The 72,089-nt window shown below is 37.4% G+C and overlaps 2 protein-coding genes and 1 non-coding gene across 3 annotated transcripts; all 3 read left to right on the forward strand.

The window, feature by feature from the left end:
- Window positions 1-25,666: 25,666 nt before the first annotated feature.
- Window positions 25,667-54,699, forward strand: LOC148855644 (protein S-acyltransferase 8-like). Its single transcript, XM_088986528.1, has 5 exons — window positions 25,667-26,341; window positions 38,417-38,602; window positions 45,570-45,875; window positions 46,001-46,234; window positions 53,805-54,699. Exons 1-5 carry the CDS (start codon window positions 26,303-26,305, stop codon window positions 54,303-54,305), a joined length of 1,266 nt encoding a protein of 421 aa, XP_088842654.1. The 5' UTR covers window positions 25,667-26,302; the 3' UTR covers window positions 54,306-54,699.
- TRNAP-UGG (transfer RNA proline (anticodon UGG)) lies at window positions 36,805-36,876 on the forward strand. Its single transcript has one exon. It is a non-coding gene; the product is annotated as a tRNA-Pro (tRNA).
- Window positions 54,700-65,961: 11,262 nt separating the features above from the next.
- Window positions 65,962-66,776, forward strand: LOC148855646 (uncharacterized). The gene is made up of 2 exons (XM_088984938.1): window positions 65,962-66,273; window positions 66,342-66,776. Exons 1-2 carry the CDS (start codon window positions 65,962-65,964, stop codon window positions 66,774-66,776), a joined length of 747 nt encoding a protein of 248 aa, XP_088841064.1.
- The last annotated feature ends 5,313 nt before the right edge of the window (window positions 66,777-72,089 follow it).

Here is a 72,089-nt window from a genome sequence, read left to right on the forward strand (position 1 = left end):
ATAGACTTGGGGAGTTTATCCTGCCAAATTCGACACTAATGTGCTGCCAAAGAAGTTGGGGTAGCTTGTCTCAGCTACTATGGTTAAACCCAAAGCACATGCAGTGTGTGTTTGGATGAAACACTGAACCCGGATCATTTTCCAAATATGCCCTGGACCTTGGAGATTGATGGGCAAAACTAGAAAGTTACATGTAACCCCTAGACTTGATTATGGTACTGCACTAGGTGTTGAATTGGGTTGTCTTTGATGTGCCAATCAGTGAGATCCATTGAGGGTCAATACCTAGATATGTTGGAGCAGTCTGAGAATTCATCTGAGTGAGTGATCATAGTGATAGGATCAGTCTCATTGTCAGAAAAAGAGAATGGAAGGACTTACACTCTCTCTCATGGAAACTTAAACTACCAATAGTGGATTCCTATAATATATTGTGCTTTATAAAAAATGTTTGCAAAAGGTTTTAATTCCTATGGTTTATTCGAGCAGAGAATGTGACACTATACCTTGCAGTCTGGGGAGAGGTCTTTCCCTGTCAGGTAGTGTTTGATCATTATGGGCCGAAAGGTTAAGTGTAAGAGACCATTAAGGACTGATTACCTGAAGAACTTTATCATACTTAAGTCCATTATCCTTGGGTCTTCATAGGATAGCTGAATTCAATGATCAATTAAGTATAAATGTTGGGCTCATATCGAGCCATAGTGATATGCTCAGGGGTTTACTACGTTTAACATTGAATTCGGCCAAGCCTTTTCACAGAGACTAGGCCGAACCTATGTGGACTTATGTGAAGTAATTATGGGGTCTCACGTCATACAAATCAAACCTAAATTGGCCACGCAACATCTTAAGTCATGAGCCTTTAAAACAAATGGGCCTAAGGCACATAATTAATAAGAGTAAGTAAGTTGTCATGTTCTCTGGGTCGAATCTGGGTTTGGAAATGGGTATGAAGCACCCACCCTCTTAAGAGGATTACGTTTATCTCTTAATAGATTCCATATCCAAATTAGATTTCGATAATCTCATATTTTTTATTATGAGAATTGCTCTGTAAAGAGATAAAAGAAGAAGAGGGTGAAATAGATTAAAACACTACTCTTTCTTGTTCTTTCTCCTTCTCTTTTGTCTTCAAAGAAACCCAATCACGACCTAAGCTTTCAATGACTAATAGAAATCAGTTTTCTTCTGATTTTTGCCAGAAAATTTCAAAAGAGCTTTAGGCTCACCTTCCCCATTTCGATCCAAGTAGTTGGTTGCAATTTTGTTAGAAATTATGTTGTTGAATCAGCTTCACCTACACACTATGCCATTTTTAGTGGAGACTGGTTTTAGGACTGATTTGAGTGTGAACATCCACCTTGGGATTTGCATTTGTGGTATCCATATTAGCTATAAATCTCCCTCTTTCATTGGTTTTAAATCTGGTTCGGTTCAGTGCAAGACTAATCCTTAAAAATGTAATTTTTCAAAACATAGGGAATTCAATTCACAAAAGGAGTAGGAAATTTTTGAAATTCTACCCATCCATCTAGCATGGTTTGGCCATCCATATGATGGATCCTAACCCTTCCAATAGTGGTACCAAAGCACTAGGTTCAACACTTGGACTGAACCAAACCGGATTTGAATCAAAACAAATCGGTAAGAACTAGTCTAACTGATTTGAGTAGTTAGTAGAAAATTTCTAAAAATTCGGTTCTCAAATTTGGCCAATGATCTAAAATTTTTATTTATATATTATGATATATTATAGAATTGTTCTATTATGGATTCTTGAAACCTTGGGCTGAATGTGTGATGGAGATCAAACTCTTGATGGTGGCAAAATCAATGCACACCAAATTTATTAATATGATTATTTGGTTTGTAATTAATTATTTTTTCTTTTCTAGAAAGAGTGTATTAGGTTTTTCTGATGTAAGCAATAAAAATTAAGAGTTTTCTATTTTTTACATTTTACATTGGAGAAATCGTTGGAGCTTGTAAAGAAGACAGAGATTGTAGATGGAGATCAATTTGTAGATTGCAGTTTCGTAGGAATGCAGTTTTTGTCCGGATTGGATTCAGACCATCACACTATCAGCCCTAACCATTTATTTCTGCTTATTAGCTATTTATTTGTTAATATGATTGTAAATCATAACTGAGAATTTCATATCATGAATTGATGCATGTTTTGGACACCAAACCCTAGGCCTATCTAACCTAGTTTTGGTCCAATCTTGTTGGGCCGAACCTATGGTTCTTTGGGGTCTTATCACAACCCCTTGGATCACTGTTTAAGTGACCCAAAATCGACTTTAGGCCAGGGGTTTGATGACCCATTGCATGGACCAATTCATCCCATACTTGAAAACCCCTTATGTTAGATTAAAGCAAGATTAACCCATTTTAGCATGGACTACTATATGTGTCAAAATGCCTTTTGCAGTTTAGCCCATATACCAAGATAAAATTATTAGATAATTTGGACCATTGATGGGATAATCATGTATTAATCTAAATGGATATGGGTTTAGAAGTTTTAAATTGATATGGATCAATTATGTATGTGTACGTGGTGTGCTGAGTGGATGCAATTCGTTCATGGGCCATAAGTGCTTGGGCCATGTATTGACTTATGTGGCTCTTTACGAACATCATGGCTGAATGCACATTATTTCCATGATGCCCATGGATCATTACATGATCTCTTTTTTTTAATGGGCACCCTCAATAGTTTTATCCCCAAGAGGAACCTCGTAGGAACCCTAGCCCATTAAAGGCCCATTTGAATATGACTTTATGAAAGTCGGTGGGATCTACTATGGTATGACCTAAATCTAACCTAGGGACTGATATATACGTTCCCTCATGATTAATATAAGTGCAATGGGATAGAGATTATCATAAGATGATATATATAAAGGCCTTCTGTCATTAGCATGAAAACGGGTTGAATTGGTGGGTGGAGATGCACCATGAAATTGGGATATCCATTTCACTAAGACAGTCAGTGGAATTGCTTCATGAGATGATAGGAGTGTCATAGACTAGTTGAAGGGGCTTATCCTAAAATGGAAGACTCTTCCATGGTACCTTAGGGCTCCTGATATATGATGGGTCTACATTAACTAGTTAGAAAGGTTTAACCTAAAATGACAATGAACCTTGTCTGATGGAGGCCAAAGGGAAAGTTCATTGGGTGGGTGGATATGTGATCCTTCACAAAAAATGATGGGGTTATGCGGCTAAAATAGTTAACCCCATGCATCTATGTGATTTTCCACATTTCCAAGGACATGAACTGTGTCCTCATTAGTGAGATAGGGGGAAAATCTCAGAGATGAACAAATGGACATTGAACATAGATAAAAGTCTATTCTATGAAAAAATAACATAAAACAATATTAAGGTCGTTGAATAACTAATCGAACTTTTTATTAGAAATGGCACTCGAACAGTTTGCTAAACTATTAGACAACAACAAATTGAAAGGACCCAACTATGTAGACTAGTTTCATAACTTAAACCTAGTGCTCACATCCAAGAAATTGGACAAGGTTGCCAAGAACCCAACACCGGAACCTTCAGGTGATAGGGCTTCTGAGGCAAAAAATAGAGAATATCATGAACGATAAGAAAAAATTCTCTTGCTCGGTATTATGTCATAGTTTCCTTGGATAATTCTATCCAAAGACAATTTGACAAAATTGATATTTGCAAAGATATTCAAAATAGTTTAAAAACCATGTATGAGGAGTATAATCATTCTACAATATAAAAGGTCTTCAAACTATTGATGTCCATGTGGATGACCAAAAGCCAACCAATTCATGACCATGTCATGCAGATGATAGGTTATATAAATGAATTGGAGGCTCTGGCTCCCAACTTGACAATGACACCAAGATTAATGTCGTCTTGGACTCTCTACCCTCATCCTTCAATTAGTTTGTCGTGAACTACAACACGAACAAGCTAAAAGTTAGCTTGTAGGAGCTCAATAATATGTTGCAAAGAGTCAAAGAACTGATTAAGAAAGATAAACTAGTAGCCATACTTGTTGAAAGTGGAAATTTTGCCAAGAAGAAAAAGATTGATAAGATAAGGCCTCAAAAAAAGGGAGAGAAACTGAAGCAACAAAAGAGAAACAAGTCATTTAATGAATGTTACTTCTGTAAACAGACAGGGCTTTGGAAAAGGAATTGTCCTCAATATTTGAAATCCCATAAGAAGAAAGATTGTAATTTCAAATCTCTTTTCATAGAGACAATATATTGGTCATTTCTCATTCATGGTGTATTGACTTTGTGTTTCCACTCATGCATGTAACACGTTGCAGGGGTTCAAGGAAAATAGAAAGTTAAATGATTACAAAGTTGTTCTTTATTTGGGGACGACTACAACTGTTACAATTACAACTGCTATAGGAATAGTATATTTAATTTTTAGAGAAAGAATTGTTAAATTAAAAAATCATCTTTATGTACCTTTACTTAGAAGAAATCTTATTTCAGTTTCTAAGTTGTGTAAGGATGGTTATTCTATTTTGTTTAGTAATAATATTATAATTAAATTAAATAACAAATTCCTTAATCATGGAGAACTTGAAAATGGTCTTTATGTTTTCTATCCTTCTCTAGAAACAAATATAATCGAAATTGTATCGGAACACATCCCCAAGAAAAGAATACGTGATATAATTAATCCCACATGTCTGTGGCATTACCAACTTGGCCATATTGATATAGAACGTATCACAAAATTGGTAAATGAAGGTCCTCTAAATTTGTTCGCTGTGGAACATCTACCAACTTGTAAACCTTTCCTCCAAGGCAAGATGGTAGAAAGGCCATTTATAGGTAAGCATCAAAAAAGTATAAACACACTCAACCTTATACATATTGATGTACGTGATCCCACGAATGTTAGGATATGGAACCAACACTGTTATTTCATAACTTTCATCGATTATTATTCTCGGTATGGTTATGTATACTTAATGAGACATAAGATTGAATCATTCAAAAAGTTAAAAGAATTTTGACAAATAGTCGAGAAATAGTTTGGGAGACAGATCAAAACCCTTTAATTAGATCGAGGAAGTGAATATCTCTCTGATAAATCCAGATACTACTTAAATGACAACGGGATTATATCACAATTATAGTCTCCTACTACACCACAAATAAATGATGTGTCAAAAAGAATGAATCAAACTCTATCAGATATGATCCGATCACTCCTCGACCATTCAAAGTTACCCATATCCTTTTAGGGGCATGCATTGGAGGTTGCAATTTACGTGCTAAACCGGGTTTCAACCAAGTTGGTTTGTAAGACACTTTATGAGCTATGGACCAATAAGAAACAAACTGTAAAACACTTCAAAATATGGGGTTGTCTAGCACACCTCAAAAAGACAAGTGCAAACAAATTAAAATCCAAAACTAGTCGATATCTATTTGTATGCTACCCTAATGACTCTGTAGGGTATCTTTTCTATGACCCATGAGAACAAAATTTGTTTGTTAGTCAAAAAGCCTACTTCTTGGAGGAGGACTACATCTTGAAACAATCATCATCAAGAAGTTGTTCTTGATGAAATGAGATCAAGAATAGTGGGAGATAACTTATAGATTCCATATAATAATATCTAGCTTAGAAAATCTACTCAGGTTTATAAACCTCTAGTTTGTTGTGGCTATGATAAAAAAGTTACATTATGGAAGCTATTAACAATAAGGAAGATCCTATGATTTACACGGAAGCTATATTGGATATAGACTCCCTAAAGTGGGTAGACACCATGAAAGTTAAGATGGACTCAATGAAAATCAACGGAGTCAGGACTCTCATAGACTCATCCCTAAGATGAAAGCAATCGATTGCAAATAGATCTACAAGAGGAAAAAGGGCCCTGATAGAAAGGATGAGACCTATAAAGTTCGATTTATAGCGAAATGGAACACTTAGAAAAGAAGGAGTCAATTATGAAGAGGCATTTTTGCCTATGGTCATGTTTCTAGAAGTTAGAATATCTGATTTGATTCAACAGTCGAATAATTTGATTTTGAACAAAATTTAAATGAACCCTGTGTTTATAGAAAGACAATGGGGATAAGGTTATATTTATGATTTTGTATGTAGATAGCATTCTACTCATTGAGAATGATGTAGGAATATTGATTATGATGAATGTATGATTTTCATACAATTCTCCATGAAATATATTAGAGAAGCCGCTTATGTCTTATGATTTTGATTCTATAGAGATAAATAAAAAAATAATAATTGGATTATCCCAATCTACTTGTGTTGACATGATCGTCAACAGATACAACATGTAGAACTCTAAGAATGGATTCGTTCCTTTCAGAGGTGGAGTCCCTCTCTCTAAAAGAATGTCACCTAAGACCTTTGAGGAGATAGAGGACAGGAGAAAGGTTCCTTGTACCTCAGCCATAGGAAGCATGCTATGCTGTATATTCGGTCAGATATTACATAAGTCGTTAGTGTTGTAAGTAGATACCAATCTTATCCAAGAAAAGAGCATTGGACTACTATGAAAACATACTAAAGTACCTATGGGAGACTAAAGATGATTGTCTTATCTTCAGTGGTATTTTACTACAGATGGTCGATTATACTGATGTTAAATTCCATCCTGACCTAGATAATAAAAAGTTTATATCTGAATATTTTAGAACTTGTATAGTAAGAAAAATAGTCCACGATTGAGGCCAAGCACATAACTATAAGTAAGGCTACCTAATAAGTAGCATGGATGAAGAAATTCATCCTGCAATTTGAAATCCTACCATATCACCCATTCAACTATTGTGTGACAACACTTGATTTATAGGAGATTGTTAGTAAAGAGACATTCATATTCATAAAGTAGCATCAACGGAGAATGTGGTAGAGCCATTAAGTAAGCCACTGACACAAAAAGTGTTTGAGAAACACATGAATAGCATGGGAAGGAAGTTTGTACCTGATTGCACCTAAGTGCAAATGAGAACTGTTAGACAGTGTATGCCTTTAACTCCAATCAAATTGATGTAAACATACATTTATTATAAATAAATAAAAGTACATTATTGTTTCATTTTGATATTGGTATGTTTCAATGATAGGGCTTACACTCTCTTTGTTAGAAACCTAAATTACCGACAGTGGATTTCAACTGTATTTGAGATTTGGTTTTACAAAATATATTTATATGATATAATATATATATGTTTTATGAAAAATGTTTGCAAAAAGTTTTTAATTCCTAAATCATTCAAGAAGAGAGTGTAACACTGTACCTTGCAACCTGGGGAAATGTCATTTCATGGCGGGTAGTGTTTGATCATTATGAGCCAGGAGGTTAAGTGTAAGAGACCATTAAGGGTTGATTACCTAATGGGATTTATCTTACTTAAGGCCATTATCATTGAGTCTTCATAGAATAGTTGAATTTGACGATCATTTAAGTATAAATGTTGGGCTCATATTGAGCCCATGGTGATGTGCTCAGGGGTTTATTGCGTTTAGCAGTGAATTCAACCAAGCCTTTTCACAAAGGTTAAGCCGAACCCATGTGGACTTATGTGAGGTCAATTTGGAGTTTCACACCATATAAATCAGGCCTAAGTTGGTCATGCAACACCTTGGATTGCAAGCCTTTGAAGCAAATGGGCCTAAGGCCCACAATTAATAAGATTAAGTAAGTTGTCACATGACAACTTAAGTTGTCATGTTCTTTAGGTCGAATCTGGGTTTTGAAATCGGTCTAGAGCATCCATCCTCTTAAGAGGATAATGCTTACCTCTTAATATAGTATAGATCCAAATTAGATTTGGATAATCTCCTAATTTGATTAGGAGAAGTGCTCTATAAAGAGATAAAAGAACAATATGGCAAAGAAGACTAGAACACCACTTTTTCTTGTTCTCTCTTCTTCTCTTTTGTCTTCCAAGAAACCCAATCACAACCTAGGCTTTCAAGGACTGATAAATATTAGTTTTTTTATCTTTTTAAGAAAAATCCAATGGAACTTTAAGCTCACCTTTCCCAGTTTGATCCAAGTAGTTGGGTTGCATCTTTGTTGAAAACTATGTTGTTGAATCATCTTTAACTACACACTACACCATCTTTAGTGGAGGCGGGTTTTAAGACTGATTTGGGTGTGAACTTCCACCTTGGGATCTGCATTTGTTGTATCCGTATTAGGTATAAATCTCCCTCTTTGATTAGTTCCAAATCTAGTCTAGTTCAGTGTAAGACCAATTCTGAAAAATATAGTTTTTCAAAACATAGGAAATTCGACTCCTAGAAAGATTAGAAAATTTTTGAAATTTAGCCCAACCATCTAGCACGGTTTGGCCATCCATATAATGGATCCTAACCCTTCCAACATACTTTTGAGCCCCCTTCTACTATCAGCCTTGTGGTTTATATTTCCTTAGCTTTTTGCACCCCAACAATAACCACAATGAATTTAGCTCTCACTGAACCACCCCTGTTCAATAGGCCCTGAAAACAAGCCACGTATGTTCCTATTCCCATCTCTAATCACTCCTCCAATTCTAGAAGGGCTCAGATTGCCAAAACTACTTTCGTCAACGTTAAGTTTCATCCATCCCCCACTTAGTGGAGACTAAACCCCCTATTTGGTAATGTTGTTCATTCATTTATCCTAATAGAATATCTTCTTAAAAAGTAATTAAAATTATAAAATTATTATTTTTGTGTGGGAACTAAGAATTTAAGACCTAACATGGGCTTGTTTGGGCTTACCTCGAAGGGTGTGGCAAAAAGGCGACTCATAGAATCAGGAATATAATATGTTTTACATCACATCAGTTACTTGAAATAATGCAATTGAGGAAAATGTTTTATATGTTTGATTTTATTTTTTAATTCTCATTTGAATATGCTTTACATGTTATGTTTATGTCTTTTAATTTTAGATAATAGATTTTTTAAAACATTTATTTTAAATTTTAAGTTTATATTTTTTATTAATATTATGTTTAATATTTTTTATTTTTATTACATTTTTTATTTTTTGGCATATTTTATTTTCCTGACTTTTTTATTTTTTGTGCCTTGTTTCAAAAAGGCGTGCGCCTCGCCTCGTGCCGTGCAAATTGGCCCCTATGCTTTTTTTGCGCCTTGCGCTTTTAAAACACTAGTATGATCCGAGCCTTCTACATCCGCAAACAGAACCTCCTTCCCCAACTGTTACCTAGTGGACAACCCCTTATTCTTCATCCACTATTCCTTTCTCTCCCCCTTCACCTTTCTCCCAGGCCTCACCCCTTCCCCTATACCCCTCGAGTTGTTCAACTCTAACCTTCAGTTTCTTTCAAACTATTCAATTGCTTTTCCTAAGCACCGCTTCCTACCCCCATAATCCAAGAGACTTCCTGATTTCCACCTGTTTGTCAACTAGTCTATCGATGCCCACTTTTTCCTTCTCAAGGGGGGATACCTTCCTTGTAAGACTCTTCGAATCCACCTCCCCCTAATTTCCTTCCCCCCTCTTTCCTATCATTTTGTTCTTCAAACTGTAAATCTACATATACCCTGTTATCTTCCACTTCCATTGTCTTAAGTGTGTCATTAACAGGAATACTCGAGGTTTCTCCAATCCTTCTCCTACCCAGATCCACCCCTAATTTACCCACTACCACCGATTTTCTTTCACCTTCCTCCTCATACATCTTATCCAATTCCGCTGCAATTGTTTCTTTCCTGGACATCTGATCAAACTCCCTACTATTAAACATTCTTGGGGTTACATTGCTCTTTGACACATTGTCAATACCATTTGCACCATCCCCTTCAAATCCTACAAGATCTAAGGTCTTAACCATCATCGAGTTCCTATGATTCTCCCCTATTTCAAGACCATGCTTTACAAAACTTTTTGGTGGATCCAAAAGAGTCACTTGGAACTCACCTAAACACTAGTTTGATCCTAATTCAGACTTTGAGCTTCTCGTACGTTTTGGTGAACTTGCCTCATTGGAACGAATAAACCTTGTAGTCACCCACTCCCGTTTGACTTTGGAACACTCCAAGGAAGTTTTGAAGCTTGATTTTAAAGCTTGCTGATTTCTTTGCCTTCAATCGTTTGAACTTACGATCCCTTCCCCAACTTCTTTTACTCGAAACAACCCCAACCTCACTTCATTGTTGTCTTGAATGAAATGTGAAGGAGATTGCTTAAAACTTACCAGGGATGAAGATAGACATAAGTTGTTGTCCATAATCTTCCTATTCTTTAGCAACATGTGACCGAGAGGCCCATCAAGAAAACAGGTCGACTTGGGCCCAGTACCTTTTGAGCTATCTTGCCCATCCAGTCCTAACTAGCTCTTTAGGCTACTAGCCCATCTAGCCCATTTTTATCACCAAAAGAATGCAGAACCTTTATCCATTTTTTAACTTTGTCTCTCAAAAATACCTCGTTGTCCCTAGGAAGATGTGCCCCATTGTTTGCCTCTTTAAAAGTCATCAAATTGTTTTCCAATTTTTATGAGCTCTTTTCTTGACCCAAGGTAAAAGGTTGTTCATTGATGAGAATAAGAATTATCATATTTTTATCCATAAATATTCAGTCTTTTATACTTAATTTGTACTTAATTGGACTCATTATTCTTGTATTTCGATTTAGGGCACGAAAGAAGGCGTCAAGAGAAAAATAAGGCTAATCGGGTAAATTTGCACAATTTCAGCACTGCTTAGTAATATGGGCATAACTCTCCCATCCATACTCTTATTGATATGATTCAAAATGCATTTGAAAGATAAGGAATTACTCTACAACTTTCATGTTTTGAGTTTTGATAGATTCAGGCTACATCAAAGTAAAAATCGGGCCCGAATTCTGAGCAAATTCGTAGGGAAGCCCAACTCACAGAGAAGCCTTGCAGTGGCCCAATTCATTGAGGAAGCCTAATACGAATGCAAAAATAAGAAACTGCAAAGAGTCCTATCAGATTTAATTTTCTGATGTAATTCTATAAAGATAAAGGAGATTGAGATTACTAGATAAGAGATAAGGATAGGATTAGATTATGACTTTCTATTTTTGAGGAAAACTCCAAGGAGTTGGAAACAGCCCCTCCTCCTAAAGCTATATAAAAGGGGGGGGGACTAGCACCAGGGCATCAATCAATTTCAAGAAGGCAATCGGCAATGCAAGAGGAGAAAAGGAGGAAGGCAACGGCAAGGAGAAGAAGTTCATCAATCTCAACCTCAAGGGGCGACATCATGAGTTCTTTCTTATACCTTGTTTGTTTAATTTCCTTTATCATGAACTAATCTATTCATAGCTAGGGCTGTGGAAAGCCTAACCACAACCACGGATTGATTTTTATTTAATTTAGCCAAGCTTTTTTTATTTTCATATTGTCTATGAGTTATTATGCGTAATCAAATTAGGAGCTTGGCCACCTCCTAGTTGAATTGGTTTATATGAATGAACTGAAAGGGGAATTCATATAAAAGACTAAATAATTAATAGTATAAATTAAATGGTATATAGGAATATATATACATTATTCATCTGATGACATAGGTTTTTCATAGAACTTAATGCACTTTCTATCTCGAGAACCCTAATCGAGGGATTGAAAGGTTACTTGATAGAAGTAGGTATGATATATCCTGGGAGGGAATATCAGATAAATTAGGAAAGACTTCATCTTATGAAAATAATAAGTTAGCTTGGTTAATTTAATAAATTGATGTTCATTGGGATGGTTAGGTGGATCAATAGTCCTAGCGCATTCAATTAGATCATTGCAAGTTCAGTCACTGATTGCCCTTGTTTTTATTTCTTTTTTTTTTTTTGTCTTTAATTTTCAATAGTTAAATTTGTTAGATCCAAAATTCGGTTGTCCAAATAATCAAAGGGAAACTATAGTTTTAGTACTTATTTTATTAAATCCTCATGGGAACGATATTTTTATACTACTTGATAACTAGTGCACTTGCTAGGGTTATATAATTATAGCTATCATTCATATTTTGAGACAGACACTTCCTTTTCTCTTCTTTTCCCTCTTGTTCTCTTTCTGCCACCTGTAAACCCCTTTTATCCAGCTCATCATCTCCAACCTTGGAGTAGCTAATCCATAATGCCGCTTCACCTTCCGCAACAACCTAAACCTTCCTCCATTGATCTTCAATCCACAGGTCACAGGAGCAAGGGATACACTTCAATTTGACTCCAGTTAATTTGATCTTCACAGAATACAATCGTCGAAACAGTAATCCTTCAGCGATCCACCTATCACATTTGCAAATTTCTTAATTGAATCCATGTTCCATAGGTTAAACGACAATCCTATCAATATAACAGTAACACAATCCTCTATAAAATCTTTCTCATTGCAGGGTGCCTTCCATTTTTCAATCAACACCAACACTGCATCAGTTCTAACTAGTGAAGCTTCCAATACTTCATCTCTTGTGTCGACAATAGCCTTATTAAAGCTAAAAGGTAAACAAACAATACTTCTCTTGATCTTCAATTCTTCCATCAATGATTTCAAGACTGGATTCCAATCTCTCACTTCCTTCTTTGTTGAAATAACATACCTCTTCTCCCATTCGCCTTTTTTCCATCTCCATCGACAATTTTGGCACATTAAACGAGCTAGCAATTATAAGAGTCCCCTGCAAGTTCTGTTGATCATTGTTCATGCTTGTTGCATTCCTATTAAATCTTACAAACTCCATCGTTTCAACAAGTTGATCATCTTCTGCACACTTTTCCAACAACTTTTCTCTCTGAGAATTCAAAAAGGTGAAGTAGAGAAACTTCTACAATTCTTCAAAGATCATCTTCCAACCCCTACTTCTTTTCCTTCCGACAGATAGACCATATGCCAGCAATCTCCTTCAAGGAAGTCAATTACAGTTATATACCATCCTTTCCTATTCCACCGCAATATTGCCTCAAACCATCTATATATTGATTCCAAGGAGCTTCTCCAACCTATCATTTCAACAGAGAACAACACACCATCCATGAAGTCCTTCAACCACTGTATTGCTTCTTCGGTTAGATAAATTGTAGCTTTCCTCTCCTCTTTTAATTTCAGAAATCTTCGACCCTTACACCTACAATCTTCTAGGGTTAGGCTTTTCGCTTCAGTTTATAAAGACCTCTTCCAAATCATTGTCTTTATTTTCTTCAATCTTCAATTAGTGATTCAGGCTTTCCTTTTACTTTTTCCAGATTAGAGATTCAATCAACCATCACAAAGCAATGGTTGGTAGGTTTTCAATTGTTCCAACTTTAGTAAAGTAAGAAAAAAGTGAAGAAAAGGATAGAAGAAAGAAAGAGAAGAAGATAGGAAGAGATAGGGAAGGGACAGAGAAGAGAAGGAGAAGAAAAGAGGGAATACTAGAAAGGAGAAATCTATTCACATCTCCTTACTGTCAACCCAGGTTGTATTAACATTCTATTAGGCTGAAATGACTATCAATACCCTTAGGAAAAATTACAGCGGGCACTCCCCCTCAAGTTAGAGTGTATATATCATAAAGTTCCAACTTGTTGCAAATATAATTCATCCTTGAATTACCCACATTTTTAGTAAAAATATCAACTGCTTGGTCTTTAGATCTAACATAGGGAGTAACAACCTCTCCACTTGTCACTTTCTCTCTCATGAAATGACAATCAACATCAATGTGTTTAGTCCTTTCATAAAACACTGGATTAGAGGCAACATGTGTTGCGGCTTGGTTGTCACAAAACAATTTAATGGGTTGACAAATTGTGATATTCATCACTCAAAGAAAATGCTTCAACCAAACTAGCTCACAGGTAGCATGGGCCATTGCCTTGTATTCATCTTCAGCGCTACTTGATGCTCTTCCAAGTAATGAGATTTCCACACAAGAAGGTACAATAATCTGTAGTAGACTTTTTGTCCAACGGAAACCCTGCCCAATCTACATTTAAGTATCCTACCAGAGACATATCTCCCCCTTTCTTATACAAAAGCCCTCGACCAAGAGCACCCTTTAGGTACTTCAACACCCTCATAACACCATCCCAATGAGTAATTATTGGATTCTGCATGAATTGACAGAGGGCTTCAACACTAAAGGAGATGTCAAGCCTAGTGATGGTAAGGTAGATCAACTTACCTACTTGTCTCTGATACCTTGTAGGGTCTTCTAATGGCTCTCCTTGACTACAATCATCTTCACATTGGGATCCATGGGAGTTTCAATTGGCTTGGATCCTAACAACCAAGTTTCATCCAACATATCTGAAACATACTTTCTTTGGGACAGAAAGATTCTCCATTTCGATCGAGCTACCTCAATTCCAAGAAATTACTTCAAGGTTCCTAGACCTTTAGTTTGAAAGTGTTGTTGTAGGAACTGTTTCAACTCATCAATTCCATGTGTATCATTGCTAGTGAGAACAATATCATCAACATACATTGCTAGAATGATCTTCCCAGATGACAAGTCTCTATTAAACACAAAGTGATCAACATTGCATTGTTTCAAACCGAAATCTTGCACCACACTACTAAAATGATCGAATCATGCCCATGGTGATTGCTTCAACCCGTAGATAGCCTTCTTCAATCGACACACCTTTCCTAACTCCCCTTGGGCAACATACCTAGGAGATTGCTCCATATATACCTCCTCTTGAAGATCACCATGGAGAAACACATTTTTGACATCAAGTTGAAATAGGGGCCAAGCAAAGTGGGCAGCTAAAGAAATGATCACTCGTACAGAAATTTCTATAAATATGCATTTTTTGTTTTTATGTGCTTTTTTCTTTTTATTATTAAAGGAAATTTCTTGATTAGTACCCTATACTTTGGGCCTAGTGCCACTTTGGTCCCCAAAATTTAAAACACAATAATTCAGTACCCAAACTTTCAAAATGTGTCAATCCAGTACCTGTCATTAACTAATCCGTTAACCAGTCGTTAAGTGACACTTGAAAAGACACAAATGTCCTTTGAGTGTCATCTAATTTTCTTTATCAACCATCCACATGTTGATAAGGAATGAGCAGTCTCAAACCTTTTCCTCTTCTATTCAAGAAAGTTGGGGTTACGTCTCAATGGGCATTCTAGTGACCCCAATTTTCTTGAAAAGAAGGGGCAAGGATTTGGGACTGTTCATTTTTTGTCAACATTTGGATGGCTGATAAAGAGAATTAGATGACACTCGAAGGGTATTTGTGTTTTTTCAAATGACACTTAATGGCTAGTTAACGGGTTGGTTAATGGCAGGTACTAGATTGGCACGTTTTGAAAGTTCAAGTACTAAATTGTCACATTTTAAAGTTCGGGGACCAAAGTGGCACTAGACCCAAAGTATAGGGTATTAATCTAGAATTTTCCCTATTATTAATTAGATGCATATTGCAAAATCTAGATATGATTTTAAGTATAGTTTATAGGTCTACCTACTTGGCTAAATGCTTCTTTTTATAATATTTTATTTTTTGGTATTTTTCTATTCATTTATTAAAGAAATGTAAGATTTAAATAGAGGAAATTGAATGAGGTGAAAAGTAGTAGTTCAATTTACAATTTAAACATCACAATTAAATAGGGACTAAGATAAAAAATGAGTACTTTAGTCAAAAGAAAGTTTCACAATCTAATCTATATTTTTAATAGTAGTGTAAATATAGAATTATAGATGTGTTCAATTTTTTCATATTTCTGTGTAAAAATAATTTTGATATGTCACACTTACTTTTTTTAATATGATAATTAATTAATATTATACATGTGCTTGAATGTTTTTTGCAACATTTATGTATTTTTTCATTTTTGTATTTTATATTTTATTAATTTTTTATTTATTTATGACATTAAATGTTAACACATTTGACCCAAAAGTTGAACTATTGATCTTTAATTTCCAAATCGTAAAATGATTTTATTTTTGGCCAGTTCTAAAGTATGTATATCATTTTATTATCAATAAAAATCATTCTTGTTTTTTACACTTATTTTTTTAATTTGATTAATAAAATATCATTAATGTGTCTAACATTTTTTTTACATTTTTGTAAATTTTTATATTTATTTCTATTTAAAAAAAAATTATTACCTAACTATGACCGTATAAGTTTATCCATTTGATTCGGATGGTTGAATTGCTTATTCACCACTTGGATAAAGAATGGTTTTATTTTTGAGTCAGTTTTAAAATTTATGGATTCATATTGTTAAAAATATTGATATAGCTTAAATAACTTATTGGTGAAAAATAACTTAAATATAGGATATAATAAGAGAAAATGAGACTTAATACCTTTAAGTATAAGACTTAATGAAAGTCGCTTTGTTACCTATTCCATTAGGAACTGTAGATTTTTTGGTACATCACATTCATGCATTTACGATCCATGTGACGGTATTGATACTACTGAAAGGCGTTCTATTTGCTCGTAGCTCTCGTTTGATACCTGATAAAGAAAATCTTGGTTTTCGTTTCCCTTGTGACGGACCTGGAAGAGGGGGAACATGTCAAGTATCCGCCTGGGATCATGTCTTCTTAGGTCTATTCTGGATGTACAATGCAATTTCGGTAGTAATATTCCATTTCAGTTGGAAAATGCAGTCGGATGTTTGGGGTAGTATAAATGATCAAGGGGTGGTAACTCATATCACGGGCGGAAACTTTGCGCAGAGTTCCATTACTATTAATGGGTGGCTTCATGATTTCTTATGGGGATTAAATGGGGTGGAAAGTAATAATTGAAGTTACCTTTTCAACCCTTACAATCACAAATGTAATAAATAGACAAATATTGCATTTTAATATCCATCAAAAGTTGGTGTTAAAGCTATAATAAAATGACTTTCATACTATTTATCAAACAAAGAAATAGAGGGTAATTTTAGTCCAAAAAAAATTCCACTCTACATCCACACTTTTATATATAATATAGATATAGATCTTTTTTTTCATTTATCAAAAAAAAATGTAACATTTAAATAGAGGGAATTGAATGAGGTGAAAAGTAGTAGTTCAATTGACAGTTTAAGCCTTACAATTAAATAGGGACTAAATTAAAAAATGAGTATTTTAGTCAATGTTTTAACAATCGGAGCAGACCAGACAACGGAACCATCTGGCTCAAGAAATTGTCAAGTCATCAGTTCCGTTTTGACCCTAAACCACTATTTTACAAAAAAACCATTGAAATGGTTAGGGAACTACTTATCTGAACGGTTTAACCATTGATGTGTGGCTCATTGTGACACTAGCAAGTGCACTAGCCGTTCAAGTAATAAAGTAGTGAGTGAAGTATCGTTCCCACGAGGATTTAGGAAACAATTACCAATACTAAATTGAGCACTTCTTATCTGATCAACAAATAAATCAAAACTCTAATGAAAGCTAAGAAATCCTAAATTAAAATCTATCTAAATCATTGGCCCAATTGCCTTCAATTCAGGTTAGAAGAGTAAGCAGTAAATGTCAATCTCAGAATTCAGCAATCTATCAATTTGGATCATTCGAATAAATCATGATTGAGCCTTGGTTTGGTGAAACCTCAAGGTCATGAACAGCCTCTCTCAAGCGCATGTTCATCCTATGCATGAGTGACGGTTCTTCTATCTCTAGCAAGAATCTAATCCCCATGCATGCATTTCTTCAAACACTTCTAAGGCATCAATTCAAATCTGAATTGATCACCAACTGAATTGTGCAAGTTATCTCTAACCTTGCACTCAATTCAGTTCTTGAATAGTAGATCTGAATTCCTAGAGTCTCTCTCAAGCACTCTAGGAATTCCAAGCTGTAGATTAATTCGCCCAATCTGAAAATTGCAGATCTGAATTCTCTTTCAAGCAATTCAGATCTTGCAATCTCAGATCTGAGAATTCAGATCTGAGTTTTGAAGGTTAGTTGGCCGAATTAATCTACAATCACACCCTTATTCAAGAAACTTCAAATACAATACATGACCATTTGAATTAATCAAAAAGAATTAGATTGCTGAACTGAAATTTTACAAGCTGAAATACATCAAGGAAGAATGGAAACAAGGAGAAAGAAGAAAGAAAATATAACAAAGAAACTGAATTCAAATCAAAAGAGAATGAAACTACAAATGATTTATTACAAAAGATCTTTGAATCACAAACCCTCAATTCGAACTCACCTTCTTCTTCTAGCTTGATTGTCTTGAACTTCCTTCAGCCCTTCTTCTTCTTCTTCCTTGCGCCTAGCCTTCTTCTCTTCTCTTCTCTCAAGGTGGCCGAACCTCTAAGAGTGGGAGAGCCTTCATCTCAAGCAATTGAACAACTTTCTCCCCTCCTAGAGGCCTCCTTATATAGTTTTTCAAGGGGGCTCTTGCCCCTTCTTGAAGCCTCTAGAATGGGGTGTATTACACCCCTCATGAACCTTCTAGAGTGCTCCCTCCTTCTCTTCAAGAAACTCCTAGAAGTTGCCGCCCCTAGCTCCCTTTGGGCTGCTATTTGGGCTACAACTTAGCTTGCTTTTGAGCTCATGTGGGCTACACTCTAGGTTGTTATTTGGGCTAAAAATGGGCTGGGCCGAAATTTCCTTCTTGCTAGGCTTCTTCCCTTGGATTTTCCAAAGAGTTTCACTTGCTCTTCTTGGGCCGAATGAAATTCTCTTGCTCTCATGGCTGGGCCGGGCTGATCTTGATAAATTTTGGGTTTTCTTTTCTTGCTTTTGCCTTCTTTTTGTTGATTTGGCTTCCCTGAAATCTTTCTTGCAATCAAGCTAAATTAAGGCAAAAATTAATAAAATCGGCATAAAAATCCATGCTAAAGTCCTCAAAAATTATAGATAAATTGTAAGTTCATCAACCATTAAAATGTTCAACATGGTTAACAACTCTCAAGTTGCTTTCAAACTAATACCAAATTTTTATTTATTTAAAAATAAAAATTAGAAAAAAAAATGGTAAAAGAAACTTTCATATCTCAAAATCTTGTTCGATTATTCCTAATAGCCAAAATTAGTTATGGTTTGTAGTTATTCCATTTTGATTTTGAGTTTTCTTATTTCTATGAATCTTTTAAAGTTGTAACAACAAAAAAAAGTGTAACTCCAATGGAGAAATTGAAAAATCGATGCAAGAGATGAGAGATTAAACATCGATCTTATATTAAAATCTGGGATACTTCAATGAATCAAATGATCTAGGATTTGAGAGAGATTTAGAGAGATTAAGAAGAGGGCAAGTGGTGTTGTAGCCATAGTGATAATGAACAAGGAGATAGCCGTCGCAACCGATTCCTTCTTCTTCTTCTTCTTCTTCTTAGGGCAAAAAGTTCTACAACAATGCTCGATGAACATGGTGACAACCACATCTAGTGATGCTTCCTTCTCTTCTTCTTCTTCTTCTTCTTCTTCTTCTTCTCACTTCTCAATTTTAACCAGTGGCCTCCTTCTTAAGGGTGATCATTTTAGCTTGTCTCGCCCTGAAAATTCTAGGCTTGGGCTAGGGTTTTGTTCAAGCCTGAACTGACCTGTATATATTTAAACATACACATTGTGTATAATGTATATATATGTACACATTACTTTACATTATTTTATATATTTTATATATAAATATTATAATGTAACATGTATAATTTATATTATTTAATATTTAATATTATATAATGTTTAATATTATATAATATATAAAATAAATTTATATGCATGTTATATGTCATTTAATATAAAATATTATATATATGTAATGTTTTATATATGAAAGACATAGGTCCGACTCTGCTCAAGCCCGTATATACCTAGGCTAGGGCTTTTGTTTCTGGCCCGTGCCTAGGCCATAACCCTTATCATAAGTGTAAATTTGGCTCGACTCGGCCCGACCCATGATCACTCCTACTTATTATCAAAGTCTCATACTCTCCTCTCATAATAATGTATATATATGTGGTGGAGTTTAACCTAATCCTAACCTAATGGTCAAAATAAAAAGTTACATTATATTTTACATTTTATTGGTTTGACCCACTCAAACTGGATTATTGATCTATTGGCTCGTAAAACAAAAGCCAAAGTGGTTCTGCTTCTGAGTCAATTTTTAAAACATTGATTTTAGTCAAAAGAAAGTTTCACAATCTTATTTATATTTTTAATAGTAGTGTATATATAAGATTATAGATGTGTTAAAAATTTCTATAATTTTTTTTGTGTTTTTGTGTGTAAAAATAATTCTAATATGGCACACTTATGTTTAATATGCTAAATACATGATATTATACATGTGCCTACTTTTTTTTCAAAATTTACGTATTTTATATTTTATTAATTTTTATTATTTATTTATGACATTAAAGGTTAACACATTTAACCCAAAAGTCGAACTATATATTATTAATTTTTATATTTCATTTTTGGTCGGTTCTAAATTATGTATTTCATTTTCATTATCAATAAAAATAATTCTTGTTTATTACACTTATTTTTTAATTGATTAATAAAATATCATTAATGTTTCTAATTTTTTCTACATTTTTTTTAATTTTCTATTTTTATTTCTATTTTAAAAATTTTATTACCTAACTATGACTTTATAGGTTGACCAATTTGATTAAGATGGTTGAATTTCTTAGCCATCACTTGAATAAAAATGATTTTGTTTTAAAATATATGGGTTTATATCGTTAAAATATTGACATAGATCTAATTAGTAGCATTTATTAGTGAAAAATAACTTAAAATATAGGGTTTAATAAGAGAAAATTGGATTTAATACGTTAAGTATAAGACTTAATGAGAGGGGATTAAATGAGGTGGAAAGTAATAATTGAAGTTACATTTTCAACCCTTACAATTAGAGATGGATTAAATACACAAATATGGTTATTATCGTAGCCATTAAACTATAATAAAATGACTTTTATACCATTTCTCAAAGAAATAGAGAGTAATTTTAGTCCAAAAAAGTTTCACACTACATTCACACTTTTATATATAGTATAGATGTGTGAGACTCTAAGGGATTTGGGAATTTGGAAGGTTGTTTTGTCATACGAGTATACCATTGGGTTGGGTATTTGAAACATTGGTGACCCATTCATCTAAGGGAGATTGTAGAGTAGTAACTTTGGAAGTCTTCTTCATTTTTATTTTGTATTTTTTTTTTGTTTTTTTGTTTTTTTTTTTCCTTTGGTGATAGGAAAGGGGAACTTTGGAAGTCTATTCAAGATTATTAAGGGCCTGTTTGGTTCGTTGGAATAGAGGTTTGGAATTGGAATAGGTCATTTTGATTCCAACTATTTTGTTGGGTGGAATCGAATTTCCCCCATTTGAAGGAATGGCCAATCCATCCCCCTCCCTTAGGAATGAAATCCCATTTCAGCCAATTCTAATTCTCATTCCTATTCTTGTCTGAACCAAACAGACTATAAGAGTAGATCATTCCAATTCTAATTCTGACTATGAACTAAACTGACCCTAAGTACTTCAAAACAATGCCTCCTTACTCTTTCTTTTGTCACGTCAAAACCCATTTTTTTTTATGACCCTAAGTACTTCAAAACAATGCCTCCTTATTCTTTGTTTGTTTGTTTTTAATTTTGTCACGTCAAAACCCCTTTATTTGATGACTCTCATTTGTAGGCAAAATTTGCATTTAGAAAGAATGTATGTATTTATACGACATGTTTTTAATTGAATTATTATAGTCAATTATGATTTCCAAAAAAAAAATATTATAGTCAACTGACAAATGGAGTTGAACCATAATTGTCAAGTGAACTTTGAGTGGTTACAGTGTAACCAGGAGGGCATCAACCAATTAATGCCAAAATCCCAATGCAGCTTGGGTTAATGGGTTCTATGTAGATTTCTTTTGTTAGTGGGGTTCTGTGTCATTTACTAAAAATAAGAAAAAAGAATGCCCTGCCAATTGAAGCATAGACTATAAAACCAACCACAAAGTAGTGGTTTTGGTAAAAAAAACAAAAAAGTAAACAGTAGCTGTTTGATAACAGCTAAATAGCTGAATTGAATGACTTACTATTACATTGTCTTTAAGTAGATAAAATACTTATATAATAAAATATTATGAGGGTCTGTCTAGTAATCAATTCAATTTTAGCTTCAGCCATCCAGAAGTTCAGCTTACTTAATAACCTATTCAATGAAAGATAAAACAATAATAGTTCAGCCATTTCAAGTGCTATAAAAGGAGATGTTCAGTTTCTAAAACGATGACTGCATGTACACAGAGACACTGTTTCCATCTCCCAAGCAAGGAGCTGCACATGCTCATGATAATAAACTCCAAGAAAATCATCAAATGGAAGAAGAATTAAATATAGAATCTTAAAAGCATCCAAATTGTATTATAATCCCAATCTTGGGAAATGGGATATGCTTCTAAAACTTCCAAGGATGGAAATTTCTTTTATGGGAATACAGTTAGGCTCACATGACACAAATTGGATGATCCTATTAAGATTCTATATTTAATCCATTACAAGACAAACACAAACCAATGATTCTGAAAACCTGCATAACTTGTTCTAATATATATATTTAAAAATGTCAATGCAACCCCAATTCCATATTAATTTATTTTGAGTCCAATAGTTCCCTTGCAAGAGAGCAAAATGATAACAGACTGTTTGGCATTAAAGTTTTGTTTTTAAATAGACTATGATTCATTCATCTCATAAAAAATTCTTAGTTCATTTGGCTTGCACTATTTTCTGAGCTCATTTGATTGCAAAAAGGGTGGAAGCTCTGAGAAACATCTTTTTTGGGGATTTTAGATTTTTGTAGAACTTGTTTTGCCAAATCCAGGCTGACATGTGATTCAACGTTGTCAAATCCAGACCGGGTAGAAGCCAGAAAGCTCAACCGGCCCGGTTAGATCATTCAGCCCATGAAATCATCATATAATCAATATTCGGGAAGGAGTTTGGTTTGGATCACCTGTTAGACAGTCTTGTATGCCCTTAGCTTCAATCGGATTTGATGTACTTTTGTTATTTAGTGGAAATAAATTAAAGTGCATGTTTGATTTATGTTGTTTGGTATAATTCTGTGTAAAACCCTAAAATTGGACACTTATAGAAACTTGTGTTAGTTTTAAATATTCACAGCCATTGGATAAGTCTGGGGAGATTTATCCTGCTAAGGCTGATACTGGTGTGCCACCAAGTGTTGGGATGGCTTGTTTCGGCCATCAGGGTAAGACCCAAGGCACATGCAGTATGGAATTGCTTGAACCCTTGAACCGGACCAGGTTTCCAGTATTGCCCTAGACCTTGGAGACAGATGGGCAAAACTGGAAAGTTACACCTGACCCCTAGACTCGATTATGACACATCACTAGGTGTCGGATCGGGCTGTCTTTGATGTGTCAATCAGTGAGATCCTTAGTGGGGGTCAAAACTTGGACATGTTGGGGCTGTCTGAGAATTCATCTGAGTGAGTGGTCATAGTGACAGGATCAACCCATTTGTCGGACAATGGTAATGATCGGGAATGCACTCTCTCTGATGGAAACCAAATTGCTGGCAGTTGATTTCAATCGTTGGAATTTTGTTTTGTAAAATTAAGATATATATATATATATATATATATGTATGTATGTATATGTACGGTTTCAAAAGATTTGCAAAAGGTTTTAATTCCCGGGATCCATGTGAGTAGAGAGTGCGGCATTGCTCCTTACAGCCGAGAGAGAGGTCTTCTCTTGTCGGGAAGTGCTTGATTATTAAGGGCTGAGAGGTTAAGTGTAAGACCATTTAGGATAATACCTGACAGGCTAATCTTGCACCTGCCCACAGTCCCTAGGTTTTTATAAGATGGCTTGGCCCAAGGATTACTTAATGTAAGTGTTGGGCCCATAGGGTCCATGTGATGGGCTTAAGGGGGTCACTGAGTCTTTTAGTGAATTTGGCTGGGCCTTGTAACAAAAGTTGGGCCGAACCCATGTGGCTGGTGTGTAGATCAATGCTTGGGTCCCACGCCATACAAAGAAGCCCAACTGGGCAGCAGATTGGAAACTAGTTAAACACTGAACACTTAATGGGCCAAAAGCCCATTTCAAACTGGGCTGATATGATCACCAGTTCATAGGGCGAATCTGAGATTAGTGTTAGTAAAAGGATTGGGTCTTTGACCTTATCCACTCTAAGAGACCAAATTCAAATTAGATTTGAATCTGGTAACCTCCTGATAAGATCAGGAGTTAACTAACTTAATCTGCAGATAGGATTAAGATTAACCTCTATCCAAATACTGATTTGGATTGGGATAACTCCCAAAATATTGGGAGGTTTCTTAATCAAGAAAAAAGAGGAGAAAACCCTAGTAGAAATATCATATTTCGAACTAGGGGGTTTGAGTAAGCAAGAAAAACATCATGCAATCTGAGATTTGATCTCTCACAGACTCCAGAGAGAAGAGACAGTTCTGCCATCTTCATCCCTGGACTTCTCCTCCTTCAGCCGTCGCCACTACCTGTTGGAAGATTGGATCTTTGCAGCAATAGGAAGTCAAGAAAGCAGTTCTTGACAATAGTCTTGCAAGATAGACAAAAGGATTCAGTGTTCAAGGTTTCTAGAGGGTTCTTGTGAAGAATCCAGTGTGTAGGACGCACTCTACTGGTTCCGTTCCATCCACAGCTGTGTCATCTTCAGCAGGAGCAGATCTTGGTTACTTCTTTGGGCGTGAACACCAACTTTGGGAGATATTATTTCTCCGGATCAGGTATAATCCTTCATGTTTCCTTTTGGTTCAGATCTGGTTTGTTTATGGTTCAAGTAGGATCATTGAATAAAGTATTCTAAATTTAGGGAATATGATTCCTACTTGGAAGAAGGTAGGAATTTTTTTTTGAAATTTGCCCCCCATTCCGCACCCTTCTTGGCGTCCATTAAATGGATCCTACCATTCTTTCACCTGCCAACGAAATACATTCTAACATCCCACCAACATAATCTGACACCACATCTCATACATGACAAGTCCCACTTTTATGGTGGGTCCCAATCTCATGGTGAGATTTGCTGCGTCAGATCTTATTGGTAGGTTGTTGGAACGCGTAGGAGATCCCAACTCCATGGGAAGGTCCGCTTGTTAATTTTGAGAGTGATGGTTCTATTCTGACTTTTATAAAATTTTCAATCCCTCTCTTTGAATGGGGATCAAGAGGTAGGCTTAATCATTTGACTCATGACCAGTCAACTTTGGCTCCTGGGTTTCTATTTTTCAAGTTGTAGTTGAGATGACATCAGCACCTTACATCCACAACTCAGCGTGGAGTGAAAACATTTTCCATCCTTGTCATTGGGAGATATTCCTAATACACGGTTGGTATTCTGTAAGAAACTGTAGTTTGTAGTCATATTCATTGTAGTTTGTAGTCATATGGAACGGGATCTGCTCCTCACTCATGGGCGCCTCATAGACTCATCTACCGTGTATTGAGAACATCTCCCGTGAATAATAACTTACAAATATGAGAGATGTTTCCAATGCATGGTAGGATGTGCGTGTAAGGAACATATACGGTCTCGTAGTCATACACCTATGGTCTAATCTAACCCTTTAAATTGCTACCAACATTATGGGATACAAATCAAATGGTCCAGTTTGGATCCGGTCCGACCAAATCCAACCCGATGAATAATAGCATTCATAGATCCATATCAGTAGGATTTTCAGACTGTGGAACAGACTTCCAAAAGGGGAAAAGAATTAAAAGAAAGGTCCGTTGAGAAGAGAGCTACAGCTGAAACCCAACACCTTTTGCAGAAGTCTTTTGAAAGGAAGAAAAACTGAAAAGAATGGAGTCGTCCCAACTCCCATGCCTTTAAGGGTAAAATGGTCATTTGGTTTAATTAATGGAGAACAGAGTTGAGATGGGAGAAGCGGAAGGACTTTTTTTTTTTTTTTGTTGCTTTTTTTGCTTTTTCTTCCAGCCTATATCCCCGGATTATATCTTTTTTTGTTCGATAATTACATCCCCGGATGATCAGCTAAAATTTTTCTGTAGCTTTCCACAAACGAAACTGCAGTTGGATCGGAAAAGAGGAAGAGAGGGAAAATAATTTCCCCTTCTTTTTCCTCTAGGCTGTATCTCGCATTTAAAGGAACCCGAAAAACCATAGTAAAACCCAACAAACCACCAATCAATCGAGCGTATTGGTTTTTGTTGAACTCCAGCCGCGTTTCTTTTTCTTTTTTTTTTCCCCTTCTTTTTTCCTTTCGCAAATTTCGATGTGGAGAAGTGAACAACCAGAAGTTCCAAATATTCGATTCTCTTCCGGTGTAGTCACAGGGATTTCTCATGGCAAAGCGAGTGTACGAAGTTTGGAAAGGAAGCAATGTAAGTGTCTTTTCAAATTTTCTTTGTTTTTAGTGTTGTTCTTGTTTGATTTTGTCTCTTGGGTATGTACGGATCGAAGTGGGAAATGGTGGGTTTTGATTGTTTTCGTGGTATTTGAATTGGGTTTTGTTGGATTTAGGGGTTTTGCTGGATTTCAGTACTTGGATAGGTTTTCATTTCCGCTCCTTTTGTTGAAGAGTAGGTTGTTTTGTTTGTCTGAAGGGCTTCTTTGTTTATTACTTGAATTGGGTCTTAGTTAAGCGACCTTGCATGTTTAATATTTGGCTTTGTTCCGGAGGAGGATGTCAGTTGTTTGTGTTTGACATTGGCTTTAAATGGTTTTCTACTAGAGGGACTTTTGATGTACATGAAATGTTACCCTGGAGGTCTACAGTAAAATTACTGGAAGAAACTGAGATTGGTGAACATACTGTTAAACTCTTTCCATGGAATCACTGCTTGGCTATGCTGGAATAACTTGGGGGTGGGTGGGTGAGTCTGAACATATTGTTTTTCAAGAAAACAAGTCTGGAGTCTTAGGGTTAGTAGCAATATAGGGGCTATTTTTTTGGGCTAAGTTTTTAAGAGTGGCACTGGGACAGACTAATAGTTTTTGGAATCCTCAATTTATTTCAAAGTTGATGTAGGTTCTGGCAATAGTCTTTATTGTGTAAGCATAGTCTGCAAGAACATTTTATTTTCTTCTATTTTGCAATGCTATTTGCTTGGTTTTTCCTCGATGTTCTTACAAACTGAGCAATGCTCGAGTGCAGTAGTAGGGAGGGTGGAAGAGTGCATAGCGTTTCTTCATTGTCCACCATTTTGGAGTTTATTCTACGTTCAATAGAGTTGTAGTTTTTTTTTCTTTTTTTTTTTTTTTTAATTCTGGTTTATTTCATGTACCTATCCTGGATTTTGATTTCAGCTATCAGGGTGTCAAACTGTTTCTGATATATTATTCTGGAAAGTTCATTAGTGGGTAGAAAACCATGCTTAGTGAATAGGGACCTAGATATGATCGGCTTCCTTGGTTTCAGTGGTTTACTGCATGTAAGGACTAAGAAGAATTATAGTCTGTGAAAGGTTTCAAATGAGTAAAAAATTATGACATATTATAGAGTTGGTGCCTGAACACAGTGGTTCCTTTAGTAGTAAAGGTGATTTACTTAATTATTTTTAAAAGTATCATTATTGCTTTTATTTGCAATAGGGACTAGGGAGGTGAGATGAGTTGCATTATCTCTAGTAAACGAATTTGATATAGATACAATGTATTGGTAGGACTGGAAGTACCAATTGGTGTTTCTTTCCAGATTTGAATTACTTTGCTTTCAATGCCATGGAATGTTTTGAGAAAAGGAAATTGCAGTTGCCTGGAGACATGCACTGAAGTAAAGGTTGTTTGAAGAGGAGATTATTTCTTTCTATAGGAGATCTCTGTTTCATTTTAAGTAGTTGTCAGACTTTAAAGTGGTTATTGCCTCTTTGTGATGGCCTTGTTTCTACTTGATGGCACTATTTGGCTGCATTTAGTTGTTGGAGTAGGTTAAGGTTTCATTTTGTTTTAAATGCTTGTTGTATCACAAATGGTAGGAAAAATATGGCACTTAGTTTAAGCATTTTCTATTTCTTCTTCTTTGAAGTAATTCTAATATGCGAGATCAACCTATAAGTACTTTGAGTTGGTTGTTGAGATCTTCCCTGTTGAAACTAAGTTTCTTGATTTTAGAGAAAATTTCAGTTTTCTTTTCTTAGAAACCATTTAAAAGATATTCCAAAAAGGCACCTAAATGATTATCTTTTTTTTTTATCAATAAATGATTATCTTTTTTGGTAGAAAAGATAATTCATTAAGAACTAAGAAAAACATACAAAGCAACAAGACACAACCCAGACAAGACTGACACAACCAAACTGACCCAGACTCAATACCACCAAGCACTTGACTATTATTATCGAGAATCAACACATGAGCCAACCAAAAAGGAGGCCAACTAAGCACCTCACCTGACTCACTAAAACCTTTCTTAGCAGCAATATGGGCTACACTGTTGCCACCATGATGGGCAAACTTAAATTTAAGATCCAAACTATTACTAAAAGAGAGGATGTTGTGGATAACAAACCAAACATCAAAGGACATCCCAGCTTTTGATTTAACAAAAAAGCAACAACAGACAGGTTATTACATTCCACATCAATATTTAAACAACCCAACTTAGATGCAAAAAAGACACCTAAAAGACACCTTTCTTGACAGCAAAAACCTCAGCTTGTACAGGTGAAGAAGCTTGACACTTTCCAAACTTTGCACCAACCAAAATTTACAAATCATGTGCAACCACACTAAAACTACTATAGGTGGGTCTGATCCGCATAGATGGGCCGACATCTCTATTGGCCACTGGGCATGAGCCAGTCTCGAGGTTTCTTTGAGCTTCGTTCTTTTTCTTTTGATCAATAACAGAAACTTTATTTTGAAGGATAGAAAAGAGAAGATAAACAAATACGGAAGCCAAGGGGAGAGGTAAGCTCTCTCAACCCTCCCCAAAAGAAAAGCAAAAAATTACAAGGAAGGCCAAAAAGATGAACCCTTCCCACCCCCTGTTTGGCTAATGCATCAGCAAAGGAATTAGCACTCCTTTTAACCAACTGCAGTCTCACTTCCATACCCCGGGTCAACCACTTAAATTTCTTTCTTTCCTTCACAAATTCCCACAGCCCATTATCCTTTTTTTCTAACTATCCAATTTCTAGCCTAGAACTACCTTCAATAACCAATTTGTGAATATTTAACTCTTTTGCACTTTTTGCACCTTCCAAGACAGCCAGGACTTTAGTTTTGAGAGAATCTCCTACACCAATTGATTCTGAGAATAATGCAATAAGTTTTCCTTCCTCATTTCTAAAGAATCCTCCAATGCCTAAAGGACTAGGGGCTTCACTACTCCCATCAAAGTTTAGCTTTGTAAACCCACCAGCTGGTGGAGACTAAATGGGATTGATTACAGCCTTATATGGGGTTGATTTAGCCATTTCTTCCCAGTTATTAAGCAAGGCTCCTGTGGATATATCTCAAAGATTTTCAAAGATTTCACCCACTGAACCACCCTAGTAGTGATGAATTCAACAATAGTACTTCTACTCTCCTTGTCAAGGAAAGTCCTTTGATTCCTTTCTTCCCAAACTGTCCAGCAAATAGCAGCTCTAGTGCATCTCATAGATCTTTCCCCATCTTCTTTATCCTACTATCTGTGGAAGAATCAAATAGGCTTTGTATATCTGGTGGAGGAGTCCACCTAGAACCAAACAAAGAGAGAAACCAATCCCAAATAGATATAACAAAATGGTAGGAGATTAATAAGCGGTAGCAAGTGTCACCACTAGTCTTACAAAGTATGCACCAGTTGGGCGACAAGCACTGGGAAAATCTTTTTCTTTGAAGTAGGTCACAGGTTTTAATCTTCCCCAAAATGACTTCCCAACAAAAGGCCCCAATTCTTGGTGGAACTGGTTTACCCCACACTTCCTTAATAGGAAAAGGCAACCCAAGATTGTCAGAAGGTTGAACCAAGGATCTAAAAGGGGGCACAAGAAAAGGAACCAAAGGGTGTTACAGTCCTTCTAGACATGGAGGCTCTACACTGGTTTAAGGGATTTGTGGACAGCTTAATCTTTGCACTGAAGACACCAGGTTGGAGGAGTGAAATGGTCAAAGGCGAAAAGAAATTCATGTTTGAAAACAAAAGTAATAAGAATCGCTGTTTCATTGCACTAACAGAGTTTGGAAAAGGAAAGACAGAAATGATTTGCTTACCGGAGGGAAGAGCAAGACAGGAGTGGTTGATGCTAGCTGCAATGTTAGAAGAGATTACATTAAAGGAAAGGAATAAAAGCCAGTGAGAACAGAAATAAAAACAAACTTTGGAGCAAAAGAGAAAACTGCAACAAAGGTTGGAGACTCAGATCCTAAATTGGAAGATACAGAGACAAGCAACAAAAAAAGAGAGAATGCATCAATGATTGTTCTGGTGTCCGTCTCAAAATTAACGTGGCAAGGAAAGAGAACTGATTGCGGGAAGAGGAAGGTGGTGAAAGCAAAAACTGAAGTAAAAGATTGGAAGAGGATACTAGAAGCAATTATAGAGAAGACTCACTTTGAGTTGCTCCTCACAAAAATATGGTGATTGTTAAGCTTTTTGGACTGCCATTTAACCTCTGGCAGGAACAGATTCTTCACAAAATAGTAGTACTTTGGGGTGGAGTCTTGGAAGCCCATTTTCTGCAAGATCTCCGAGTAGCTAATATCAAGTTCGTGGGGGTGAAACCAGAAAAAAAATCCCTCAAATAGTGGAAATCTTCATTGAAGATTGATGGAGGACAATTTAGGTGGCATCAGTGATTGAAGCGAAATTCTAGTCTTCAGGGATGAAGGAAGAAGAAGATGATGTGGGCGTTTCGATGCCATGTGGAAGGAGTTGGGTGGACCGCCCACAAAGTCAACACGAGAATAAAGTCCTAGAAACTTAAGGGTCGGATGGAATTTGTAGAATGAGCTTCTTTCCATTAAAAGCTGATTTTGCAAATGTTTTTGAATTCAATCCGACAGCCCAGAAGATGACCTATGCACGGGTGTTAAGATCAAGTTCTAATCTTGGCGGTTCACGTGGAGCACAAGATTTAAGTGAAACTTTGGGAAATCGCCAAGTAATTGAATTAAATCAGCGGAGCCCAAGGTGTGGTCAGGTTTTGATGAACTCAGCGAGATACAATGCTCCAACTCGCCAGGATGGGGATCATGTTATCTACTTTCTCAATTCTCACAGCGAGTTGAGACATTCAGTGTATTATGCGAGCAACAAAACAAAGAATAGTAAAGGGCCTTTGAATCTGGACGATAGATTGGATCTATCATTGTCCCAAGCCGAGGTGCTTGTTAGAACTATAGCAAGTGTGTGCTCGGGGTCGTCTCTACAGTGGGTTTCAAGGCCTGAGGTAGCTCAAACAGCTCTGGTTGGAGCAGTAATGAAATGTCCTAATCCTAGGTATACCAGAAGCTATACAGATGATAATGATGAGGTGGATGTTGGCTAGGTGCATTGTGATCAGTTTGATGATGAAGAGTCAGGTTTGGAGGTTGAGTCTTTGGTTGGTAGAGTGGGAGAGGAGGAAGTTGAGGACGAGGAACAAATTAACATTCTAGACACAGGATGGCTGTTTGCTGATATTGAGGAAGAGATGAAGATCTTCTCTTCAGGTCCAATGACAAATGGTGGAGTTGTAGACACAGTGGAGTACAAAGAAGCTGGTGGTGTGGAAAGCCTAAATCTCAACAAGGGAACACTAGAACCAAATTCTAATGCAAGGCAGGGTGTCTATAGGGATGTAGTAGAGGTTTACTTGAGGCCAAGCAAGGGGAATCCGGTGGAAGTGGTCAAAGGTCTTATGCATCTTCAGTTAGCTCCTGAGCAGCAGCCCAATGTGGGGTGAATGGTGAGATCCAAATGCTTGCTCATGGAGAGGCTCCAAGTGTACTTATTCTGGTTGTTTCTTGCCCCCCAATTGTGTCAGGTATCGTTGTCAATTCAGTTTTGGACACTAATGTCTTTTCTATGCTTGAACCTTGTCCTCCAAGTCCACAGGAAGCCATTAAGCCGCAAGCTAAGGATAAGATTGATGGGGTTGGGGAGGGTGGAGAAGTTAGGACCAGAAAGCCGCAAAGGATAAGATAGTGCATTATGTGCAGTACAAGCTTTATGCCCATAATTTAGGCTAGCATTGCTACCTAACCCTCAACTCAATTCCTAATACAACTCAATCATCCAACTCAGTAATGATTCCTAACTCCTAAGTACATTTGAGCTCTGCTAGTCATCTAAGTAGCTAGTCCATCAGCCATATAGTTGCTTGATCTTTGAATCCGGCTGAATGTTGCTCCCTGTTCTCTAAGAAGGTGCTTGGTTCTCTCATTATGTGCCTATACTTTAAGCCAACCCACAATAATCCTTGAATCCCCCTACTACTAGTGGTTTCAAATATTGATTCCTTCCTATTTTTAATCCTTGAAGGGTTGCCGGTAATTCTGCTTTTACCGTGTCTCCAACACCAATAGGTCTTGAGAATGAGGCTTCTGTTGTGCCATTATGGTGTCTAAAAACACCCCATCTCTTTAATTAATGAAACCTCTTGTTGCTGATCCAAAAAAAAAAAAAAGAAAATAAAAACAATTCTAGAGTGCCTACTGCCTAGGGTTACCATAGTGGTATCTATCAAAGTTGAGCTTAATGTGACTTCTAGTTGGGGGGGGGGGCGGCATGGTTGATGAATTGGCGCAAGGGGTTATGTAGAGGAATAGGCAATTTTTGTCGCTCTTTAATCAAATTATCCATAAAGGGCTTAAAAATGGGCAAGGTTTTAACCTAATGGACAAGCTTTATTTTGATATTCTCGACTAAAACCTTTCTAGGTGAAACCTTCTCCTTGAAGATTCTTGTATTTCTCTTTTCCTAAACTGTCCAAAGCATGGCATCCCTAGTTTTTCTCCACCAAATCTTCTTTCTTTCTTTTGGAGGGGAGAAGGAGATTTGAAATAAGCATCTCAAATACCTTGTCAGATCCTACTTCTATCCAAAGAGAGAACAAAAATGTTCCCAAATGCTTGGGATAAAATTGCAGGAAGTTAGTGGTGTATGGTTTCACTAGTTGCCATATGCATTAAGGAAACACTAGTTGGGTCTCCTCCTTTGAAGAATTTCTCACATATTGATTCTTAAATGATAACCTCCCAACAAAATGCCCTAACCTTAAGTGGGATTGGCTTACACCAAATTGCTTTCATTGGAAAAGTACCACCTGGAGAGGAAGAAGAGAGGACTTTGAAAAAAGAGGCACACAAGTATGAAGCAGATGGATCAAGAACCCAAACTCTCCTATGAGGGGAGAAAGGATCAAGGAAAATTCCCTCAAGAAAGGAAATTATGTTTTGTGCAATAGATAGTTCAGAATTCCTCAAATCTCTTCTCAGCCCTACATTCGAGTAAGATGATATGGAGACACAATGAGCAATAGATTTATTCTTAAAAGTGGAGATGGAATATATGGAAGGGTATTTATCTCTTAAAGGCATATCCCCCCACTGTAAATCTTCCTAGAATCTTATTTTGTTTCTAATGAGGCCTATAATGAATGAAGGGCAAGAAAGTTATAAAGACCATGAATGGATTTCTAGGGGGAGGATAGGGTCATATTGGGAGCAATACCCACATCCCAACCATTCTTATCAGAGCCATAAGTGCTATTAATCGATTTATGCCAAAATTAATCAGTGTCCAGCAGATACCTCCACAACATTTCCCTAAAAAAGTGCAATTCCTCTTCAACAAGCCTCTCTCATCAAGTCCTCTTCCTTTTTCCTTTTATATGCTGATCCCAATTGATGAGGTGAGTTATTTTATAATCACCTGGCTGCCATTTCTAAATTCTGACCTCTTACCACTTTAACCGGTACTTTAAAACAGAGAGATAATACACCAATAATCTAGAAAGAGTGGATTTTATTAGAGTTATCCTCCCCCTCAAAGAAATATAGTTCCTCTTCCATGTGGCTTGCTTCTTAGAGAATCTATCAGATATCAGATTCTAGAAATTATGAGACCTGGGATTTCCTCCCTAATGGTAGCCCCAACTAAGTTAAAGGCCATGATGAATCGATGATACTATGCACCCAAAAGCATTAGCATACTTCTTTTCTATCGCCCTGCTCAGATTAATACTAATGGAATTGCTTTTACCCAAGCTTATTTTCGGATTTGAAAACCTGTCCAACACTTATGTAAAAAGCTTTAGGTCAGATTGCCTATTCCCTCGTGTCTGCACATAAAATGATAATGCCATCTGCAAATTGCAGATGAGAGAGAGACCACTACTTCATCCCTTCCTACCTCAATCCTTTCAGTAAACCCCAATGGTTGTCTCTTACGATTAACTGACTCAACACATCAACGACAAGAGTAAAAAGGAATGGGGAAGGGGGTCCCCTTGTTGAAGACCCCTCTTGGCTGGGAGCCTAGGAAAACAATCTTTTGCCAACCCATTAATTAGGATTGAGTAGTGATCTATCCATCATATTGCATGCTTTTTCCATATCCAGTTTGCATAACCATCCCTTCTTCCCTCTTCTTCTAGCTTCCTGAGCAACTTATTGGAAATAAGGATTTGATCTCTAATCTGTCTATCCTGAACAATCACTGCTCGGAAGTGTGAAATAATGGAAGGACCAACTTAATCCTAAGGAAATCAACTTTAGCAATGATCATTTATAGTCAACCAGCAAACTAACAGGCCTGAAATCTCTGGGGTAAGAAAAAGCCAGATGTCGGTGCTAGTGAACCCTTTCCCTTGTTTTCCTACTCTAGAACCAACCAAGGAATACTACTAAAACTCTAACTAGGAAGTAGGAATAGGAGAAATCCTAGGTTTTAGAACTGAGACCTGTTTTTTTGGATCAGCAAAAGGAGATTTTATTAAGGAGATTATAAGGATACATCAAGGTGGAAAAATTCCACCCTGAGCAAACAAAAATTACAATTTTAAACAATTGATGCCTAAAAGCCCCTTATTTAGCTAGAGTATCCACCATCCCATTAGCAGTTCTCCTCACCCATTTAAAATTGACAGTTAGCTTTAGGACTGAGACTTTGATTTAGGACTCAAACAAAATTCCTAATTGACATAGGATTAAGAATATGAGAAATCCTATGTAGACATAGGACTATGACTCTGACCTATTAACATAACTTCTTGACTTGCTAACATAGGATTGAGTACTTCTTTCATTCTTCCTTTGCGTTTTTCTTCTATCTATTCTTACCACTTTTTTTCTCTTTAATTCATTAATTCTTAGATTAATTTCTGATTATTTCTGTTACAAGACCAGTCTCACTCACCTTAACCCTTACCTCTTGTAGTCTTTAAAAGTCTTGGCAGTAACACTCTCCTCTTGAGGGTGTAGCTTTCTTATTGGACATTCCCAAAGTTCTAAGGTCACTTCCAGCTACCCAACATATGAAATATGTTAGTGACTTTAGTAGCCCCACCCATGACATACCAAAGTAACTGGTCATGACTCTAACCCTGAAAAATCCTCAGGTCTAAGGACGAAAAAGTCTCTGCACTTGAGTGATTCATGCTACCAACAATTAAAGAAATCCACATGCCACATGATAATATGGACTCTCACCCCAGTGGTCAAGATATCACTACACCATCTTATGGTAACCATTCATGTTCTGACCATAGACTAGGCTCATCTTAGTTGGGATGCTTTAGGTCTATGAGGATTTTTTTTTAATCAATAACAAGTCTATGAGGAATTGGGTCATTCAGAAGTTCCATTTACCACCCAATGCCTTAACTTTCCAGTCACACATAAGCATTACTTCAGATATCAAAGTCTATTTTTATTGAATGATAATCTAGCTTTAAATGAGCACAAGGAAATCATGTTTCCAATTGAAGAGGGTGTTGGGGGTGTTTTAAGGGATGAGAATGGGATTATAATTGCCTTGTTTTCAGGCCCAATCGAAGAGGGTAACTCTCCTAGAGCTGAGATTTTGGTGGCTCTAGAAGGTGTTCAGATCAGAGAGCCAAGGACTTAAAGTTGAGGAAGTTGATCATCGAAGGAAACTCCAAGTTGGTGGTAGAATGGCTGAAAGGAGATAAAAATGGTTTGTGGCTGTACAGCAATGAGAAGAAGAAATTCCAATGGCTGACAAAAGACATGGAAGTTAAAGTAGTTTGGGTTAAGAGATGTGCTAACTCCTTTGCAGATGGGCTTGCAAAGGAAGGGGTGAGTAGGGAGAACTTGTTTTGGGCTCACATGTAACTTTTTCTGTTTTTTTCTTGCTTCAGGGATATAATAGAGGTTATCTCCTCCCTTTGTACACTTTTTTATTAATTAATGAATCCTTTGTTATTGATAAAAAAATCATGTTTCCAACATACAGTTTTTGATAAATTAATTCGAGCCCAACAACACTTTAAAGCTCTTTAGAATTTCTATAAGATTTAACGTGTCATATGCATATTCTAGAAAAGAGATCAATGGTCCATTAGGGATGTTGAGCAATCCACCAATCAAGCCCATCTCAATTCCTTTATTTTTTTAATGAGTTAACCACATGTATTCATTCAATCATAAAAGAAGAAAACACTGAGGTTTTCACGAGGTTAAAAGGTGGTCTATTCGGAATGGGACCTAACAAGCTCGTCAAAAAACCCAAAGGCATAGTAAAATAATGACAACAAAATTGCACTCAAAAAACTAAGAAAGACGCTTGAATCTGCATTTTGGGTTTGGGTTGGGCTTTCTTTTTGAGTGATTGCTTATCACCTTCCTTGTATCTTCTTTTTGTTTCAATAAATTCTTTTCTTTTACCTTCAAAAAAATGTCCAATGCGCCAGATGGGCATTTGGTCTAGTGGTATGATTCTCGCTTTGGGTGCGAGAGGTCCCGAGTTCGATTCTCGGAATGCCCCTCTTTTATTCTCCCCCTGCTTTGTATATCTCCCCTTGTTCCCCCTCTTTTTCTTAATAAATTATGGTTAAATTTTCTAAAAAAGAAGTCCAATGGAAAAGGAGGGATAAATACAACCAAGGCCAGCTAACCAACTGACAAAAATAAAAATATAAAAAAGTGAATGAAAATTCAGAACCTGACCTTGGAACACCCCAATAATACCCTTGACTTGCTGCCCCTTAGCTAAATTGTCAACAATGGTATTAGCCAATCTGTGAACTCATTTGAATGAGCAATTCAATATGTTCCCTAAAAGTTTAGCCTCCTCAAGCAAACATTTGAACTTCCAAGGTGAATCCTCAGTTCCTTTCTTCCAGTGTTTTAAAAGGCGTGGGAGGCGTACACCTGGAGGCACTCCCAAAACGCCCTGAGGCTTATGCCAGTGGCACTGACACCTCTGAGGCGTACACCTCTTGCGCTTTTTTCATGAGGCGTGCTAGAGGCGTACGCCTCATGCGCCTCATGCACATCTGATATAAAAAGACAGAAAAAAAGGGAAAAGGAAAAAAAAGAAAAGGAAAGGAAAGGAAAGGAAAGGAAAAGAAAGGGAAGGGAAAGAAAAAGAAAGAGAAGAAAAAAAAAAGAGAAAAGGAAAGGAAAGGGAAGGGAAGAAAAGGGAAGAACAGGTAAGGAGAAAGAAAGTGGTTTGCCCCTTCGGCTGGGGGGCTTTGCCTCCGCTTCGACAAGACCCCCCCTTTGAACTAATGTTATGCATCTTTATTCTTCTTAACATAAAAGATTTTTATTAAAATTAAAGAAAAAATGAGATCCCCCCTTCCTCTTCATCCTCCTCCTAACCCCCTTCCTCTTAAGGAGGTTTATGCCTCTTGCATTGTGAACTACGCCTCACGCTTCTAGGTAGTGGAACACCTCGCATCACGCCTCCGCATTTTAAAACATTGCTTTCTTCAGCATCACACTTGTGATTTTTACTGCCAAAACAAAGAGTAGAGGGAATATAATATCCAATCTATGGTGTAATCAGGGATCACACTTTTGGCATGTGGGGCCTATGAAATTTCATAAGAGAGACATGGTCTTAGTGTGTAGATTGAACCTCTTATTTTGTGGGATCTTGATCTGCTAATTTGGCAACCAATAGCCATCCAGACAGGGTGATTCAACAAGTTTCTGTGGTCCTTTTGCTGGGCTAGAAGTTAGATTTTGTATATCTTGCACAAGGTGGGGTATTTCTTTCTTTTGGGATTGGATGCCCTTTTTTTATCTGTTTTCTGGGCTGTGGTGTTTACACTGACCTTTAACTAATCTACATGAATTTCTTTGTTACTAATCAGGACAAAAAAGAAAAGGGATCAGTAGTATGTATGAAATACCGTGCTAAAAATTTTGGATGCATGATCCATGATCTCTTACATGTTTCCAGAAATCTCCTTGTTGATTGTGCTTCAATTTTTATGCACTTTACTGAAGATAAGTTTCTAAGCAGTATATTTTATGCTCTCCTGCATCTAATTTCCATTTTTGTCTGTTTTCTGCAGAAATTCTTATTTGGTGGGAGGCTAATATTTGGACCAGATGCAAGATCAGTTATTGTCACTGTTTTGCTTATTGTTGTTCCTATCACTATCTTCTGCACACTTGTGGCAAGACATCTGCGCCATGAATTTCCAGCATATAATGCAGGATATGCAATTCTGGTGGTAGCAATTGTGTTCACCATCTATGTTAGTTCTTCTGACACCTTGGTCCCATTTGATAGCATTCTGGATTCTAGATTCTTCAAACAATTTTTTTTTATAAGTGTAGATTCTTCAAACAATTTTAGAATCAAATCCTGAAAATTGGATTATAGAATTTAGAATTTTGTTTGGATAACTATAGCTGGGTTTTGATTTTGGAATCTAGAATATCGTTATCATGTTTGGCTGATATTATTATTTCTTTTCTTTTCTTTTTTGGAAATTCTATAACCACATTCTAGTGTATAATAGAAGCCTTTACAGTCAATAGCATAGGTTGTGTCCATATATAAAGTCATTTGCAAGACCTTATGAATGCAAATACATAATAAAAAATTTTTGAAATTAAAATTACCATTCAAGCTATACATTCTAGGAAGAAGAATTAAAGGAGAAGAATTTTGATTCCACGTTTAGACAGTCGAAATGCTTGATACAAAGTCTGAGGCTACATTTTCTTAGGAGTGCAACTGCTGCTCATTTTCTTGAGTACTCTTTGAATTTAGTTATTATCACTTAAATATTTAAGAGATCCCTATCACATTGTCTTTTAATTGGCAATGGTACCACCATAAATGACATCCATTTCTGCATCAAATGGGAATGGTTTTATGGCTTATTATGAATCATTTATTTTTTCTGGGTCTAAATAGTTTCAAATCTCAACATTTGAAATTCAAAGGCCATAATGCCTCAACAGCATCCTGGTCATGGACTAGTATCTCTTAAACCAATCTCATTGTAGTAACCAGAATAAGAAAGAGTGGCTGTGGGCTTTATATCACCAACTTATTTTATATACTTTTTATCAATCATATTTTATTTTAGCTACTTGTTTAAGCATCCAAAAGGAGCCCAATTGATCTATTAGAAACAATTGCTTGTAATTATTAGGAACATTACATTGGTGGGATGTTTAAAGAACTTTAGTTGCTAAATTGACTTTACGCCCTAGGAAAGTTGTGTTGTAACTCAACAGTAATATAATCTTCATGTCATGCTTTAGTAGTGCATTGGAATGGCATGTTAAGAAGAATTTCACTTAACATTTTTTTTTATCAATAACAGAATGTTTTATTAGATTATAAAAATTGTGAAACTTTGAGTACAATAGAGGGGAGGTAAAATATCTTAACTCCCCACAACAGAGAACAAGAAGGAAAGCTAAAAAGTGGCCCAAAACAAAGAATCCTTAAGCACCCCTTGCTTGGCTAACCCATCAGCCATGGAATTAGCACTTTTCTTCACTCAGCTGTACTTCACCTCAATATCCCTACTCAGCCATTTAAATTTTTTCTTTTAATTTCTGTAGCTCCACAAACCATTGCTGTCTTCCTTCAACCACCTAATTACCGCCTCCGAGTCCCCTTCAGTGATCAAGCACCGAATGTTTAATTCTCTTGCTCTTTTGATTCCTTCCAAAGCTGCTAAAATCTCTGCCCTAAGAGAGTCACCTTCACCAATTGGGCCAAAGAACATAGCAAAAATAATCCCAGCCTCATTTTTGAAAATTCCCCCAATCCCAGAAGGTCCAGGATTCCTTAAACTACAACCATCAAAATTTAGTTTCATGAATCCTGAAGGAGGGGGGGGACCAAGAAGGTCTAGAGGTCCTTTTGCATTGAGCCAAGGTAGCAACTTCTTTCCACTTTCTCAAAAGATCAGCCATGGAAACCTCCTAAGATTTCAGCCAATGACCCTTAAGTGTATCGATTCAGTTAAATTCTCCATAGATCTTTCCTTGTCTAAAAAAATTCTAGAGTTCCTCTCTTCCCATACGGACCAGCACACAACTTCTCTAATGCTTCTCCACATGATCTTCCCTCTTTTCTTAGGCCATCTAGAGAATGAGGGAGAGAACAAGCTTTGCAAACTCACGGGGGGATTCCAAGTGCATCCAAACAAGGATGAAGCCCATTCCCAAATAATCTTAGTAACCGGATAAGTAACCATAAGGTGATAAGTCGTTTCCCCATTAGCTTTACAAAGAACACACCTATTGGGAAGTAAGCAAGAATTAGGTCTCTTTCTTTGAAGCAAGTCGGTTGGGTTTTATTCTATCAAGGAAAGTTTCCTAGCAAAAACTACCAACCCGAGGAGGAATGGGTTTACTCCAAATCTCATTAACAGGGAAGGAAAGGCCAGAGGGAGCAGGAGGATGGACCAAGGTCTCAAAAAACGACGCACAAGAGAAGGAACCATTGGAGGATGGGGTCCAAATTCTGGAGTCATCCTTACTCGGGTCCAAGAAAACATTTTCAAGGGTGGCTAGTAGAGATGACAGGCAGCCCAAATCCATATCCCTACCAAGGTCTCAAAAAACGACGCACAAGAGAAGGAACCATTGGAGGATGGGGTCCAAATTCTGGAGTCATCCTTACTTGGGTCCAAGAAAACATTTTCAAGGGTGGCTAGTAGAGATGACAGGCAGCCCAAATCCATATCCCTTATTCTTCTCCTCAACCCTAGATTCCATCCAAAACCGGAATTAGATTCAGAAGGAACTAAGAAAGAAGAAATGGGTTCATTCTTCAAGTCTGACAATGCATATAAGGAGGGAAATTGGTCCATCAGAGATGAGTCCCCAACCTAAGGCTGCTCCTAGAATTTTACGAGATTACCAGAGTTCAGATCATACCTTATCCAAGGGGAGAAAATCGGAAGCAAATCATGAATAGCTTTCCAAGGAGAAACAGTTGTAGTCCTTGCCAAGATTCCTGGATCCCAGTCATTGTCTTCTAGCCCATGTATACTAGCCACAATCTTCGTCCAGAGTTTGTCCCTTTCCATTGGAAACCTCCATAACCATTTCCCCAACAATGCCAAGTTTCTTTTCTTGATATTCCTAATCCCAAGCCCTCCTAACTGCTTGCTTCTAATTACCACCTCCTAACTCACCCTATGGTCTTTCTTCTCTTCTGTTTCCCACAAGAAATCCCTCATTAACTTTTCCACTCTACTTGAGACCTTTGCGGGAATGTTAAATACCGACAGAAAGTAAACAAGAAGGTTAGCTAGGTTAGACCTAATTAAAGTGATTCTCCTCCCTAGAGAAAGATAATTTTTCCTCCATGAGGCAAGCCTTTTCTCAAGTCTTTCCAAAACCGGGTTCCAAAAGTTGTCCTTCATGGGATTATCTCCTAAGGGGAGACCCAAATAAGTCAATGGCCAATCCGAAATTGCACACCCTAATAACCCCGCATATTCACTTACCTCTCTCTCCTCCAAATTCACTCTCACCAAACAGCTCTTATCAAAGTTCACTTTTAGATTGGACATCTGCTCAAATAATTGTATGGCCAATTTCAGGTTCCCTATCCAATTAATGTCCCCACCTTCACAGAAAAGAATTGTGTCATCTGCGAACTATAAGTGTGTTAGTGGTACTTGCACCCTTCCTATTCTCCACCCTTTTACTAAGTTCCTCGCACCAGCTATATGAATCAGTCTACCCAAAACATCTACAACCAGAGTCAATAGGAAGGGGGAGAGTGGGTCTCATTGTCTTATTCCCCTTGAGGCAGGAAAGAAATCCCTTACAGCTCCATTCACCCAGATTGAATAGTGGTAGCTCCTAACACAACCCCAAATCCATTTTCACCATCTGTTTCCAAACCCAAAACTCCTCATCACCTCCGCCAGGAAAGACCAATCAACTAGGTCATAGGCCTTTTCTAAATCTAGTTTGCAGACCGCACCCTTCTTCTTGGACTTCTTAAAACTTTCCAAACTCTCATTTGCAATCAAGATTTGATCAATGATCTGCCTCCCCTTCACAAATGCTCCTTGATTGGGTGCAATAATAGAAGGAAGAACTTTCTTTATTCTTAGAGACAACACTTTTGCAATTACCTTATACAGACTATGCACCAAACTGATAGGTCTAAAATCCTTAGGGTGTGAAGCCTCTTTCTTCTTCAGGATCAAAGCAATAAAAGTGGAGTTTAAGCTCCGATTGATTATTCCCCTCCTATGAAATTCCTCAAAGACCCACATAATATCCTACTTCACAATATCCCAGCAATCCTGATAAAAAGCCATTGTGAATCCATCTGGGCCTGGAGCTTTTGTCCTATCCATCATAAACACTGCCTCCTTGATCTCCTCTATATCAAAAACCTTCTCGGACCCCTCCCTATCCGCTACACTTAGAGTAGGCCAATCCAGCCCTTCCAGTCAAACCCTCACATTTACCAGCCTTCTGAAAATAGATTTAAAATGATTTACAAAGGCCTCTGCTATTTCTGCTTGGTGGGAAATTACTTCACCTTCGACTTCCAATTTTGAAATGAAGTTCTTCCTTCTTCTGCTATTTGCCAAAGAATGGAAAAACCTTGTGTTTCTGTCTCCTTCCTTTAACCATTTGCACCTAGATTTCTGTCTCCAACTTATTTCCTCCTGGAGCAAAAGGTCTTCCATTTGCCTCCTCACACTCCACCTCAACTCTCAGTCTTCCTCTCCAAAGGGACCCCTTACTTCCTTCAAATCCAAGTCCTCTAATTGTTCTAGCAAAGTCTGCTTTCTCTCCTCCAATCTTCCAAACTCCAGCCGGTTCCACTCCTTTATCTTGGATTTTAGAAATTGAAGCTTCTTGTGGAATTTCATACCCTCCCACTCTACTGATAGATTACATTGCTCTCACCAGTCTCTGATTTTCTCAATGAATCCCGGATGAGCAAGCCACATGTTCTCAAACCTAAAGGGGGTAGGTCCATCTCCTCTTAATTCCTCTTTACACATCACTATGGGCCAATGGTCTGAGGTAAGTCTAGGGAGTGCCCTAGAAGTTAGATTCATCCAATGCTCTTCCCAATCTGTTGAAAACAAGAATCTATCTAGCTTGGAGCAAAACGGCCTAGATTGTAGGTTGGACCAGGTGAAATTGTGATTTAGAAGAGGGATTTCTTTAAGCTCAAAGGTGTCCACAAACTGATTGAAATTCCTCATGCTTGTAGTCACCCTCTGACTTGGATTATTAGTTTCCTCTTTGAACCTCACCAAATTAAAATCCCCTCCCATGCACCAGGGTCCTTCCCAGAGGCCCCTAATATCACTCAACTCTTCCCACAGTTTCTTTCTTTGTCTGTAGTCGTTGGGGCCATATACATTTGTTAAGACCCAATCAAAACCATCTGCCACCTGCCTGAATTTCACAGATACTGAGTGATCTCCTATTAATTCCTCGACCCCTACAACCACATCTTCTTTTCACAAAGTTACAATCCAACCTGAAGCTCCCCATGATGGAGAAGTCGCCCACCTTATCCCCCTTGATCTCCACACACCTTTTGTCCATCTACTGTCAAAATCAGATCTCTTAGATTCTTGAATTAACACCACATCCAGGTCAAACTTCTTAATCACCTCTTTGATAGTTGCTCTCTTCCTCGCACTACTCATCCCCCTTACGTTCCAGCTTAGGATCCGCATTTCAAGTTTAGGCTTCAACCCTAACTCACCCGAGATTTATTTAATCCCTTTCCTTCTCTCCCCTCTCACCCCAAACTTCTTGTCCCCCTCAATATCTCTCCTTAACCTCTCAACTTCACACAGTTTTCTTCTTTTAATCTTACTCTCCTTTTTTTGTAGAAAGGCTTTTAGGTCATTTGGGTTCTTAAGTTTACACCATTAAATGTAGGATCGGAACTAAAGACTGTGATGCTTGTGATTATGGATAGAGGTCTATACAGGAGGTTTGCTAGTCAATTTATGAGCGAAGAAGAAGAAAAGGGGAAAGGAAAAATGAAATGAATCCAACTTACATGGAATTTGCCAACACCTGGAAAGACACCATACTACATCTCTACACATGTAGGTGGTTAAAAATCATCAAAACCTTCCTCTTTATCCATCCTTAAAACTAACACCTTTCTGCTCCTGCCTTCGTTAGTTGTAATTTCTCTTTTGCTCCTTGGTACTTGTGCTACTTCTAGATGTACCCCCACAATATCCTCTTTCTTCAAAACATCAAAAAGAATACTCTTTTATAATACTTCAGTATTTCAAATCCTCAAAATCTTAGGGTAGGTATTCCAAATCATCATCTAGGTTTTGTCTCAACTATAGTGTCAGTTAAATGACCATAAGGACCTTGAGAAAAGTTTTAGTGCTTTCTGCCAACCTGACACAATCCTCTTCCTTTATTCAGGCTTGGGACTGGCACTAAAACTTTTCTCAAGGTCCTTATGGTCATTTAACTGACACTATAGTTGAGACAGTGTAAGAGCTATTCAAATCTAAACCAGATCAAAAATATTATTTAGATCAGAACCAGTAGGTGCACATATAACATATTCTAACATATTCATTTGAAACTGTGTTTTATAGATTGCATAGTACATTAATACACATTAAAGCATAATATGAATAGGCTAGAGAGTAGATAAGGAGATGAAAGGGAAGAATAAGAAGAGAAGGGGTAGAGCCACAGATGAAGTGAATCGGTGTTTTATAACCCCTGGAAACAGCCTTTTATGTTTTTGTAAAATCTAGCTGTTTCTTGTGGTGGTTTCCAAAATGAACGCTTAGTCTTATTGAGACATTGGACAGTCATTGCTGGAATTGTATTCTTATCAAAATATAGGTTCTAGTATGCTATTCAAACAGCCCCTTTATGTACCTTTAAGTTGGTATTTATATGCATGTGAACTCATCAAATGACTGCTTAGAACATCATCTACTATGAATCTCTTTGTTTTTGATATTTATACAGTAATTGGTCAATGAGTATTTTCTCTCTAATGAATCATTGTGGTGGCTATGACTGCACTATTTTTCTGTACGGAGAACGTTTTCAAAATCTTCTATTCCTTTCAGATTTTGTTCTTGACATTTTGTTGTTTGTGTGGTCGTTCCTATACCTGCACCATTTATCCCTGTGATGAATTCTTCTTCTATACTTTCTGAGTGTTGTAGGTGGTGTTCATTTAAATCCTTAAACTGTTTTCAACAGGTATTGGGGCTACTTTTTATTACATCAGCCCGGGACCCAGGTATTATTCCACGTGCTTCGCATCCACCTGAGGAAGAGTTCTGTTATGAATCTGCTGCTTCAGTTGAAGCTGGTGGAAGGCAGACACCAAGCTTACAATTCCCTCGGACCAAAGAAGTTATGGTTAATGGCATGCCTGTGAAGGTGAAATATTGTGATACATGTATGCTTTATCGGCCACCCCGTTGCTCCCATTGCTCCATTTGTAATAACTGTGTGGAGCGGTTTGATCACCATTGCCCTTGGGTGGGCCAATGCATTGGAATGGTAAGCTGTTAAATGTATACATTGAAACTTTTCTGATCTGCCACAATGTCTAGTGCTCTGGGCTGTCTCCTTCACTTGTATTATGATCACCATGATAGAAATCTAACTACTTTGTTTATGTGCAGCGCAATTACCGTTACTTCTTCCTGTTTGTTTCTTCTTCAACTATTCTTTGCATCTATGTGTTTGCCATGTCAGCATTGTACATTAAGATCCTCATGGGTGATTATCATGGAACAGTTTGGAAGGCAATGAAAGAATCACCTGCATCAGTGGTGCTCATGGCCTATTGTTTCATTTCTCTATGGTTTGTTGGTGGTCTCACTGGTTTTCACTTATACCTTATAGGCACAAATCAGGTTTGTTTTTCTCATATTTGCACAGTAACCTTGGTTTCTTTTCCTTTTCAATATTTCCCCCTCTTTAATTGCTTTTCAACTTGGATAAGATAACAGGGTATTCATTTATGAGTAAAAATAGAAAGTCAATAGAGGCCCCTTGGCCCAAAAATAAAGTGTGATAAACCATGAAAAACAATGGAAAACTAAGAAAAAAAGGATGGAATAGGAGAAGAGAAGAGAGAAAAGGGGTTCGGTTGTTAGAGTTCTTCTGTGTGTTCAATTCTCTAACATCCGTCCACTCTTTGTTATAAATAAAAAAGACAAATTACAGATATACCCCCACTTAAGTAAAAGACAAAAAACACAAGAAAGAAACAAGTTTGTTTATGGATCTGGCAACTGTAGGTCTGTAGCCCATCTAATGATGTATGGTACTGAGGCTCCTATGAATGGCATAGCCCAAAGTTACATCCTTAAATATAAACAGGCCACAATGTCATAGTTCTCACAATCTTCCTTGTTCTAAGAGAATCTTAAATTCAAGCTCTACCTGGATAAATGGTCAGGTACCAGAAGTTGTCAGAAGACTAGACAGATTTCTTTTCACAGGGGACTTGGCGGAGTATGTGGAAGTAGTACGAGAGGCATTGACAGTGAGCATGTCGGACCATAAACAACCTGTATTTTTAAGGAACTTTGTCGCTGTGAATGAGGCTAGACCTTTTCGATTCGAAAATGAAGGATGGGGCAGTGAACATTAAAGGTTTTAGACCCATAAGTCTAATCGGCAGCCCATATAAGCTATTGGCTAAGGTGCTGTCCAGGAGGTTAAAGGGAGTGTTTCAGGAGGTGGTGGGAGAAACTCAAATGGCCTTTGTGGAGGGGAGGCAGATTTTGGATGGGGTGCTGGTGGTTAGCAAGTGTATTAACTTGAGGTTGAGGAGTGGGAGACTGGTTGAAAAAGCATATGATCATGTGGAGTGGGGCTTTTTGGAGGAGGTGAAAAGATTGATGGGTTTTGGGGAAAAGTGGAGGAGCTAGATGTTTTAATGTGCTTCATCCGTTTCATTCTCTTTAGTCCTCAATGGAGTCTCTACAGAGTTTTTCCAAGCTTCTAGGGTTTGTGGCAAGGGGATCCAATTTCCCCTTTGTTATTTGATTTAGTCATGGAAGTGCTGAATTTGCTCATGGGAAAGGGTGCACGGTTGGGTTGGATTGAAGGTTTTAAAGTGGGTGCTGAAGGTTCCTGTATCACACATCTCCAGTATGTGGATGATACCCTCGTATTCTTTGATGCTTCGGTGGAACAGGTGCTGAGTTTAAGGGCCTTACCAACTAGCTTTGAAATGTTGACAGGCTTGAAGTTAATCTGAAAAAAAAAAGTCGGCTGATTGGTGCGGGGGAAGTAGGAAAGGAAGAGTTGGAGCATTTGGCTACTGTTTTTGATTGCAAGATTGGGCATTTACCCTTCCTTTACTTGGGTTTACTGGTGGGAGCAAGGTTCTTGCAGCTGAAAGTTGGAGGCCAATTGTGGAAAGGGTGGAAAAGAGGCTGCAGTGGTGAAAGGAAAAATATCTTCTTTTGAGGACAGGATTACCCTCATTAGAATTGTTTTCTCGAGTTTGCCGACGTACTACCTATCATTATTGAAAATTCCAGCTAAGGGTGGCTGAGAAAATTGAGAAATTGTAGAGGGATTTTCTATGGGAAGATCGATCAAATAAAATTTTCTATGGAAAGGGGTGGGGAGTCCCAGGACTGGGTTTTAGGAAAACAAGAATATTTAACAAGGATCTCTTGGGTCTGAGAAATAGGTGGACTGGGTTGTGGAGGTTTGCGTCTGAGAAGGATGGTTTGAAGGAAAAAGTAGGGAAAGGTAGGGAAACCTATACAAGGTTTCTATTAGGTTTCCCTACCTTTCCTTCCTTTCCCTACTTTTTCCTTCAAACCAAACATAGCATTAGAGAAGGGTGGTGAGGTTTGGGTGGGTGATGAGGGAGGTCTCAAATTCTTATGGAGTAAGTGTCTGGAAAGGGATTATGCAGTTTGGCCAGAATTTTAGAGACTTAATGAGCTTCAAGGTGGTAGGTGTGAGCAGGAAGTTAGAGAAGATGATGAGAGGTTTTCTTTGGGACTCAAGGGAAGGAAAGAGGGATCATAGGATTGGCTGGGAGGTGGTCAGTAGAGATAAAAATATAGAGGGGTTGGGGAAATAGCTATGGAGAATGCCACAAAATGGGGACAAATAATGGGAAAAGGTGATAGTGAGTATTCATGGACTTTCAGACAACGGTTGGGATGCTGGAGCATTGGCTAGGACAAATCGAGCTTCTCCTTGGAAGATCATCAATACAGTACTACCGCTTTTTCATTCCTTTTACAAGACACAATATTTATAGTGGTAATTGTATTAAATTTTGGGAACATGTTTGGTTGGGGTCTTCCCCTTTGAAGGAACAATTTCCCTCACTTTTTGCACTCACTAGTTTTAAAAATGAGTGTGTTTCTAAATTTCTGGTTCCTTCAAATTCAAGTAATGGCTTTAATTGGGATTTGGGCTTTTGGAGGGGTATAAGAGACTTCAAACTCTAGAATGTATTTGCACTACTTAAACTGTTGGAAGAAGTTTTTCTTGATCCTTTTAAGTCTGATAACTGCATTTGGACATGTACTCCTAGTTCTTTTTCTTGTGCTTCTTTTTTCAAAGCCATATCACAACCCTTCTTTTGCTCTATGCCTTCTTTTCCAATTAAGGAGGTATGGTATAAGCCTATTCCTCCTAGAATTGGTTCTTTTTGTTAGAAAGTTGTCCATTAAAAGATTTAGTACTTTTGATTTACTTCAAAGAAAACGACCAAAGTGGTGCTTATCCCCTCATTGGTGTACCACATGTAAGGCTAATGGTGAGAGTTGCTATCACTTATCTCATTCTTTCATTGCTTCTATTGGGAATGGTTTTTCTTCTTTTTTGGTTGTAGGTGGAATCATCTGGCTGGTTTTCATGCCTTTTTCCTCCGACTACCTTTTCATGGCCAAAGAAAAGGGGAAGACTCATGTGGAGATGTTTAATAGTGGCAACAATTTGGACAATTTGGGAAGAAAGAAATTCTAGAATTTTTCTAGAGGATAGAAACAAGATATAATGGAAACAATAATATTAGAGTGGTACATTGGCTGAAATCCATGGAAACTTTTTTCAAATGTATCAATGGATGATATACTCAGAAAGTGGAAGGAAGTGGCTGAATCTTTCTCAACTAAGACTCTCTAGTTACCGATCATCTCCACTAGAAAGAGGGTTTATCAAACTTAACTTTGACAGTAGTACTATGGGAAACCTAGGAATCTCAGGTATTAGTGGAGTGTTTGGAGATGAGGAGGGCATGATAATCACCCTATACTCAGGACCAGTTGGGGAGGGAGATTCTTAGAGCAGAAGTATTGGCTTTGGTAGAAAGTGTACAGAGGGATAAAGAATTAAGCATTAGGAAATTGATTATTGAGGGTGATTTGAAAATGGTAGTGAGCTGAAGACAAAGTGAAGAATTGAAGCTATGGATCTACATCAATGAAAAGAAGAAATTCAGATGGTTGACAAGAGATATGGAAGTGTCTTTCAGTTGGATTAAGCAATGTACTAATTTCTTAGCCAATGCTTTAGCCAAACAAGGGGTGGGAAGGGAGACTTTGTTTTGGGCACAGTTGTAAGTAAGGGGATTTGTTGTGGGGAGAGATAAGAGAATTTGTCTCTCAATGGCTTATTTTACTTTTTACTGTTTGTATTTCTATACTATGTAAATCCTTTCTACCTTTCTTTAATAAATTATGCAGTTATTGATCAAAAAAATTAAAACACAAAAACATAACATGCAAAACATATTTAAAAAATAAAATCAAACACATAAACATAACACGTCAGCATACACATTTCTGACACTCATCTTTCGGACATGTTTCTTGACTGCCCAACACTCCACTCCATACAACATAGCTTCTAGCTGGCCTTACAACTGTTTCGTAGAAATTTTCTTTTAATCGAAGTGGTATTTGCCTATCACATAAAACTCCAAGCGCACCCTCCATTTTTCCATTCTTGTTCTAATTCTGTGGTGACATCCTCCCCAGTCTCTCCCTTCCTTGTTATCCCTTCCTTGTTATGAATTATCGAACCAAGGTACTGAAAAATGTCACATTGAGTTGGGTATGCAATTAATCACACACAATCATTGATATGGAATGGAGAGAAGAGAAGAGAAGAGAGAAGAGTGAAGGGACAAAGGGTTCTTCTTTCCCGCCACAAGATGGAAAGAACTAGTGATTGAAGCAAAGAAGTTGCTGATGGAAGATGGAAAAGGTAGAGGACAAATCTCTTTGAAAGTTAGAGAAGAATGAAAATCTACAGTTTTCTTGATCGGTGGAGCGATACAATGGCTAAAAGGATTCATCAATGGGGCTCTATATTCTGTCAAGAAGGTGGGTTGTAAAAGCTCCTTGGAATTGCAAAGAAGGAAATATCAGGGCGAATTGAGAGAAAATCACAAGGGATGGTTCATGGCAGTCTCAAAGTTCTTTGGTTCTAACAAGAAACAACTAGTCTATTTTCCAGAAGGGAAAAGGGGCAGTGGATGGAAGATGGTTGAAGACAAAGCGATTGGGAAGACCTAAGGCAAGAGAAGGTGTATCAATCGGAGCTAGAAGATAGTATCGAAGTGTCAACGCTGCTAAAACGTGCATCTTGTGGGACGATGAAATGCTGGGAACAGAGTTGTTGTTTGAAGACCCTTCTACATACGCCAGCGTGGCTCCAAGAGAAGAATCCGATGATGGTCCTGCCCCAGTCTTAGTGGTGAACTCAATTTCAATCAGAAGGAAGATGGAGAACTCCCAGGGGAGGCATGACGTCAAGATATTAATAAAGGAGTGTCGGATCTTGGTACTAACCCAAACAAAGAAGCACAAGAGGAACAGAACATCAATGTTATATCAGAGTTTCCTGTCAAGGTTTTCGAATTAGTGGGTATGGATAAAGGGAAGGAATCAGGAATGCTGGCACAGGGAGTCCCTAACCCCTCTTCTTCGTGTTTACCTTTTCAGCCTGTGAGTCTTTGTTTAGACCCCTCTAAATTATTTTCATGTGTTTGCACAAGTACAACCAATGCCATTCTGAGAACCTACCGGACCATAGCCTAGAACAAGAGAGAGCTAGAATTTTGTCCTTAATCCTGGAAAACCTAATTGACCCAACCCTAGTTTTGGAGAATAATGAAAATAGAGTAAACCACCTTGCGAAGAGCAATGGGAAGATCAAGGTCAATGAAATGAGCTGCAACAATAGTGTTAGGTTCAGGAACATTATCATTAGAAGAAATGGCAGGCTCAGGCTCAGGCTCAGGCTCAAGGGGAATATCTGGTAGAGGTATACTTTTTCCAACCTACAGAATGATCCTAATACTGGGGGCCTGGTTTTTTGTTCTATTCTGATGTTGATTTCCTATTCAAATCTTGAGCCCACTTTGGTTTGCCAAGTAGGTCCCAACAACTTTCATGTGTATGTCTAGGACACTAACAATGAGTTTACTGCAACTTATCTTTCTCCTCTTTTCTTTTGGAAATCACCTTTCTTAGTAGCATTCACAACAACCCTTGCAATCAAATCTATTTGCTCCCACTCAGAAGTATTCATTGCATTTCTACTTCCTCATATTAGATCAAAGCATACACTTCATTGATAGAAGGTCCTTGCTACCCAAGATTTGGACTCAGATAGGCTCATACATTGGATTCAGCCCAAGTAAAAAGGAAACAACATGTTGAGAGGCTAGGGCCTTTTATATGCTTTATCATCCTATTTGCTGTCCCATTCAATGCTCTGAGAGTGGTCTAGTTCCTTCCAGATGGATGAGAGGGCAGAGTAGTAAGTAAACAGATTACTTTCTCAGTTTCTCTCTGCTTGAATGTAGAGGATTTTGCTTGCAACTGATAATGCCTTTATTCAGAATACGTGGAGTTTGCTCGTTCCCAAATCTCATGGGCTGTACCTACCCACATAAAGTTTTGCTTAATCGATGGTGGCATGATAGTGAGAAACCAAGACATGATTGAGCAATTCTCCTGATTAATTGATGGTGTAATGGCAGCATGGTAGTTGCCTGCTTGCATGATTTCATCCTCATTATGTTTTGTCAGTTCCTTCTATTTTGAATATTTTTGTCCTTGGCTTTTATCATTACTGTATTTGTCAGCATTGTTTTCCCAGTCTTTTACCAGCAATCTGAGTTTATCGTTTTTTCTTATCCAGCTTTCTCTGCTATGTTTTCTTTCTTTTATTTTTCTTATCCCTTTGATTTGGACAGTTGTGTCTTCTCCAATTTTATTGATTTTTTTCAGAAGTCCAAATTTGGCAATACCAATAAAAAATTCCAATATCACAAGCTTGCTTTTATTTTCCAGACTTTTCATGATTTTTTTGTATTTTTAATCTGTTCCTTTATTATTGAGATTGAGACTAGAATCCTGCTCTTCTATCTTGCCTGACAATCCCTTTATTATTTTCCTGCGCTGTTTAACCTCATGGTTCTTAGCATCATCTACTGACTGTAAGGAACGGAAACCATGTCAAATACCATGTCCTCCTGTCATAAACGTCATAGTTCTCACTGAAGATTGACTTAGAAGAAAATGTATAACTAAAAGGAACAGAGTTATTTTCACGCCTTACATGGTGAACTGAATCTTAAGATGAGAAAATTTACTGCCTTGATGGTTCTATCACCCGTTTGGTTTATCATCATGTATTCTTCCTTTTGAGCTTATTCTTCATTTCCGCTTGCATCCTCAACTTCACCAAGGAATATTCATGTTTGAAAACTATGGGGCAGTAAGAAAGGAAGTTTTTCTTTGAGATTTATGAAATGGTTTCTCTTTTTCGACACAGTTTTTTTTGTTAACATGGTACGGATTTTGGAGGGAATGGACCATCATGCTTTTGTAAGGTTTTAGGGGCAGAATATGGAGTGGTTTAAAAACGAATTGTGGCACATTGCCTAGCTTGACATGAGAGTCATCAGGGTGTGGGCTGAGGCCCAGCTCATGATACCCAAACAGAATATGGACTGGTTTAAAAAATAATTCTGATGCATTGCCCAGCTTGACGTGAGAAATTTATCATGATGTGGGCTGAGGCTCATCTCATGATACCCTAAGAGATACATTGATGGCTATTTCTTCTATGCACCTATGTTACCTGGATACCACGGTGACATGGCTGGATATGGTATCAAGATATAAAACTTACATTAAAAATTCAAGGTATCCAACATGGTATGGCACCCTTGTACAGGTATCTGGGTATCATTACTGTGTATGTACTGTTTAGAGAAAATCACATCCTAATCTTGAAGGCATAATTTCTTTTTTGATTGGTTAAAAGAGTAAATTCTTCATCAAACTATAGTTACTATCTCAGTTACTGGCTGGAAACCCTAGTTTTGGTCAAGTGTGTACCATCCTCTCTTCTTAGTATATGTCAAAAAACCATGATTTTTTTTCCTTGCAAGCATCTTCTTAGTTGTTTCTCTAATTTTTGCAGACCACATACGAAAATTTCCGTTACAGAGCTGACAGCAGGCCCAATGTGTACAACCGGGGTTGTGTAAGTAACTTCCTAGAAGTATTTTGCACAAAAACAAAACCATCAAGGAACAATTTCCGTGCTTTTGTACAAGAGGAGGTACCTAGGCCTCCCATGGTCTGTGCTCGAGAACCAGAAGTAGATGAATCAAGTGGAAACCAACGTGCAAAGGTGGAAGATGATTTAGAGATTGGTGGAGATATGTTAAAGATCTCCCAGCGGCGTAACTTTGAAGAAGTTGAAGACATACACAGTAGAGATAGTAATGAACACCATGATTCCTCAGAGGCTGACTTTGTTTTGGGTTCGGATTCACAAGTGCCAGCTGCTCGACCAGAGGCACGCCACTCCAGTTGGGGTAGGAGGAGTGGAAGCTGGGAGATCTCACCTGATATTCTGGCAATGAACTCTGGGGTGAACGAAAGCAGAAGCTTTGGCACAAAGAAGGAACAACAGTAAGGCGTTGCTTATTTGATTCCATGTGATCTGTGCAAGTACCACGATGCCACATTAACTGAATACTCCGTGTTCTTTATGTTGACATTGAGGGCTTCATTCATGTCATGGTTGGTGAGCTATCCGCAGATCAGAAAACCATTCAGGAGCCCCTGGAAATTGATTTAAATTGCTTGCTTGAGGTATAAATCTTGTACTACCCCTTTCCGGGGTGCATTCTCTTAACATTTCTTTTAGAGGCGAGTAGGAATGTGTGTTGTAAGTAATTAATGTAGGGGAAAAAGTGTTTTGCCTTTTCTTGTTTTCTTTTCCATTTTTTTCTTAGCTTGGTATTGTGCAATAGTACGTTAGTGAGGATTTGTGAATCTTTCTAGTGCTGGCTTGATTCTTTGTGTAATTAGCACTGCATGGAATGTCTTATGATTTCGTGTTTTTTGTCTCTCTTTTATATAATTCCGTAATTTATTTTTAACAACATTCTCTTAAAGCTGCCACTTTGTCAAGATTACCATTTGGGGTTTGGTGGTGTATGAAGGCTTTTTTTCCTTTTATAGATGTGGTGTATGAAGACTTGCTCCTTGTAATACGTAAAAATAAGAGGTTTGTTTCTTTTTCTTCACATGTTTTTTGAAGCCCCTCTCCCCTGTAAGGTTTGGAGCTTAGTGTAAAAGATGAAAAGATGTGCAGTCCAAGTAAGAGGTACCCCCTCCCCTGCAAGGTTCAAAGTATTGATATGTATTGGGCCGTATTGGCTGACATGTAGGGGCGTATCGGGGTTTTGACCGGTTCAGGGAGTGGATGGACCTTAACCGGCCTCTCTGAACAAGATTTGAAAAACAACTAAAAAAATTAAAAAAATAAAAATTTATCGATACTGCCTAATATGCCTCTACTGGTGTATCAGGCATATCGATATTTTGAACTTTGCTCCCCTGTCCATGAAGTTGGCATCTACATTTTAAGAAAACCCTAGGGGCATCTGCACCATGATAGCTGGTAAGCAAGGTGAGAATCAGAACTGTAGTAGCTGTAGGTGATGCTTGCTGCAGATAGGAGTGGCACAAGCTACTTGAAATGAACAGCACTCTTTGGTGATTGAAGGGAGTGGTCGAATGAGCATCTATTCCGTTCTTTCCAGATGTGCCAACAGATACTTGCGCACTTGAAGGCAAAGAAATCCTCTATCCTCCATGGCTGATTCCATTGGGTAATCACCAACATTCAGATTGAGAATTCTGAGCCAAACCACACCTGTTGGGTCACAGGGCAAAAACCTTGACTTAAGGAGAGTGAGACCAGGTCATGGAGAGATTGAGTTATAGCAAATTTGGCATGCCCGTGTTACAAGAACGAGATGTATCCATGTGGTGCCATCCATGTAACCACCCACCAAGATCAACATCATTTTGATTATCCAACCAAAAGAGGCCCATGAAAGATGAAATCCATATGGGCTGAACCATTGAACAGCGAAAGAAGAGATGGCCATGTATCTCTTCATTAGTATGACAAGGCCGACAGGTAAGGGTTTCTCACGGTTAACCAAACTCGGGGGTATTTATTGAAACCAAATCGGTACTATCAGAGTATCAGTTTTTGAAAATCCCTGAACTGAAACGAACCAAATCAATTGGTTAACTAGTTGACCGGTTTTGGTTACCAGTCTGGTTCTTTGGTTTTTTATATTTATAAATAAATATATAACATATAATCTATTATATATTATACATAGATAATTATATATATTACTTTAAAAAGTATGAATGACTTCAAAAATATTTCTGGAATTTTGTGATGACAAAACTTGCCCCTCTATATTTAAATTTATTGATAAAAAATGAGGGCAAATAGGGTAATTAGTTAATTAATATTAAATAAGTTGAAAAGAATCAATTTTAAGATATTCAATGCATTAAATTATCTCTCATTAAATCCAACATTTAAGTATTAATTTGCATTCTCCTTCATTAAATCATATATTTAAGGCTTCTTTATTTCTTCTCATCATTAAATTCTATAGTTAAATACATACATAATAAATTAACAATTTCAATTATAAAAACTTAATACTTTATAATCTACCTAAAAAAAAATAGTATTTTCATCTAGGTAGTGGTAAGAAATTAAACCATTTGGGTCAAATGGACCAATCCATGTTGCCACAATCAAATAATAAAATGAAAAAAAAAATAATATAGAAACTAAAAAAATGAGAACGTTTTTAACATCATATATTTGACATATTAAACAATAATAAGTATGATAAACAATGTTTTAAAAACCGACCCGCTTTTGTCTTTGGGTCACATGTCACTAGTTCAATTGTCAAGATCAAACGAGTCAAACTGCTGTACGTCAACACTATGTGTGTGTAAAAATACATATTTTATCAATAAATAATATAATTATGTTTTACATATATCATAATTATGTTTTACATATATTACATATAATATATGTATTATGTTACAATTATTTATGTTTTTTAATTTTGTTTTAAATTTTTATTTATAAAAAATAATAAAAATTACAATTTAGGGCCAAAAAAGTTTTCTTTTTCGCAAAAATAGCAAAGCAAGGCGCATAATGCCCTTGGGACGTATAGATCTTGAAAAGTTACTCCAAATAAAAAAAAGATAACCCCAATCAGACATCGGAATGCAAAGTTATGGCTTCCAAAATTTTGCACATAATTAAGTGTGTAACCTGCAACTTGGTTACTAGGTCGAATAGGTCAATGGTTGAACGCCCGACTTAGACAGTTTTTAACCAAAAGGGAGGGTTTCAACAAAATCAAACCTAGAATCAAGGCCAAGTGATGGTTCGAATGGTTCAATAGGGCAGGTCAACAACAAGTTGAAAACATTGATTATAAATAAGAAATGTTTTTATTAATGATGGATGGAAATGAAATGTAAAATTTAAAACCAATTGGAAGTAAAACTATTTTCCCATTATCTCTCATTACATCTCATATCTAAGGTATATTCTCTTATTCAATTCTATATTTCAGATTTTTTTTCATCATTAAATTCTACTAATTAAATCCACAACATTAATTTTAATAATATAAAAATAAATATTTTGACAAATAATTTGAAAACAAAACCATTTTCTTCCATCTCGGTGGTGGCTAAGCAATTCAACCATTTGGGGTCAAATCCGTTAATAAATAATGCCATAATTAAATAATAAAAATTTAAAATAAATAAAATATATAATACAAAAAAAAGGGCTTGTCATTAATATTGTATATTCATTATACTGAACAAAAACAAGTATGAAACATAAGAAGGATTTTTGTAAATGATGAAAATTGAATGCCAAAATTAAAGTCAACCTACAAATGAAATGATGTCATTAATCAAACAATAAATTTTTTAAAAATAGAAAATACAAAGAATCACAAAAATAAATATTATACATAAGATATAATTTTATCAACAATGAAAATGTAATACAAAATTTAATGTCAACCTAGAAGTCAAACTATTTTTCTTTTTGGGTTGTGGGTTAGTGGTTTGGGTCAAATGGATTAATCGATGATATAATAGTTAAATAATAAATATTTAAAAATAACAAAAAAGTACATATAATAAAAAGAATATATACAAATTATATATTAATTATGTCAAATAAAAACTATGTATGATAAATAAAAATTATGTATATTATGTAGATGAAATATATAATTTAAAACTGATCCGAAAGAAAAATTATTTTCTTATTAAATGATACAGAGGTTGTCAAAGACATTTCGGAACATTTCTAATGTTATATAATGGAATACAAAATTTAGTGGTAGTAATAGTAGTAATAATAATAATTGTTATTGTAATTTAAAATTTCAGTGGGTGCACATTTAATACAATTATTTAAATTTATTTTTAACCATATTGTTACTTTTATAAATTTTTAATTTCTATTCTAACTATGATATATCTAAAATTAAAATTAATTAATATGAAAAAATATCCATATGTACAAGCACGTACTTAATCACTAGTACACTTAAAAAAGCACAAATAGCATAAGAATATTTCTGGAATTTTCTGAGGACAAAATTTACTCTCCATGTTTAAATTAATTGATATAAAATTGAGGGAAATAAAGTCATGTATGATTTCTTTAATTGAATTTAAAAGAGGTGTTTTTCAGAAAACTATGACCCTCTATTTAATTTCTTTGTGAATGATGTATGAGGGCAAAAAGGTCATGTATGATTGGTTTTAACTAATTGATTAATAACAACTATTAAGTTTCAGTACGTGATGCAATTGAAATTAAATCGCCTGTGAACAACTATTTAGTTCAGGATACGTGTTGTATCTGAAAATGCTCTGCAAGACTGAAGTTTTCATTAGTAAATGCCCTAGAAACCAAACATTTTAGTTCGCTTATTCTAGCATTCCATCTCAATTAAACCAAGTAAAACGATTTTCAATCAGATTATGTTGATTGTGTTGTAACTGAAATTGAAGCATCCTAGGAATGGGAAGAGGATTCCATCCCAATCAAACCAAGTAAAAGATTTTCAATCAGATTACTGAAATTAAAGTACCTGTAAAGAATCAATTAAATATATGTCTTCTAATGATAACACTATCGCTCAGTAATAACTCTTGAAAGGGGAAGGGGAAGAGCAAGTCAAGGTTCAAAATATCGATATGCCCGATACGTTGTGTATCGGGCGATATTGATACTATTTTTTGTACTTTTTTTTTTTCAAATTGATTTAGGGGGGCCGGTTTAAGGCTCCTCCACCCCCTAAACTAGTCAGAACGCCAATACACCCACTAGAGGGGCATATTGGGGAGTTTCTAGAATGATATGTATTGCCTGGTATGGGCCAATACGTGTCAATACTTTGAACCTCGGAGCAAGTAGAAGTTTGGGTTACTTCCCCCAAAAATTAAATTTTGAATCCAAGTAAATTTATTGTTCAAATGTTTCTTATTTTTTTGCTCTTCTCAGTCTACTAGAGTAATCTCATGTGTTGTTTCGTGTTCATAACCAAACCACGATGTTCCTCTGTCTATCAATCTTCATAACCAAACCACGATGGTGTGGAAACGTTGGATTAATATTTTTTTCTCTGAGTGTGCATGTATTTGTTGCCTTCTACGTGCAGTTCATCTCTAAGAACATGATGCACCTAATAAATATCTTCCGTAATTAAAAGTTTTACACATGACTTCTATAAATAGCATTTCTTGAAGAGGGATTTTTATACAACATACAAAGTACTAGAGCAAAAATAGGTGAGAAGTTTCTCTATTCTTTTTAAATTATTTCAATATTTCAATGTAGTGTGTTGTTCATGGATTTGGAAAGTAGGCAAATACTTGGTTCATTTGAGAAATTCAAGTTTAATCGATTATGAAAATTTCCGATTAGTACCCTGTACTTTGAGCTTAGTGCCACTTTGGTCTCCAAACTTTAAAATGCGACAAGTTAATACTTAGAATTTTAAAACATGACAACCTAGTACTTGTCGTTAACTAGCTATTGACCAACTGTTAAGTGGCATTTGAAAAAGACACAAATGCCCTTCAAGTGTTATTTAATTTTCTTTATCAACCATCTAAACATTGACAAAAATTTAATCATCGTAAATTTGTCTTTTCCATTCAAGAAAGTTGGAGTCACATTTGAGTGGGCATTCTGGTGACCCCAACTTTCTTGAATAGAAGAGATAAGGATTTGAGACTGTTAATTTTTTGTCAATGTTTGGATGGTTGATAAAGAAAATTAGATGACACTCAAAGTGCATTTATGTTTTTTTTTAAATGCTACTTAATTAGTGGTTAACAACTAGTTAACAATAGGTATTGATTGTCATGTTTTGAAAGTTTGGATACTGAATTGTCGCATTTTAAAGTTTGTGGACCAAAGTGGCACTAGGCCCAAAGTACAGGGTACTAATAGGGAATTTTCCCTTAGACTGAGTTTGGAAATGATGCAAATAAGTGTGAATGCAAATATGTAGAGTATAAAATAATTTATATAAATTGCAAAATTGGTTAGTTTTGCACGGACAAATTTACCTTCTTACCAAGCTGTAATGGATGCAAACATGAATTTCAATAAAGCATATGCTTTTTTTTTTATCAAACCCACTTGAGTGCAAATTTACTTGTTTTTTTATTGATGCACTTTTACATCTTATTATCAACGTAAATATGCATTTGTATGTCATTTGTCAATGCATAAATGTACAGTTCTAAATACCTTGGAACTTGGTTAGTAGAAGGAGAAAATGGGTCCAATCACACCAAAAAGCATCTTGCTGACTGCATCTTTCAGAAGATAGAGCACTGGCAAGCAAAAACTCTCTCCCAAGCATGTCGTACTACTCTCATCAAAGCAGTCACCCAAAGCATCCCTGTGTACACCATGCAAACAAGTCTCCTTCCTTCAATTTTGTGTAGAAACCTGGACAGGCTGCAAAAAAACTTTTGGTGGGCTAGGAGATCTAACACAACAAAAAATTGCAATATGAAATGGATTGCAATTTGCTCTCCAAAATCCTTGGGGGACAAGGGATAAGAAGGTTTTCTTTGATGAACAAAGCTCTAATGATAAAATCAACCTGGAGACTCCTAAACCTCAGGAACAGCCTGTGGGCCCAACAACTAGAAGCAAAAAATATCAAAGGGCAGTGTTTCTTTGATTTGAAAGCAAAAGCCACAGACTCGACTTGGTGGAAATGTATTATTGAATTAAAAGATGAACTAAAAGCTCATTTTTTTTTCTGGAAGCTTGGAGATGGTAGATCTATCTTAACATTCATGGACCCATGGGTGCCCCAACCAAAGAGCAACATCCCGACTAAAAGAACCGAGAATCCAAAACCTCTACACTTAAAAGTGTGTGATATAATCACAGATCATCAGACTTGGAATGTTGATCTTCTCAACAATTTTTTTGAAGATAGAAGTGTTGAAGCAATTCTAAGTATTCCCTTAAGGACTTTGCAACAGACTGATAGGCTCCTCTGGAAAGACACGAGCAATGGAAAATTCACAGTGAATTCAATCTACCACTCACTCCTAGAAACCTCATTTCAAACTCGATCAAGTATAGTGAGTTAGCCCAAAATCTGGAAAAGCCCATGCTCCCATAGATGTTAGATCTTCATGTGGAAGTTCCTCCATAAAGTTGTTCGAACAAAAACAGAAATATAGATCTGCAGAAAAAGAGAAGACACTTGGTGTACCTTCTGTAAGGAATCTCTAGAAACCCAAGAGCACCTCTTCTTGGAATGCCCTCTCTCAAGGGTTGTTTGGATGCACACTCAAGTTGGTCTTGTTCCAGAGACATTTCTAATCTCTAGACAAGAGGATCTGATTCGATGGTGGTGGCAACATAACTCTCACTTGCAGAACAAAGTTTTAAAGTATAACTATATTGCAAAGATATGTGCCATCTTCAGAAGTATATGGGATGCAAGAAACTACCAAATCTTTAACAAAGTGAAACCAGACCTTTTTCAAATTCTGCGAAAGGCTGAAAGTTACTGCAACTATAAAGAAACCGAGTTCAAAATCTCAAATTCACCACATTTGCAATCAAATTGGGACTTGCATCAGGCTCTTCTCACAAACCTCCCGATCATCTTAGTGGACGGTTCATGGTGTGCCACCACACAAACTGCATTCACTGGCATATATATGTTCTCTCACAGGTCTCTTATCATTGTAGAAGGACAACCATGCTTGGCAAGATCACTAACAGCAGCTGAGCTCTAGGCAGTAATTAGAGGTTTATGCAAGTTTTTTTGTATGGGTGTTAAAGCAGGTTTTTTGCTATCGAATGCCAAAGAGGTTCTAATGAAGCTGAAAGAAAAAGACAAGAACATTACATGGGATTTGCAGGATTTATATGATCACATATCTGAACTTCTCTTACTTTTTGATAATATTAAAATTTTGTATGTAAACAGGGACTTAGTAAAGTCAGCCCATGATCTGGCAAATCGAGCTAGGCACAGAAACTCTTTTGTGAATAGCACTTATAGCTCGATGAACCTAACTCAAGGTTTTTTGGACAATTGTAGAAAAGGGACCCAAATGTTCCCTTAATGTTTTCAATGAATATTTTTTACAGAGAAAAAAAAATGCAATGTTGCCAAACAAGGCAAAAGTGAACCAGAGTGCAAATTTACCCTGGGATTTATACTCCATTTGCATCCTTTCAAAACGTAGCCAATTTTTCACGTCCTTCAAGCTAATACCACCTTCAGCCTCAACCTTCTGTTTCTTTTCTTTTTACCCTCTTCTCCCACCTCGCAACCCTAAAAGAATAAAAGAAAAAACCCTCAATCTGTCTTACCAATACAGATGATTTTGGGTTCGGAGAAAATAGGTTTTTGGGAGGACCCATGGAGCTGTTCTAGGTTTTTCCCAGAAGGACCACCGAGAAATGTTGTGAAGTCGATAACAGATTTCAGAGGTTTTGGTGATGGTCTAATGTCGAGGTTGTTAATGGTGGTTCTTCCGTTAACATGTACAAGCAATCCATTAAGCTTGTTGAAGGGAACCCCCTAGAAAAGGATGTTTCTCTACTTGTTTCTCCTTCTCCATCTCCCAATTCTTAGACGGAACCTCGTTTGGGCTCTCCCTGGGATTGGGGAAGTTGGGTACTAGAGTTATGGTTGTTGAATTCAACACCTCCATGGATGCTAAGTTTTTTTATCCAAACAGAAGCCATGTGGGGATAGACATAGATACCTTCGTCTCTGTTGTTGTGACCAATGTGAGCTCCCTAATTGCACCGAAAAAATAAATCGATTTAGATTTCAAATCGCTACAAAACTTAGAAGTAAAACGATCGAATCACCGGAGAAAAACACCAGATATTCCGACTGAAATTTTGAGAAATAATAGAGATTAAATTTGACATTTTATTTTCTCTATAGTCGAGTTCAGATTTCGGAATCGGGTTTCTCTAGCAGAAAACACTACAACCATATAAAATTTAGATATATTGAATGGAAGAGATCAAAGTAGTGCAATGTTGTTTATGTGATTCTGAATCCGCATCCAACATACATACAAATACAATACAGAAGACATGTTTTCAGTTCATTTTATAAATTTATTTTTCAGCCAACATGAACCTCTTGGCCATTTCAGCCAACATGTTCCCAATATGAGGCGGGGATATGCTGTGGGGCACCCCCATGTGGGGGGCTGATTTGAACTCCCTTTTTCTTCGGCTAGTCCGACAGCTCGGTTGTGCCCAAGTCTAAGTTCGAAGAGTTTTTAGAAAATTAAGCTTTCGATCGATCCCCCTCGTGTCAAGATGTTCCTTTGGCAATGCTTGATGCCCTTCCTCTATCTACTGAAATGGCCAAGAGATCCAATTAACGAAATTGGAAGAGTTAATTGGAAGAGATCGAAGTCATTGGTTTCTGAACCTCCACTAAAGAGATTCGTTAGAGTTTCATCAACCAGTAAAGTAGGGCAACATCAAAAAGGGTGGTTTGATTCCAATGCTGAGAAACTCCTCAATGAGGTAGGGTACAAAGAAAGTGAAAATTGTCAATTAGGGGACCTTGAGACAGTCCTTACGAGTGGACAAGCCTATGGCTTAACAAAGACGCAAAGAGCTTTACAAAGTAAAGGCTCTCACATCCCTTAGCAAAATGTTGGCTTAGGATATCATTGGACTCCACCAACTCAAATTTCATAGAGGAAAACACCATTCAACAACATCACTGTAGAAGTGGTGGACAAGAAGGAAAAGAATCATAGACAACAAAGAAAGACAATTAGTGTTCGACAAGCTTGGAGGACGAGATGTTGCTCCAACGTCACTTGCTCAACCACAAAAGACTCTAGTACTCTCTCGCATAGGGCCCAAGGGTTCCAATATGAAGAAAAAGGATCGACAACAAAGTCAAAGCCTACAATGCACCATTGCTACAAAGGAGAAGTCAGAACCTCGAAGTGTTGTTCCTTCTCGTATGAAGAGGATGGCAAACTTGAAAGTTTCCTCTAATGAAACCTTGACAGTTAGACAACAGACTATTTCCATCACATCTCCATCATCTTCTCGATCAAAGTTCAACCTTCAACCAGGACAAGACATGGAAGAACAAAGTAAAAAGATAGCTGAGGATGAAGACATTGTCTTGGTTACTCACATCACCATTGAGGAGGAGGAGGAGGATGAAGATCTATCAAATACTTCTTCAGATGAAGAACTTAAGCCTGCCCTACCTACCTTTGAAGGAGGCCAAGCAATAGTGGACGACCTGAAGGAGTTGAACCTTGGCACTGAAGAAGAACTTAGACCAATCTACATTAGTGCACTCCTTAGCCTAGAAGAAGAAGCCAAATACTTCAAACTACTTCAAGAGCACAAGGATGTTTTTTCTTGGATATACAAGGAAATGCCCGGGTTAGAGTCTAATGTTGTTGTCCACCACCTCTCTATTAGGCACGGGGTACAACCAATCAAGCAAGCACAACGTCGATACCAGCTCGAGTTGATCCCACAAATTGAAGCAAAATTCAACAAGCTCGTTGAAGTTGGTTTCATTTGGGAGGTGAAGTATCCAACTTGGATCGCAAACATTGTTCCTATGAGGAAGAAGAATGGCCAAATTCGGGTCTGTGTTGACTTCCGAGACCTAAATCAAGATTGCCCAAAAGACGACTTTCCTTTGCCTATCACTAAACTCATGGTAGATGCAACTACAGGCCACTTATCCTTCATGGGCAGTTCATCTGGATACAATCAAATTCTCATGGCACCTAACGATGAAAAACTCATGGCCTTCCGAACACCAAAGAGGATCTATTGTTACAAAGTGATGCCTTTTGGGATTAAGAATGTCAGTGCCACGTACCAACATGCGAAGCAATAAATCTTCGATGGCATTCTTCACAAGAAGGTCGAGTGCTACGTTAATGACTTAATTTTCAAATCTAAGAAGAGAGATGACCATCTCGATGATTTGCGTACCATCTTCAATAGGCTAAGGAGATATCAGCTAAAGATGAACCATCTCAAGTGTGCATTTGGAGTCACCTCAAGCAAGCCCCTTGGGTTCATTATTCACCATCGAGGGATTGAAATTGATCAGTCAAAGATTGACGCCAATCCAAAATATGTCAAAGACGCATAACCTACAAGAGTTGAAGAGTCTCCAATGATGACTAGCTTACATTCAACAGTTCATCTCCAACTTGGCAGGATGTTGTCAACCCTTCAGCAAGCTAATGAAAAAGGATGTCCCATTTGAGTGGGATGAGGCCTGCAAAGATGTCTTAAAGAGCATAAAACAATACCTCCTCAAACCCCCAGTACTTGTTGCACCAGTCCCTGAGAAGTCACTCATCCTATACATCGTTGCACAATAGCAATTATTGGGAGCCTTGTTGGCACAAGTCCATGAGGAAGGGAAAGAAAATGCACTCTACCATCTCAGTCAGACACTAATAGAAGCCAAGTTGAACTATTCACCCATAGAGAAGACTTGTTTTGCTCTCATCTTTTCCATGAAGAAGTTATGGCATTACATATTGGCACATATGTCCACCTCATCTCAAAGGTAGACCCCCTCAAGTACATCATGACATGACCTATACTTTTAGGGAGACTAGCTAAATGGGATCTCCTCTACCAAACTTTAATCATTGGCTTAGAAATGGATCTTAACTTGGAAATCCACCACCTCACAGTATATGGGGATTCGAAGTTGGTAATCAACCAACTAAAGACAAAGTATGAGATGCACAAGGACGACCTAGTTCCCTATCACCATTTTGCAATCCAATTACTGAAGGAATTCGAGCATGCTACCATTGAACATGGACTCAAAAGCAAAAACGAACAAGCAGATGCCCTTGCCAATCTAACAGTAGTCTTAGCACTCACAGGTGATGAAGCAACAATAATACTCGTTTGTGCCAAATGGGTTCTTCCCCCTAAGCCACCTCAAGAAGAACTGAACAAGAAAGTAATGTGGTTTCTGTATTTACTATGGAGGTTAAGGACTAGAGGCGACCCTTCATTAACTATTTCTAGCATGGGAAGTTGCCTGAAGATCCTAAGCGTAGAGCTGAGATATGGCATCGAGCACCCCATTTCCTATACTACAATGACAACCTTTATAGATGTTCCTTCAATGATGTCTACATGAGGTGTATCCATGGAGACAAAATCCAAAGCACACTCGACCAAGCACACTTTGGAGTTTGTGGTGCTCATCAATCAAGACCTAAGCTCCATGATCGCCTTAAGTGGATGGGCTTCTACTGGCCAACAATGGTACAAGACTCAATTGAATATGCCAAAAGATTTCAAACATGTCAATTTCATGGGGATTTTATTCGCCAACCACCAGAGCCTCTACATCCTACAGTTGCATCATGGCCATTTGATGCATGGGGAATTGATGTGGTTGGTCCTCTACCTATGTCTTCTCATCAATACCTCTTCATCCTACCAGCAACAGATTAATTTTCCAAATGGGCTGAAGCAATTCCTCTTCGAGAAGTAAAGAATGAAGATGTTGTCAACTTCCTCCGGACTCACATTGTCTACCGCAATGGCGTTCCACGTTACATAATCACAGATAACGGGAAGCCATTCTCAGCAGCATTGGTGACACAGTTTTGTAACTCCCTAAGGATGGCTATCCAAAAGGGAATCACAGAAAATGAGAATGCAAAGTTACAACTAGCTGAGCTCGAAGTGCTATATGAGAAGAGGTTAGAAGCTCAACAAAGAATAGAGTGCTACCAAGCTTGTTTGGCTTGTGCATTCAACAAAAAGGTTCGTCTTCGCACCTTTCAAAAAGGAGATCGTGTCTATGCCTTGCACTTCTTCTTTGTTTGCAACCTTCGCTTGCTTCAGCTCATCATATCGAGCCTTTGCAGTAACAAGTGACACCTCAGCCTCTCGTTGGTCTTGGGCAAGAACACTATATTGGGATAATAAGGAAGAATGTTTTTCCTCTACCTTTTGCTTCTCATCCTCAAGTGCTTGAAACTTTGCCTTGATTTGGCATCGCGAATCTTCGACAATGGCAAAATCTACTTTAATTTGATTCCTTTGACTACTGATAGAAGATGTGCTCGGCGCATGTGCAGCCACCTTTGTGCATAACATTGATAATTCCTTCTCCTTTCATTTTTCGGTTAGAGCATTCTTAATGTTATCTCTCTAAGCAAGGTAATCCTCTACACGTGATAACAATGAATCAACTTTTTGAATAAAGAGAGAAGTATCAAGGTGGAAAGCGTCCCCAATGCCTCTACAATTGAAGGAAACTTGGTTGTCTGCCAACCCTTCATGTAATTGAAACCTTTCTTGCTTACAGACTCCAACTCATCCTTCAAGAACCTTCTTAATCCTTCCATATTAAGGAAGTGTGCACGTGTCACATAATCTTCAATAGGACTAGTTGACCTCTTGGAATAACTTGAAAACTCTAGTATTGCTTGACCTGTGAAAGGACCTCTTGAACAAGGAGAGGAAGAAGTATGAGAATTGGAAGATGTGGCATTATGAGAATGGTGGAATGGAAGAGACTGTACTTCCTTAGTGTGTTCTCTGCCTTGCATATTAGAAGATGCATGCCTAAGTGTGTCATCGCCAGGAAGAGAAAAGTCATTGATGTTATCTCCCAGTACATCCATTATATTCTCTATGATATTTGTGCCAATAGTGTCATTATGAGGTATCTCTGGGAATGACTCCAAGTGATGATCCTCTACATAGGTGGGAATGCTGCAAGATAGAGAGGCTACATTAGTAAAAAAAACTAAGGAAACAAAAACAAGATTAAAAGACAAAGTATAGATCTTACCATTAGCAATGGTACGAGGCAATAGATCTAAGGGAGGAGCTGAAATAAAAGAAGGCGGACTAATCACTGATGATTTGTTAGTTACTACATCAATAGCTACTTCAATCTCCTTGTCATGGGTCGCTAGTGGAGGAAGATCTTCTCTGCTTCCTAGATTCTGAGAAGCATCAGCATCTGTGACTATATGTTGTTGGGATGTTCTTGAAGTTGGTACCTTTTTGGGATCACCATCCAATTCAACTACATTTTGGGACTGTGCGAACGGTGCCTTAGGTCCATGTATCTTCACTAACTTCCGGCGATGATGCTCACTGTTGGGAAGGGAAGTGGTAATAGGGTCACAATCATGACCTCTCTTTAAAGGAGGACCTAGAGGTTATTTGCTTGGATTCACTGTCTTTCCTTTCCCTGGGATCTTTTTAGGCACCTATACAACTTTACTTTGTTTTGTTGTGCCGCTTAATTCACTCAAATATAAGTTCCTCACAACAATGTCCTCTAACGCTTTTCTTGCACTTTGCGTCTACCAACTCAAATAATTAGGGTCATACTGGCAATCAATATGTCCAACAAGCCCTGGAATATAAAATTTAGCACCGGTATTCACTTGAGTAAGGGAGAAGCACAAGCTATAGAGCTAGTGGGGTCAGCCTTATAAAATAAGTGCTTTAGAGACCCCAAAAGTCTTTGATGGAAACCTTGCTAACGAACAAACCTGTGTGGGCTATACATTTTGAAGCAACATTGAGACCCTTGACGCAACATCACATAGCCAAGGTGAATGCTGAACATAAATTCTCTAGACTTTGTGGAGCGAGAATCATCATCTAAACGATTTCTAGGATTCTGAACATTATATTGCAAATTTCTGTGTCTCCAACTAAAGTCGTTCTCTAACATGGCTCCATGAAGAAAGTCTCAAGCTAACTTGGCTTCTGCCTCATAGAAGAAGTAGGCATTCAAAAGCCCTTGGAACATCTCAATGAGAGGTTGTCCATAAGTCGACAAAACATCAATTAATACACCTCTGACAAAGTATACTCCAGCCTAAGCATACAAGTAATGTCCAGGAAATGCAAACGTCAATGCCCCAAGGAAGTTAGATGACCCCTTTACTTGCGCATAGGTGTTGAAAAGACCCTGATAAATGCTCGCTAGCATAGGAAGAATCAAGCTATATGTAATGCCATGAGCCATTCGTGATGCTACATTGAATGTTCCAAGACAAAGAATGTTGAGATCATTTGAGGGCAAGACAAAGTGACACAACCACAAAGCTAAGTAGGTTGTTGTCCATGCTTCATTCTCAACTACTTGATCCCTTGGAAATCCTAACCTAACAAATGGATTTTCTTTGCACCTCTTAGAGCTGACCTGCTTTCCTGTCATTTACAAAGGCCTATTAATTTTCCTAATTGCATAATGTCCCTTGGTCTTCTTGTTGAAATCATATCCAAACTTGGCGTCTTTGTAATCCTAGAGAAAGTGAGGATTCGGAATCCTTTCATTTGTTATATACCAAAACTCGAGCCAATCTGCATGAGTAACTCAGTCAGATCCTTTGTCGAAGGCAAGCTAAGCATAGGCTTTGAACAAATACTAGCATGAATGAGGCAAACCATCTGGACTAGAAGACATTAGTTCCTCTAAGCTGGGATTCACTTCCCCATAATATTCTCTACCAATGGAATGGTTTGAGATCTGTCCGATTTCACCTTGACTAGTCACAAAAGTGTTCGTGTCAAGGCACCAAACCTCACATAGGGCTCTATAAATGTTGTCAAGCCAACTATACACATGAGTAGCTGCATGGACCTCTCAACTCAATCCTTTCATGTTCCTTGTGTCTCAAAGACAGTTGAATACTTCACGACCCCAATCCCAAAATCCGCTAAGATACTAAATCTCCCCTCTTTAGCTCAGATTAAAACCCCATTTCGTGGACCATTGTTGTATCTTCTCTCCAATATAGGGAAATTGAAGGTTATTTGTAGCAGTATGGTGGAAGGGATGTTTTAAGCATGGCTTCCTAGGCATAGTAATATGATCCCCTTGGTGCATTTCATGGCTCCCAGGGTACCAACTCATCTTTGTCAACCTTGAAAGTGGTTCTGGTTCAACTCCACTTCGACGATTAGGACCTATCATTGGCTCATCAACGGAAAGTACGAGCTCAGTGTGATGAGCACTCCTTGACCCATGAGTTTTTACCAATACGCTAGGAAAGCGAAGGAATTGTCCCTTCAAAGCAGGATCCACATGCTCCATCACCCACCCTTCTTGAGGCAAACTCCTTAGCAGAGAGGGTGTAGGAGATGATCATGAAGAGACATTGTGACAAGGAGAACCAGAGGAAGTCATTACCTGCATAAACAAAATAAGAGTGCTAGTGCCATATGAAATATTTACCTTGAAATGGAGAAGAAAGATATTTGCAACACTCTTTGGCGAAGAAGCTCTATGCAAGCTAATCCCTAAATCCAAGAGACCTCAGGCTCAAAAGTCTACGAAGCTATGGACCTAGGGACCCTGGACCATTGAAAGTCTACGAGGGCTGGCTATTGATGAAGCTCTACATGTTGTGACTCTTTGGCGGAGAAGCTCTATGCAAGCTAATCCCTAAATCTAAGAGACCTTAAACCCAAAAATCTACAAAGCTCTGGACCTAGGGACCCCGACCATTGAAGGTCTGCGAGGGCCTGCTGCTGATGAATCTCTGCATGCTGTGACTCTTTGGCGAAGAATCTCTATGCAAGCTAATTCCTAAATCCAAGAGACCTTGGACCCGAAAGTTTACAAAGATCTGGACCTAGTGACCCCGAACCATTAAAGGTCTACGAGGGCCTAATGCTGATGAAACCATACCAATGTGCCAATTGGTGAAGTTCTAACTCGTAATCAAGTGCAACTCGTGATACCTTGATAGTGGATGGCGCTTTGACAGTGGATGGTGCTTTGACAATGGATGACGCGCGGTTGACTTAGCAAATCTGTAATCTTGCATGTACAAGATTTCAAATATGAGAAGAGGGGAAAAGTAAAATCTAGAAGATGCAATATACAGTACGCTGAAACAAGGTGTGTCTTGAGAAGTGGAAGTTACGTAACATAGGACTCTCGTTCTGGTTTGTTCTGTTCGTTTACAGGTTACCTAACGACAAAAGGTCCACAAGCAATAAGGAGGACACTGGCACCTTGGTGGGATAAGCTCAAATGCTTAATCCAATCATCATAAGGGAGACATTCATGTTTCCTATTGACTGGGTTCGTATGCAATTCAATAAAAACTCCATCAAATTTTCAGTGGGCTGCTGTCATGGAGTTTAAGTATCCTACTGTTGCCATGTGATACGATAAGGTATCATATTATCATCTCTCAAAGATTGGCTCCCATATTGTATCTATTCATCCAATGCTAAAAGGGGCACCCATGCAAAATCTTACAATCCACTCTGTAATGGTGGCAACTTAGCTGTTTACAATTAATCAAAGGAAACCAATCTGATTCTGTTGAGCATTGTTAAAATACCAAGCCCGCTAATGGGTCATTAGGAACAAGCAATCAGATCTTGTTTGGCCTAGGAGTTTAGTCATCAAAGTGTGATTTCAGTCAATCAATGTGATTGAACACATTTACAGGACAGAATATGAGAGCCTCGATCTAGAGTTTTTTAATGGTTTTGGTTTTGAAACTATGAGCGTATGCAGTGTGTTTCAAGCATTATTTGATCGAGTGGATACCATTTTCCATGATGTCACTCGATCTTTCAATGGCTATGCTGATAACTCCAACGAAAGCCTGAAATTTCACTACAGACAATTTACCACGCTAAATCAAGTGATTCTAAAGTTTCTCTCGAATTGGTAAAATTGCGTAGTTATGGTAGAATGGTTATTTATAGAACCTGTGGTATTCGTATTTTAGTAGGAGTGACGCAACAGCCAATAGGAGTGACGCAACA

The sequence above is a fragment of the Nelumbo lutea genome, chromosome 4, assembly GCF_056320005.1.
Source record: "Nelumbo lutea isolate HS-2025 chromosome 4, American lotus-T2T, whole genome shotgun sequence".
NCBI classification, from domain to species: domain Eukaryota; kingdom Viridiplantae; phylum Streptophyta; class Magnoliopsida; order Proteales; family Nelumbonaceae; genus Nelumbo; species Nelumbo lutea.

Coding starts and splice junctions, on each gene's coding strand:
- LOC148855646 (XM_088984938.1), top strand. CDS start 65,962: ATGGATCTTAACTTGGAAATCCACCACCTCACAGTATATGGGGATTCG. Junction 66,274..66,341: donor AAGAAGAACTGAACAAGAAA/GTAATGTGGTTT, acceptor AACTATTTCTAG/CATGGGAAGTTGCCTGAAGA.
- LOC148855644 (XM_088986528.1), top strand. CDS start 26,303: ATGGCAAAGCGAGTGTACGAAGTTTGGAAAGGAAGCAAT. Junction 38,603..45,569: donor CAATTGTGTTCACCATCTAT/GTTAGTTCTTCT, acceptor TGTTTTCAACAG/GTATTGGGGCTACTTTTTAT. Junction 45,876..46,000: donor TGGGCCAATGCATTGGAATG/GTAAGCTGTTAA, acceptor GTTTATGTGCAG/CGCAATTACCGTTACTTCTT.